Below are 72,089 nucleotides of genomic sequence, written 5' to 3'. Positions count from 1 at the left end.
ATAAGCCTGCCCTCTAAGGATCTTGGGGAATTCAACTGTAAAAACCACCAGATTAGGCAACTGATCTAAGATGAGGAGCAGTTGCAGTTTCCCTCTAGGGACCATCGTCCATGGACCCTGGAGTTTCACTGAAAATCACCGACATGAGGCAGATTGATTAGTAGGAGAAAAGGCATACAAATTTATCAAACATATATATGTGGGCGCCTTCAGAATAAAGACCCAACTCAACAATAAGGTCTGGAAGCATATATACCATCTTGAGATTTCAGAAAAAATGGGAGCTTGGATCCCGGTGAAACAGGTTGTGAGGGTGGGGAGAAGAGAAATTCTATCGAGGGGCAGTAAATGATTACCAGGCAGAATGATTGGATCTTGGGGAACAGCAATGAACTTGTAAATGATTCTTTTTGGAATTTAAATGGTCCTTGGAGATAGTCATTATCTTGAAACAGGGTCTATTCATGTACGGTTATATTTTTGGTCTTTTATCCTGTAATAGTGAGAAACAGAAAGGGGAGAAACCTATTGTTCTCCTTGATGGGTCTTGATCCTAAGCAGATAAAGGAACTTCAGCTTATATGAGAGAGACACTGAGTATGGGGTAGGTCCAGAGAACTTGAGGCTTCTTCAGTTCAGCATGTTGAAATGGAGTATTTTGGGGTATGGGCTTCTGAGCCCCAATATCCCAATAATTGCTTTTTAATTCCTCAGCTTTGAATCTGGGTCTCTGGCATGAAGCTCTGTGTCCTTGGTCCCGTACACTTTCTTCTCAAATGCTGTTTATCTGTTCAGGAGCTTCTGTTTACAAAGAGGTTAGTGAGGATGCATGGGTGACTGTATAAATTATGGGCTGATTTTCAAACACGAAGATGATAAATGAACAGATTTTCCCCCAGATTGCTGAGCAAACATCAGCAGAGCAAACTAATGTAAAGATATAATCGTGATTAATCTCTTGATTAAAATAATTAATCCTGGTTAATTTTGCATTTAATCATTTCTTTTATCAATGTCTAACATGCAGCTTTATAGAAGTATTCATTTAGACTAATGGATATTTCATTTCTCCAATTAGTCTGTTTATTCTGAGCTTCTAAATGCCTCAAACTCCAGCTCTTTCATTTGTAGAAAACTTCAGTCATCTGATCATAGCTCTAGGCAGAATGTTCTTTTCATACCCAAGAAGTCTGCACAACGTTTGGCTAAGGACAAAAAGAGGAGTGCGCCTCAGAGGATATAAGGGAGACAGGAGAGCTTCAGGGACTGAAGGAGGCTATATGGTGATTCTTATCAAACATTTGCTCAGGGATTCAGAATTTTCCTCTGGCCATTAATTGCCTTTCATGGTAATAATGTCATGCATTTGATAGGAATTTACAATTCATTCTTTCACATCTAACATGTGACAGTTCCCACTAAGACACAGAATTAGCTTCCCATTTTATTGATGAGAAAACAGATGTTTAGAGAGGTTAGGTGACTTGCTCAAATTTATGTGGTGAACAATAAAGGCAATGTTGGATTCTCAGATGCTCAGTGGTCTCTTCTAGTTTGATTACATAATGCAAAACACAAAAGTATTCAGTATAAGATAAAGGGCTGTGAATTCTTGGTGGACAGACTGAAGGAGGCTGGGCAAGCATTTCTCCTATCATTGTGAAGAAGCAGAAGAAGCAGTAGATTATTCAAGCCTTTAATTTTTGGCACATACATTCAACAAATATTTTTTTAATATCTACTCTAAAGCAAACACTGTTCTAGGAGTAAAAAATATATCAGGGAACAACAAGAAAGTCTAACACTGTAACTTCCAATCCAAGTGAGGACACATGGATATCAAGTTTAATGCCTGAATCACTGAATCAAAGTTTACCCAACACAGGACTACAGGAATATATAACAGGAGAGGGGTTCAGAGAGAAGAGGCAGAGAGGAGAGGAAAGGGTTGGGTTGGGTACAGGGCTGGGAGGAGATGAAGTCGTCCCCTCTCAGCCACTTGATATAACATGACTCTCACCTGATTTATTTCCACTATAGCACTTTAATCTCATCAGAGCACTTGTGCCATCTAAACTTATCTGATTTATTAATTGGTCTTCTTGTTTTTCGCCTCTCTCTCTCCACTGGAAAGTAAACCTCTGGGAGACATAAACTGTATCCTGTTCTTTGCTACATGCTCAGAATACGAAGCAGTACTTGGCTCATCAGAGGCACTGGTTAAATCCTTGTTGAATGAATAACAGGAAATGTGTAGGATCTGAATGACATTAACTAACACTTACCACGTATCGTGCACTTAACATGTATGAAGCTCTGTACTAAGCACTTTACATGCATTATTCCATTTTATCCTCACAGTATTCCTAGTTATCATCCCCATTTTACAGATGAGAAAATTAAGACACAGAAGAGGTTACACTCATAGAACTACCAGCGAGTCTGACTCCAGGGCCTGTTCCCTTGACTACTATGCCTTAATACCCCTATGTAGTGGCTATGAGATGCTCTGGTGGGATACATCCACCCTACAGTGTCCTTGGGTGCTTGATAGACCCTCAGAGATCCTCTTGCCCAGAGCTTCTCTACTCTGGTGCATAACCATTGCCTTGGGGTGGATGTTGCACATTCCATGGATTTTGATGTATTTACTCTTCTATAAATTATCACAGATTCAAAGTTATGGTTAGATGATAGATATCCCATTTATTTTTATTTTGATTTCTTTAGTAAGAGCAGAAAGCAATGGAGTGTAGCAAAAAGACAGGCCTTGCCCATGATCACTGTCTTCCACTGTCAATCCGCAGACAGAGCAATTCTAACATGAATAGGCCGATGACCCTGAGAAAGCCTTCGGTGGGAGGAAAACATCACTACAATGTAGATGCACCCGTGGGACTGTGTCACACACATATATTTCTTCTGCTTTGTGGAAGAAGAAAATGGCTTTGATTTAGTCCAACCCCCCTCATTGTGCTAGTTTGGTATCTGAGCCTCAGAGAAGGAGTGTGGCTTATTTAAGGTCACAGAGTAATTTCAGTGGAAGCCTCTTACAGGCCAGTGTCTGTGAGGCCTGCCTCCAACACTGCAATGCAGAATTGTTCAAAATTGTCCCTGTATTCTGGCCAAACCAGTGAAGCTTTTTCCATTGTTCCACTTGAATTCCAGTTCTCATCACAGCCCCTCTAAAACCCTCCTCCACCTTCCCTGAATCTGCCCTTACTCATAGCCCACCCTTGAGCATTAGATATTGTGGCGCTTACCCCTCCCTACCTCTAATTTTAAAACAAGATACAAAGTTTATAATGCAATTATAAAATAGATTTAGAAATACTTTGAAACCACCCACAGTCTTATAACTTTAGTTCATTTTATTGCCACACTCTAACTTCTCTGGTTTTCCCTTTCTTGCAATGCCAGATACAGTCCTCTAGCCCTGCACAGGCCTCAGCCATCGGCCTCCCGGCTTGAAGTGTCTGCCAGCTATGCTACTGACAGGGGAATAGGATGATAAACTCTTGGATGGTGCATGAGAAATCATCTAACTTGACTCCTAACTTCTGCACATAGGGAAACAGAGGCCAAGAAATGCAAAGGGAATTCCTCAAGTCACACAGCTGAAAAGTGGCATAGTTGGGACTTGAACCCACCTTATCTTTCTAGCTCTATTTTTTTAAGCATCCCCATCTATTCAAAAGAAGACCATTTCTGGACACCAAAGCCCTCTGTCTTAGTTAATTTCGTGCTGCTATTAATAGCATGTATAGCGTGATTTTTTTTTTTTTTTTTGAGACGAAGTCTCGCTCTTGTCCCCCAGGCTGGAGTGCGATGGCACGATCTTGGCTCACTGCAATCTCTGCCTCCCGGGTTCAAGTGATTCTCCTGCCTCAGTCCCCTGAGTAGCTCAGATTACAGGCGCCTACCACCACACCTGGCTAATTTTTGTATTTTTTAAGTAGAGGTGGGGTTTTACCATGTTGGTCAGGCTAGTCTAGAACTCGTGACCTCAGGTGATCCGCCCACCTGAGGGTGGAATTACAGTGCTGGAATCACAGGCATAAGCCACCACACCCGGCCCATAGTATGCTATTAATATTAACAAAATACCTGAGACTTGGTAATTTACAATGGACAGGAATTCTTTTCCACAGTTCTGCTGGCTGGGAAGTCCAAGATCAAGTCACTAGCAGGTTTGGTGTCTGGCCAGAGCTGCTCTCTGCTTCCAAGATGGTGCCTTGTTGGTGCAGAGGGAGGGAACACTGCATTTTCACATGGCGGAAGGTGGAGGGCGAGAGAACTGAATGCGGAGTAAAGTCTGTTTTATAAGGCTTTAATCCCATTCACAAGGATGGGTCGTCATTGCCTAATCACATTTTAAAGGCCTTGCTTCTTAATATCACCACACTGACATCATTTGAATTTTAAAGGGGGTACATTCAAGCCATGGCACCCTCCAGGGTCTCCTGGTGACAACCAAAGCTTAATAAATGTCCAACCCACCACCAAAAACCCTCCCCTGCACTCCAAGTCTCAAAAGCCAGCCAGAGACATACTCTCTTGACTGCTGCCATTTATAGAGTATCTACTGTGTGCAGTCACTGCAGAAAACTCAGCAAAATCACCCACAACAGCACCGTGGGATACATGCCATTATTCTCAATCTGCAGCTAATGAAACCGAGGAATAGCACAGCTGAGTGATTCACCCAAGGTCATACATAAAGTGGTTGGACCCCACAATCCATTTGTGTTCTTTTGTCTGTATCATTTTCCCTCTCTTATGAGACAGAGGTTGAGAGGTTGAGGTATGAGATCGAGATGCTTCTTGCTTAGGTAGTATCTGAGAGTAACTTGACTCTTCAGATTAACCCTAAACCAGCATAGGGATTTGATGCAATGGGACAGAAGACAGCTATGTTTACTTGCAGGACTTTTGTTTATCTATCTAACATGGCTTTCAAGAGAACTTACTATGAGCCAGCCCTGTGTGAGGATACAACTCTGGACAAAGTGTGTGACCTAGAGATAAGGTTTAAGCTTTGCATTCCCAAGCTGAGGGCACTCTTAGGATTTTCTTTCTTCTCTCTTTTGACTCTGAAATTTCCCTCCCTTTTGTGGTTAATACGAGAGGGACCTAGTGCTTCCTTCTGCTTGATGGAAGCTATTTTCTCTCTCTAGAAAGGTAGCTCAAACAGTCCTTTCCAGTCCTTTGGAGAAACACTCTTCCCTAACCTCACCATTGGAGTGGTAAATCCTGTGGGCTGAGATAATCTGTGAATATCAGATAAGGGGCCTGAGTCACTGCCTGACTGTGTTTAAAGCTGAAGGCTTCAGCCTTTTTAAACCACCTAGGCTTCCGGACTCTTAGAGCTACTTGTCATGTCTAGTTCACTGAAATTTTGCAGTAGCTTTTGGAACAAAATCCTGACATAAATGCTTTCCAACTCCAAGTGACCTTCAGAATCATGAGAATGAAACAACAATAGAAATGTCTGTCCTACTCCCAGATACTGTGTTTTAATGGGTTTTGGATAGGAGTACATATCTAAGGGCTAACAGTCATTATGTTCAGAGTAATAATATGAAGGATTTTGCTAGGGGAGTTCCTTTCTCATACCCATTTTTTGATTTGATGGCAGAGTGGGCAACTGGCTAGAGATTTGACCATTTGGAGGCCCTGGGACCAAGCCAAACACCATCTCATCATTGCTATAGGAGTTGTGCAAGGTTCTGAGCTGGTCCCTGCCCTTAAGGATTTCATGTGTTAGTAAGCAATATGAGGACTCTAAAAAAAAGAATTGGAAAATGATGATGTGATGGCATTTCCTTCTCTCCTCTGCCTACTCCACAAAGAACCCGGATCTGAAAGGAAATCTCAACTCTTTAGGAAATCTCAACTCTTTCTGTTTCAGAGCCATCCGTGGCCCCAGCTTCTCTTTTAGTGAAGCATAGAAACAACAATCCTTGGCTCAGTTTTTCAAGGTCAGAAGAAGGGCCGTGAGACACTTCTCTCTGGAGAAACAGAAGTGCAAGGTATGCTGCTTGGAGGGAGAGGGACAGGCTGCAAGGCCTCTTGCCTCACTAGCTGCAGATGCACTTGGAACTGTTCCACCTAAGCAGCGACAGAAATTCTGCAAGTCTGCTTGAGATTGTCATCCTTTAGTTAATTTCATAACCCTCTTTATTCGGGAGGTATAATTGCAACTTTGAGAGCCATCAGATAAACTAGATGTGGCGTGTCAGTGGCTTCCAGACACAGCCAGCTCTGTTGCAGAGGGGAGTACATTTCCAGGCCTGGAGCTGCAGGGCAGAAGGGAGATGGGTTAGAGGACATGTGTGCCGCTTACAATACTGAAATTGGATTCTTCCTGGCTGGGGACCCATCGCCCTGCGGAGTCAGATCAATGTTCAGAGCACGATGCAAACTTATCCACACAGGCACCGCCCCTTGGCTTTGACAGTCAGTTGTTCAATCAATAAACAATTACTGGACACCCTGCTGTGTTCTGGGCACTGGGCTGGAGATTTATTTATTGCTGCTAAGTTCAAACTGTGCATAGGCACTGGGCTAGATGTTTGTTCCTTTGCAAATATGCTCTGAACCTTTCTAATGGTACCTATAATTATCAACCAAAGTAATGGTAAATTTTTGCCAGGTGCTGTTCTAAATATTTACGTATATTCAGGAATTTGATCCTTCTGACAACCCTCTGAGGAAGCTACTATCATTATTTCAATTTTGCAGATGGGGAGCCTGAAGACCAAAGAGGTCATAGAGCTGGTAAGTGAGAAATCCAGTGACTGAACCCAAGAAGTGTGATGCAAGAGTCAGCACTCTAATACACACTCAATGTGTGTCTTCACAGTGTTAGGTCCATGTCACGAAGAGGGGAGTAAGGATATTGTTGCTTAAATTCTACATCATGGAGTTCACACTGCCTCAGTCTGAAGCTTGTATCCATTGCTTACTATCTGCATAGCTTCTTGCAAGTAATTTAAATTCTTTGTGCCTCATTTCTCTTATATGTGAAATGGGAGAAATAATAATCCTAATATTTAGGATTATTGTAAGGATTGCATGACATAATATAGGTTAAGTACATGGTAGTTTATCAAGCATAGGATGTGGCACGTGGTTATAGGTCAGTAAATATTGGTGATGATGATGATGATGATGATGTTAATAATAATAATAATGGGTTAGCTCTCAGAAAATTCATAGGCTAGTCACAAAGAAAGAATTTCCATCTCTAAATGTTTTACATTCTAGCTAATCTGTGTGCAAGAACTGTGGGGGACGTGGGCAAACATGCAACAGATACATGATTTTCAATAGGTCCTTGAGGGCAGTGAATTTGTCTTGTTTTCCTCTGTATCTTCAGTTCCTAAGCATGTGTTTTACAAGTAGATGCTCACTAAATATCATATATTTAATCAATCAATCAACACATTAATCAATGGATGAAAATACCAGATTAGATGAATGTCTGGCATATAATATCCCGGAAATTTTATGGAATCTGGTCTATGTTCGGGCTCATACTTCTATCACATCAGTGCTAGTGTTCAGAGAAAGGAGAGAAAATATTTGAAGCATCTTGAGATCTGGACCTTGAAGAACTAAGGAATGTGGTGGGTGTTGTGGCATCAGTGAATAACAAGACATCAAAAAGTCCAAGATGCATGTGGAAGACAGGGACAGGTCAGCCTGGCTGAGACAGAGAATGCTATTTAGGTGAAAAAAAGGAATGATACTGAAAAGGGAACTTGAAACATGATTGCGAAAGACTGTGGAGTGTGGACTTTGACCAGTTGGCGTTAAAGCATTTCCACTGGCTGTGACATACCTGAATAGACCCAGAAACTGGCATGATTGAAGCCTGGAATTTTAAGACACACTTGGAATAACCCAAGCAAGAGGTGATGAGGTCCAAGAAAATCAGTTAAAGAGGCAGACATGCCTCATATTAGTGACTGACATGGTTTGACTGTGTCCCCACCCAAATCTCATCTTGACTGTAGCTCCTGTAATCTCATGTGTTGTGGGAGGGAATCAGTGGGAGATAATTGAATCATGGGGGAAGTTTTCCCCATATGGTTCTCGTGATAGTTAAGTCTCACGAGATCCAATAATTTCATAAAAGGAAACCCCTTTTGCTTGTGTCTCATTCTGTCTTGCCTGCCGCCATGTAAGACATGCCCCTTACCTTCTGCCATGACTGTGAGGCCTCCCCGGTCATGTGGAACTGGGAGTCCATTAAACCTCTTTTTCTTTGTAAATCACAAGTATGTCTCAGGTATGTCTTTATCAGCAGCGTGAAAACAGACTAATACAGTGGTTGATGAGACATTGAGATGAGACCAAGGAGGAGTGGAAGATTATAGTGGGTGCTGATCTAACTATGGGCATCTCCTATTAAGTCTCCTCATGTCTCCTCTCATCTCTCAGAACAGTTTTCTGTTGCTTTGGAATCTAGGGTCATTCCTGACAATGAGTTATCTGTCTCTCTCTCACGCTCATTAACGAATGACTTAGAGAAGATCCCACTGTATCTTTGCCTCTGTTCCTCAGGGACATCTGCAGATAGAAGGGGAAGCTGGGTAGAGATACAGGCTCAGTCATTTTACCACCACTCAAGTATTCTCATAGCCAAGTCACTCTATATCTTCAAGTCAATGTATATCAACTGATGATGTTATATCGGTGTCTTTCAAGCTTTGTGGGGTGGTACACTGAGGGACTGGAAAGCTCCAGATCTCCTGCTTGGTTCTAAATGAAACAGTATTTTGTGGTCCAGTTCCTCTATACAGTTCAATACATGTAGAAATTCATAAAAAATAAATGAAATAATTATTGAATACAGAGTTTATATAATTAAAGATAATGAACTTTATTTGTGAGAAGTACCCCAGTGTAGGTACATGTTATGAGGTGAATTTTCTAGTGCCCTCAAATTTATCTGTTGAAGTCCTAACCCCCAGTACCTCAGTATATGATCTTACTTGGAACTAGGGTCTTTACAGAGGTAATCATATTAAAATGAAGTCATTAAAATGGGACCTAATCCAATATAATTAGTGTCCTTATAAAAAGGAGAAATTTTGACACAGACACCCACAGATGGAAAATGATATAAAGAGACATAATGAAAAGATGGCCATCTATAAGCCAAGGAAAGATACCTGAAACAGATTATTCTCTTCTGACCCTCAGAAGGAATCAACTTTAGTGACACCTTAATTTGGGACTCCTACTCACCAGAACTGTGAGACAATAAATTTTTACTGTTTAAGCCATTCAGTTTGTCAGACTTTGTTATAGCAGCCCTGGGAAACTAATACAGTAAAGACACCTAATAATAGTTCAGCATTTTAAAATATAGAAACAACATGTACATATCCTCTTTTGATTGCCATAACTTTTGAGGGGAAAAAGCATATTACTATCTTAATATGATTGTTGAGAAAATCAGTGTTTAGAAATGATAATTGTTATAATAACAATGGTTCTAATCATCATAATAGTCATCATTTTCTGGGTTAGTATATACCAGGCACTCACCTAACAATTTCAAATCGTGAGATAATTTAATATTATTTATTCTATTTTACAGATAAAAAAATAAGGCAGTGAGAGATAATGTAACTTGCTAATGGCCACACAGCCAGTAAGTGGCAAAGCAAAGACTTCAATCAGATATTCTTTATTCAGAATACTTTCTGCTACATTCTTTCTATGCGAAGCATATGGAATTGGGTTGAACATTCACTCACAGGTACAACAAGTAGTTATTGGTTAGCTATTATGTACCAGGGTTTCCTGGACAAAAAAGAATTTGACTTCTAGTGGAAGAGATAAACAATAAATAACTGTATACATTTATAACATTATTTTTGTAAAGATAACTTCAATGAAGAATAAAGGTAGAGTAAGGGGTATAGTGTAGTAGAGATTATTGAAATAAAATGATCAAGTGATGGCTTCCTAAGGTGACATAGAATCAGAACTTAAATGAAGCAAGGGATGGATCATGAAAATACAGGGAGTAGCTTTCTCAAAAATGGGTTGATTGTAAATGTGTGAATTTATTTCTGGATCTTCTATTCTGTTCCATTGGTCTGGCTATTTTTATGCCAGTACCATGCTGTTTTGGTTACTATCATTTTGTAGCATACTTTGAAGTCAATGTGATACCTCTAGCTTTGTTCTTTTTACTCGGGATTGCTTTGACTATTCTGAGTCTTTTGTGGTTCTATGGAAATTACAGTATTGTTTTTCTATTTCTGTGAAGAAAGTCATTGATATTTTAATAGAAATTGCGTTGAATCTGTATATTGCTTTGAGTAATATGGACATTTTAGCAATATCAGCTTTTTCAATCCGTGAACATAGGATATCTTTCCATTTTTTGATGTTCTCTTCAATTTCTTTCATCAATCTTTTGTATTTTTTATTATAGAGATCTTTCACTTCCTTGGCTAAGCTTATTCCTAGGTATTTTTTTCCTAGATATTATAAATGGGATTGCTTTCTTATTTTCTTTTTCAAATTGTTCACAGTTGGCATATAGAAACCCTACTGATTTTGTATTTTGATTTTTTATCCTGCAATGTTACTGTATTTGTTCATTAGTTCTAATAGTTTTTAGTGGAGTCTTTAGGTTTTGCTATATATAAGATTATATTGCCTATAAACAAGGACAATTTAACTTCTTTCTTTCCAAATTAGATGCCCTTTCTTTCTCTTGTCTAATTGCTCTGGGTAGGACTTATATTTCTTGAGTAAGAAGTTAAAGGTACAGGCAACCAAAGCAAAAATTGGCAAATGGGATTCCATCAACTTAAAAAGCTTTAGCATAGCAAAGGAAACAATTAACAAAGTGAAGAAACAACCTACACAGTAAGAAAAAATATTTTCAAACTATTCAGCTGACAAGGTATTAATAACCAGAATATATAAAGAACTCAAAAAACTCAGCAGCAAAAATAATAATAATAAGCTGAATAAAAAATGGGCAAATATCTGAAGAGACATTTCTCAAAAGAAGACGTATAAATGGCCAACAGGTATGTGAAAAAATGTTCAATGTTACTAATCATCAGGAAAATGCAAATCAAAACCACAATGAGATATCATCTCACTCCAGTTAAAACGGCTATTATAAAAAAAACAGAGAATAACAAATGCTGGCAAAGATACGGAAAAAAAGAGAACACTCATACACTGTTTCTAGGAATACAAATTAGTATAGCCACTATGGAAAATAGCACGAAGTTTCTCAAAAAACTAAAAATTGAACTACTATATGATCCAGTGTTCACACTGCTAGGAATTTATCCAAATGAAAATGTGTCAGTATACTGAGGAGATATCTGCACCCTTCGTGTTTGTTGCAGCACTATTCACAGTAGCCAAGATATGGCATCAAAATGTTCATCAACAGATAAATGGGTACAGAATATGGGAGAGATATATATATACATACACACACACACACACACACACACACACACACACACACACACAATGGAATATTATTCAGGCATGAAAAGTAACGAAATTCTGTCATTTGCTACAACATGGATGGAACTAGAGGATATTATGTCAAATGAAATAAGCCAGGCACACAAAGACAAATATTACAGGTTCTCACTCAAATGTGGGAACTGAAAAAATTCATCTCATGGATTAATGCATAGAATGGTGGTTACCAGAGTCTGGGAAGGCTAGTGGGGAGAAGGAATAAAGTGAGGTTGTTTAATGGGTACAAAAAACAGTTAGATAAAAGATCTAGTGCTCAGTAGCACAATAGGTTGATTATAGCTAACATTCTTGTATATTTCAAAATAGATAGAAGAATAGATTTGAAATGTTCCCAACACAAAGAAATAACAAATATTTGAGGTTGCAGATATCCCAGCTGCCCAAATTTTATCATTACACATTGTACGCTTTCATCAAAAGACCACATGTACCCTATAAATATGTTCAAATATTATATATCTATAAGAAAATTTAAAATTAAAAAAAGAATGATTCTCAAAATTGTTATGCTGAAGGAAAGAAGACTAAAAAAAAAAAGACCATATGTACTCCATTTATAGAAATTCCTAGAAAATAAAAACTCATTTATAGTGACAGAAAGCAAATCAGGAGTTAGCTGAGAATGGAGGAGAGAGTGGAAAAGAACAGAGGGAGGGACTGCAAAGGAACATGGGGAATCTTCGGGGAGTTATGGATTGTGTCCATCATACTTTGATAAAGCTGTTTAAAGAAAAAAATATATAAGGAGGAGAATATAGTGGCAAGTACTGTGACTGGTGCTGGATTTAGCAAGAACAGTGGTCGAAACAAAGCAGCTGAATTGATAAGTAACAGCCACGGTTAAGAATCTGGATCATATCCCTATGGTAATGCATCAGTTAGAAAACTTGACTAATCTAAATTTTCTTCATGTAACAAGTCTGGAAATCAGCATTATAAAGCTGGTAAAAATGTTCTTGGAAGGTATAAAGTACTGGGACTCCTCCTATCTTTCTGCTCCATGATTCTCAGCCTCTGGCCCTCATCCTTAGAATTGCAAGACAGTTTTTGATCTCCAGGAATCAGGGGGAAAAGGAGAAAAGATGAAGGAATAACATTTTCTTTAGTGGGGGAATCATTCATTTTTATTGGGGAAAGAAGTCCTCAACAGGGATTTTTACCTACACCTTATTGGCAAGAACTCTCAGTTGGGCATTCAAGGTGCTAAGGAGTCTGACAAATTGAACAGAAAATAACTGGTCCATTGCTGGGGTTCTGTTGATGAGAAACAATAGGAGAAGACACATTGAATAAACAAATATCAGAGCCTGACCCTGCTCAGTCACCATCTCTGGAAGGTATGCCTTGCAAAAAACACTGGCACCAGGTGATTCTGGAATAGAAATCAACTCACCTCCTACTGGCTACATGAGCATGGTAGTTTCAGTGTTCTCTATGAAGGTCTGTGTTCTCATCTTTAAGGAGTGGATTGGGATGGATATGTATCCATTATATTTGTAAGTGTGTGTATGCATGTATATGTATGTAGGGGTGTGTGTGCCTGTGTAGATCACGTTGCCTGGACTAGGTAAAGAATTCTATATATGTTGAGTACACCTCAGTCTTCTGTGTCACTTGTTGCTATACAACTGAAGAACAAAGTCCACGGCATGTTTTGCCTTCAGAGACCGGGTACTGACTCTGAGGAGAAGTGCATTTAGAAAAAGGTAACTTTGGGGGCTGGGCACAGTGGCTCACACCTGTAATCCCAGCACTTTGGGAGGTCGAGGTGGGTGGATCACCTGAGGTCAGGAGTTCGAGATCAGTCTGACCAAAGTGGAGAAACTCCGTCTCTACTAAAAAAGAAAAAATACAAAAAGTAGCCGGGCATGGTGGCCCATGCCTGTAATCCCAGCTACTCGGGAGGCAGAGGCAGGAGAATGGCTTGAACCCCAGAGGCAGAGGTTGTGGTGAGCCGAGATTGCGCCACTGCACTCCAGCCTGGGCAACAAGAGCGAAACTCCATCTCAAAAAAAAAAAAAAAAAAAAAAAAAAAAAAAAAAAAACAGAAAAGAAAAAGGGAAAAAGGTAACTTGAACAAATCTCCTGAATACCCCTGAGCTTTAGTTTATTTATTAATAATGCAAGATGATATCCACATCATAGGGTGACTGAAAATGTAAATTGAAATACTTAGTGCATAAAAGACTTAGTATTGTGTCTGGCATATGGTAGTTATTTATGCAAGATAAGCACAAATTTAAATGTTCTCTGGCTTGTTGACTCTTTGGACATGAAAACATTGGTAAATGGTCAAAAGAAGACATAATTGGCAAACAGGTATATGAAAAAAATGCTTAATGTCACTAATGGGAACATACAGCAGTTTTTGAGAAACGTCTAGAACAATCAGTAGCTTGGGATACACTTCAATGCCCAATTCCAGGCCATCTTATATGCCTGTGATCTAAAAACCTACTGACATTAGAATTTTTCTGCAACAAAACCTGAAATATTTGACAAAATATAAAAACAAAAACTGAGTGTATATCACCTGATTTCCCACTGGAGTAGAGATTTGCTCTGGATTTTTCACAAAATTGCGGCATGACAGGTAGCCGCCTATTTTGGTGAAAAAATAGAGTTCCTTTTTTATTGCAGATGTCTGTTTCAAAGGAGCAGTCCACTGCCCACCCCACCACCACCAACTGCTCTCTTTTCCCCAGAGTCAATCACAGGTCATTTTGGTACCTTCATTGCTTTATCTTGCAATCACTGCCCCAAATATAGATGCAAATATTGTTTTCTTTGTCAGAAGCACCTCCCATGCTCACATGGTGACTTAGCAGCTCCTAACTTCTTTTTTTTAAATTTTTATTTATTATTATTATTATACTTTGGGTATATCTCCCAATGCTATCCTTCCCCCCTCCCCCCACCCCACAGCAGTCCCCAGAGTGTGATGTTCCCCTTCCTGTGTCCATGTGTTCTCATTGTTCACTTCCCACCTATGAGTGAGAATATGCGGTGTTTGGTTTTTTGTTCTTGCGATAGTTTACTGAGAATGATGATTTCCAGTTTCATCCATGTCCCTACAAAGGACATGAACTCATCATTTTTATGGCTGCATAGTATTCCATGGTGTATATGTGCCACATTTTCTTAATCCAGTCTATCATTGTTGGACATTTGGGTTGGTTCCAAGTCTTTGCTATTGTGAATAATGCCACAATAAACGGCTAAGAGGATTTCAGTGCTTGTGCAAACCTCTAATTTTCTTTCAAAGGAGGGTCTTTTCTTGACCTAGTTCTCTAGATAGGACAGGCAGGGCAAGAATATCTCTACCTCTGGTGCTGAAAAGAGATCCCTCTTCTTCCTCCAGTCCCCATGCCAGTACCACTCCTAGGAAATGACACAATGTGTGGAGGAGGAGGAATAGCACTGAGCCACCTGGATATTCCTCTATACTCCCTAACAAGCCCTTTCTCTCCAGGACATTCAGTCTGATGTGCTGAGGAGGCCACTCATCTGTCCTGCAGGTCCAGGCCACAGACAGTCCTGACCTGAGCTTCAGCTAAAGGTTGGGATGAAATGGTGCAGCCAATCACAACAGGATGCTAGAGGAAACCCTTGATAGCCACATAGACATGGACACAAAGCTTTTCTTAGGAAACTCTCATGCAGGCAACAACTGCAGAAATATAACTTCTGTTCCAAGTTTTCCCATGTCTCTCCTTTAAATGCTGCCTCCCTCCTTCTCTTCTCCTCCCTCTTCTTTCTTCCTTCCATTCATTCATTCATTCAACAAACACTGCTTTAGGTCACTATTGGTATATGGAGGATAAAGATATTAGTCATAATTTCTTCCTTTGGAGGCTCACACTGTAACACTGTAGTGTGGGAGACAAATACATATGTTGATAACTATTTTATAACCACACAGCAGAAAAAATATATATATATACACACACATACATACACACGTATATATGTGTTTTCTGTGTGTGCACAAAATTGTATATAAAATGAATAAAGTTATGCTCAAGAAAAAGTTGAATATAAGCTGAAGAGGCTGGTGACTTTGTTAGAGATAGTAATCAAAAAAGTCTTCCCAGAGCTTAACACTGGAGTCGGGCTTTTAAGGATGAGTAGAAGTTCAACATGGAGGTCGGGTTGGCAAAGAAAACCTTCTGTGAAAGAAACAGATATAGGGGCATAAAGGTGAACAGATTGTCAGCCCAGGTGGCTAGATTGAGAAGAAGAACCCATCAAGTTGATGAGGATGGAAAGGAGGTTCTGGTGTGTGGATAAACATTGTAAAGGTGGAGACTGGAGAGAGACAACGAGATCGGTATCATGGAGGCCTATTTACACTGGGCTTAGGTACTGGAAATCCGTGGGAAAGACTTTGGTCCATGGTCATGTACACAGATAATGTAGATACAAGGTAATAACTAATGCAAGAGTTTGTTCCAGTAGTTATGAAGAACCTAGAGGTCAAAGAAGGGTATATGGAAGAGATATTTGAGCAAATTTTGGTAGATGAACAAAAAGGTTCTGGTTAGAGACAGAGGAGATTTTTTATCAATTGGTAAATATGAGAATTAAGGCTGATTTTTCATTGCACACTAGTTGAGCAGCCACACCAGTTTTTATCATTCTTTTATGCCCATGCCATATTGGTTATTAAATATTTTGAGTTTCACCTTCATATGCACAGGTTAGTAAAGACTACATGGTGTCTAGATACTACAAGTATCTAGGCTATGAAGTTACATCTAATTAGATTCTTTTGTTGAGATTAGGAAATGAGGATTACAAGTGACTAGGAATTAAGGACATGGGACAAACAGAGAAGAAGCATTGATGGGAAAGCTCAGATCAACAAAAAGTAGGAAGGAAGGCATGAAATTTCACTACTTAAGATCAGTTGACAAATATCAGTTGATGAGGCTCTACCCACTATTCCTGGTCTTTACTTCTTCTTCCCTACATTGAAAACTCATTCTGAAGTCCGAGCTATCAGCCTTTTGTTGAGTTTTAGCCACTACATTAAAAACTTCAATTATTTTGAATTCAGTTCAATTCAATGGCCAATAAATATGCTTGATGGTTATGGATTCTACCTACAAAATAAATTTAAAACTTATTTTCTTTCCTTCTTACACAAATGATCTTGGTCCACGCCCCGTTATCTTTTGCCTAAGCCGGTGTAGTATTCTGCCGATGATTCACCCTGTTTTTAATCTGGCCCGCTCACAACCATTTTCCAGGAAAAAGCTCTTAAATTCTGGCTAGGCATGGCGGCTCGTGCCTGTAATCCCAGCACTTTGGGAGGCCGAGGCAGGTGGAGCACCTGAGGTCAGGAGTTTGAGACCAGCCTGGCCAACATGGCAAAACCCTGTCTCTATTAAAAATACAAAAATTAGCTGGGTGTGGTGGCGGGTGCCTGTAATCCCAGCTACCCAGAAAGCTGAGGCAGGGGAACCTCTGGAACCCTGGTGGCAGAAGTAGCGGTGAGCCAAGATTGTGCCACCGCACTCCAGCCTGGGCAACAGAGCAAGACTCTGTCTCAAATAAACAAACAAACAAACAAAACAAAACAAACTTTAAATTCTACATTATTCATTATTCACTTATAATAAATCATGTGATGGCTCATGGGTGAACATTTAATAAAGTCCAAACTTTTAGGATGATGGCCCTGGAAGCTCTTGGAGGGATCTGACCTTTTATTTGCTATTTTATGTATTTACTTATTTATTTTATTTTTCCATAGGTTATTGGGTACAGGAGGTATTTTGTTACATGAGTAAGTTCTTTAGGGGTGATTTGTGAAATTTTGGTGCACCCATTACCCGAGCAATATACACTGCACCCTATTTGTAGTCTTTTATCTCTCGCCACTCCTCACCCTTCCCCCCAAGTCCCCAAAGTTCATTTTATCACTCTTATGCTTTTGTGTCCTCATAGCTTAGCTCTTACAGATTGGTGAGAACATATGATGTTTGGGTTTCCATTCCTGAGTTACTTCACTTAGAATAATATTATCCAGTCCCATTCAGGTCACTGCAAATACTGTTAATTCATTCCTTTTTGTGGCTGAGTAGTATTCCATTATACAGATATACCACAGTTTCTCTGACCTTTGACCGATGCTAAAACCTCCCAGCATGCTGCCGTCACCCTTGATCCCACACCCACAGACTCTGGCCTTGCTTCTGCTTTCAAGTAAACTTTCTTTCAGATATCACCACTGCTTGGAATATTCTTCCCAGACAGCTTCTTATCATTCAGGGTTCCATTGAAATGTCACTTTCTTCCAAGAAGCTTTTTGTAACTACCATCTTTAAAATATGTTGATGTTTTGTATTAACCACCTATTGCCACATCGCAGATTACCCAAACCTTAGAAGGTGAACAAAAAATCCTTTTAAGAAATCTATACTCATTCTGATTTGTTTCTTATCTATTTGATTATTGAATTTTACATTCAGAGGGTATATGTGCAGGTTAGTTACATAGGTACACATTTCATGATGTTGAAGTTTAGGCTTCTATTGAACCCATCACCCAAATAGTAAGCATAATACCCAATGAATAGTTTTTCAACACTTGCCTCCTCCCTCCCTCCCTTCCTCCCCCATTTTGGAGTTCCAGAGTCTATTTTTCCTATCCTTACATCCATGTGTACCCAATGTTTAGTTCCCGCTTATAAGTGAGAACATGTGGTATTTGGTTTTCTGTTTTTGCATTAATTTGATTAGGATAATGGCCTCCAGTTTCATCCAAGTTGCTGCAAAGAACATGATCCTTCTCTTATTGATGGCTGTGTAGTATTCCATGGTATACATGTACCACATTATCAACTCCACTGTTGATGAGCATCTAGGTTGATTCTGTGTCTTTGCTGCTGTGAATATTGCTGTGATGAACATACGTGTGTATGTGTCTTTTTAGTTGAACAATTTATATTCCTTTGGGTATACACCCAGTAACTGGATTTCTAGGTCAAATAGCAGTTCTGTTTTTGGTTCTTTGAGAAATTACTAAACTGCTTTCCATCGAGGGTAAACTAATTGACATTTCCACCAATAGTTTGTGAGTGTTCCCTTTTCTTTACTCAAGATAGAAAGTGCAAACTTAAAAATTTTTTTTTCAAATAAAATGCACACAGATAATGTACAATTTTTTTCTTTTTGAGATGGAGTCTTGCTCTGTTGCCCAGGTTGGGGTGCAGTGCATGATCTGGGCTCACTGCAACCTCTGCCTCCCAGGCTCAAGCGATTTTCCTGCCTCAGCCTCCTGAGTAGCTGGGATTACAGGCGCCTGCCACCACGCCCGGCTAATTTTTGCATTTTTAGTAGAGACGGGGTTTCACCGTGTTGGCCAGGCTGGTCTCGAACTCCTGACCTTGTGATCCACCCGCCTTGGCCTCCCAAAGTGCTGGGATTACAGGCGTGAGCCGCCGCATCCGGCCGATAATTTACCATTTTTAAGTATATGGTTCAGTGGTAATAAAAACATTTCTATTTATTTTTCTCTCTTTATTCCTCCCTCCTCTTACCTCCATCCCTGGTAACTGTCAATCTACCCTATCTTCATGAGATTCACATTTTTTAGCTCCCACATGTGAGTGAGAACATGCAATATTTTTCTTTCTGTGCTTGGTTTATTTCATTTAATGGAATGGCCCCCAGTTCCATCTATGTTGCTACAAAGGACAGAATTTCATTCTTTGCTATGGCTGAATAATATCCCATTGTGTATATATACCACATTTCTTTATCCATTCGTCTGTTGATGGTCACTTAGGTTGATTCGATATTTTGGCTATTGTGAATAGTGCTGCAATAAACATGGCTGTGCAGGTATCTCTTTGATATATTGATTTTCTTTCTTTTGGATATAAATTCAGTAGTAGAATTGCCAAAGCATGCAAAGTTCTATTTTTAGGCCTTTTTGAGGAAACTCCATACTGTTGTTCATAGTGGCTGTAGCAATTCATATTCCCATCAGCCGTGTACAGCATTCCCCTTTCTTTCCATCCTCATCAGTATCTGTTACTGCCTGTCTTTTTTGTAAAAGCCATTTTAACTGGGGTGAGAGGATATAGCATCGTGGTTTTGATTTGCGCTTCTCTAAGGAGTTCATATACCTGTTGGCTATTTACATATAGATGATGTGATCTTTTTGTAACCTAATCTCAAAAGAGATGTCCCATCTCTTCTGCCAAATTTTATTCGTTAAAAGTGTTTTGCCACAAATTCATGCATGTCAGAGGGTGAGAATCATCGAAGCCCATCTTACTGGCTGCCTACTAAACTCCCTTACATTAGTTTTTCTTTTTTTGCCTTCATAACATTTATTATGACTTGTACATATAATACGAATGGTGTCTTATTTCGCCATTTGATTCACACTAGATTTCAAATATGTATTTGTTGAATGAATAAATAAACTTGACAATGCAATGGAACACAAATAAACACAGAAAATATTTACTGAGCATTTCAAAAACAACAGAAAAGAGCAACACACAGTCCCTGTATCTAGAAAATTGATGATTGCATCAAAAAGAAAGAGATAGATATGCAGAATGTATTACAGTGAAAGAAAGAATTTGTAAGAAGAAAGAAATAAATGTTATAAGACTACAAATGGGAAGATACTCATATCAGGGCAGTTTTTGGAGAAGGTAGCATCTGAGCTGGGATGTGAAGGATGTCAAGCAATTTGGGACTGCAGAGAAGTAAAGATGGGCATTATGCATAAGAAGGTATACACAAAGATACAGAGATAGAAAGCAGATGCAATATAAGGTGACCAAAACTGGGATGTGTGAAGTACTAAAAATACTGATTTTTTTTTTTTTTTTTAATGAGACATGATCTGACTCTGTCATCCAGGCTGGAGTGCATGGCTGAGATCATAGCTCATAGCAGCCAGAAACTCTCAGCTCAGGTGATCCTCCCAACTCAGCCTCAAGAATAGTTGGGACTACAGGTGGGTGGCACCATGCCCAGCTAGTTCTTATAGTATTGTTGTAAATATGGGGTCTCATTATGTTGCCCAGGCTGGTCTCAAACTCCTGACCTCAAGTAATCCTTCTGCCTCAGCCTCCCAAAGTGCTGGGACTACAGGCATTAAGCACTATGCCTGGCTGAAAATACTGATTTAAAAGATAGATTTATTCAGATCATGGAGGGTCTTAATTGACTACATCAGTAGCTGGATTTTATAAAGAACAATGTTACCACTTAAAAAAGTTATAATATTCCTAGTATTGTGTGCCTTCATTATATTAATATATGTACTTGTGTGGGTGTATGTGTGTATATGTGTATATATATATACACATTCCCATATATACACATACACATATATATATATGATTTGAACACAGATGCACATATATATGATTAAACTACATAACATTGTTAATATTTTTAAATGACATTCAAACATGAAAGTTTCTTTTAGACCGATCAACATTATTTCAAAATAATTTTCATGATATTATTCTGAATAAACAAATAATAAAGTGGAGGTTTGGAGAAGTCAAATAACTTTCCAAAAGAGAGTACAGGAAAGTGGAGAGATTGGGCTTTGAAGTCAGGTACTTCTTATACCAAAGCTTACACTCATAACTGTTATGACATACTGTTTTCCAAGTTTAATCTGTGGGCAAAGAGCAGTCATTGACTATTTGAATCAGAAGCATGTCATAATCTAAAATGTTTTAAAAACCACCATATTGAGTGAAAAGATTAATGAGAAATCTAGAAAATAACAACAAAAATACAGCAGATAACAGAAAAAAAGTTCTAAATATATCAAGCACTCCTATATATGGATAAGAAAAAAGCCCTACATTCTCATAGGAAAAAATAGGCAAAACATACATAGAGAGCCCACAGTAGAGAAATTTCAAAAGGTTATAAAAAATGGAAAGAGATGCTAAATCTCATTCATTAGGAAAATGTTATTTATTTTAAAAATCAACTTTATTGAAGAATAATTTATATACAATAAAATGCATGCATTTTAAATGCACAGATGGATGACTCTGGGCAAACATCATCTCTGAAACAATAACAGCTACAATAAAATTTGAACATTTTTGTCCCCATAAAAAGTTTGCTTGTGCCATTTTTCCATTAATTTTACATAAACTCTCGCTAACCACTAAGTTGCTTTCGGTCGCTAGGAATTATAATTGTTTCCTCCAGCCTCATATGTATGGAATCAAATAGTATGTATTATTTTGTATCTGGTTCTGGCTCTTTTTTTTAGTGTGTGTTTTGAGATTCATCCACGTGCACGTATAAGATATTTGTTCCTTTTTATTTCCAAGAAGTATCCGTTGTATGCCACAAATTTTTAATGCCGGCACTTGGTAATGAAATTTTGTTTTTAGTTTTGGGCTATTATGAATAAAAGCTTTGTGAACATTTGTTCATAAGTCTTTGTGTGGACATGTGTTTTACTTTTTTTTTGATAAATATCTAGGAGTACAATTGCAAGACAACATAGTAAATGGATGCTTAGCTTCACAAAACAACTACCAGTTTCCTCAAAGTGGTTGTAATATTTTATATCCCCACCGGTAGTGTCATTGTCGCAGCTGTTCCACATCCATGCTAAAACTTGATATTGTCAGCTTTGTAAATTTTTAGCCATTTAAGTGTGTGTGTAGTTGCCATTTATGGTGTTAATTTCACTTTTTGAAATCTATGACTTTCAAAGTATTTGCCCATTTCATCTAGATTTTCAAGATATTAACACAAAGTAGCTCATCTATTTCCTTATTTTTCTGTAAAGTCTGTATGAACTATAGTTATATCCCTTTTCCATTCCTAATACTGTTAAATTGCTTCTTCTCTTTTTTTTTAAAATTAAGCTGGCTAGTGATTTATCAACTTTGTCAACCTGTTCAAAGAACCAGCTTCTGTATCATCATTTTTTTCTACTGCTTTTCTGTTTGTTTTTTCTTTTTCATTAATGAAAAATTTCTTTACTAACTTCGGGTTTAATTTAATTTTCTTTGGGTGCAACTTAGATGTCTGGTTTTACATCTTTATTCTTTTTCTAATATAAGAATTTAATGCTATACATTTCCTTTTATGCACTGCTTTGGTTTCATCTAATATATTTTGGTATTATATTTTATTTTATTTTATCTTTATTATACTTTAAGTTCTAAGGTACATGGGCACAACGTGCAGGTTTGTTACACAGGTATACATGTGCTATGCTGGTTTGCTGTACCCATCAACTCATCATTTACATTAGGTATTTCTTCTAATGCTATCTCTCCCCAAACCCCCCACCCCCTGACAGGCCCTGGTGTGTGATGTTCCCCGCCCTGTGTCCAAGTGTTTTCATTGTTCAGTTCCCACCTGTGAGTGAGAACATGCAGTGTTTGGTTTTGTCCTTGTGATAGTATGCTGACAGTGATGGTTTCCAGCTTCATCCATGTCCATACAAAGGACATGAACTCATCCTTTTTTATGGCTGCATACTATTCCATGGTGTATATGTGCCACATTTTCTTAATCCAGTCTATCATTGATGGACATTTGGGTTGGTTTCAACTGTTTTCTATTGTGAACAGTGCTGCAAAAAACATATGTGTACATGTACCTTTATAGTAGCATGTTTTATAATCCTTTCGGTATATTCCCAGTAATGGGATTGCTGGCTCAAATGGTATTTCTAGTTCTAGATCCTTGAGGAATTGCCACACTGTTGTCCACAATGGTTGAACTAATTTACACTCCCACCAACCATGTAAAAGTGTTTCTATTTCTCCACATCCTCTCCAGCATCTGTTCTTTTCCTGATTTTTTAATGATCGCCATTCTAACTGGCATGAGATGGAATCTCATTGTGGTTTTGATTAGCATTTTTCTGATGATCAGTGATGATGAGCATTTTTCATGTGTCTGTTGGCTGCATAAATGTCTTCTTTTGGGAAGTGTCCATTCATATCCTTTGCCCAATTTTAACAGGATTATTTATTTTTTCTTGTAAATTTGTTTAAGTTCTTTGTAGATTCTGGATATTAGTCCTTTGTCAGATGGGTAGATTGCAAATATTTTCTCTCATTCTGTAGGTTGCCTGTTCACTGTGAGGGTAGTTTATTTTGCTATGCAGAAGCTCTTTAGTTTAATTAGATCCCATTTGTCTATTTTGGCTTTTGTTGCCATTGCTTTTTGTGTTATAGTCATGAAGTCCTTGCCCATGCCTATGTCCTGAATGGTATGCCTAGGTTTTCTTCTAGGGTTTTTATGGTTTTAGGTCTAACATTTAAGTCTTTAATCCATCTTGAATTAATTTTTGTATAAGGTGTAAGAAAGGAATCCAGTTTCAGCTTTCTACATATGGCTAGCCAGTTTTCCCAGCACCATTTATTAAATAGGGAATCCTTTCCCCATTTCTTGTTTTTGTCAGGTTTGTCGAAGATCAGATGGTTGTCAATGTGTGGTATTATTTCTGAGGCCTCTGTTTTGTTCCATTGTTCTATATATCTGTTTTGGTACCAGTACCATGCTGTTTTGGTTACTGTAGCCTTGCAGTATAGTTTGAAGTCAGGTAGCGTGATGCCTCCAGGTTTGTTCTTTTGGCTTAGGATTGTCTTCACAATGTGGGCTCTTTTTTGGTTCCATATGAACTTTAAAGTAGTTTTTTCCACTTCTGTGAAGAAAGTCATTGGTAGCTTTATGGGGATGGCATTGAATCTATAAATTACCTTGGGCAGTATGGCCATTTTGATGACATTGGTTCTTCTTATCCATGAGCATGGAATGTTCTTCCATTTGTTTGTGCCCTCCTTTATTTCGTTGAGCAGTGGTTTGTAGTTCTCCTTGAAGAGGTCCTTCACATCCCTTGTAAGTTGGATTCCTAGGTATTTTATTCTCCTTGTAGCAATTGTGAATGGGAGCTCACCCATGATTTGGCTCTCCATTTGTCTGTTATTGTTGAATAGGAATGCTTGCAATTTTTGCACATTGATTTTGTATCTTGAGAATTTGCTAAGTTGCTTATAAGCTTAAGGAGGTTTTTGGCTGAGATGATAGGGTTTTCTAAATATACAATCATGTCATCTGCAAACAGGGACAATTTGACTTCCTCTTTTCCTAATTGAATACCTTTTATTTCTTGCTCCTGCCTGATTACCCTGGCCAGAACTTCCGACACTATGTTGAATAGGAGTGGTGAGAGAGGACATCCTTGTCTTGTGCCAATTTTCCAAGGGAAAGCTTCCTGGTTTTGCCCATTCAGTATGATAGTGGCTGTGGATTTGTCATAAATAGCTCTTATTATTTTCAGATACCTTTTATCAATACCTAGTTTATTGAGTGTTTGTAGCATGAAGTGCTGTTGAATTTTGTCAAAGGCCTTTTCTGCATCTATTGAGATAATCATGTGGCTTTTATTATTGGATTTGTTTACGTGATGGATTATATTTATTGATTTGCATATGTTGAACCAGCTTTGCATCCCAGGGATGGACCCAACCTGATCATGGTGGATAAGCTTTTTGATGTGCTGCTGGATTCGATTTGCCAGTATTTTATTGAGGATTTTTGCATCACTGTTCATCAGGGATATTGGTCTAAAATTCTTTTTTTTCTTGTGTCTCTGCCAGGCTTTGGTATCAGGATGATTCTGGCCTCATAAAATGAGTTAGGGAGGATTCTCTCTTTTTCTATTGACTGGAATATTTTCAGAAGGAATGGTACCAGCTCCTCTTTGTACCTCTGGTAGAATTTGGCTATGAATCCGTCTGGTCCTGGACTTCTTTTGTTGGTAGGATGTTAATTATTGCCTCAATTTCAGAGCCTGTTATTGGTCTATTCAGAGATTCAACTTCTTCCTGGTTTAGTCTTGGGAGGGCGTATGTGTCCAGGAATTTATCCATTTCTTCCAGATTTTCTAATTTATTTGCATGGAGGTGTTTATATTATTCTCTGATGGTAGTTTGTATTTCTGTGGGATCAGTGGTGATATCCCCTCCATCATTTTTTATTGCATCTATTTGATTCTTCTCTCTTTTATTCCTTATTAGTCTTGCTAGTGGTCTATCAATTTTGTTGAACTTTTTAAAAAACCATCTCTTGGATTCATTGATTCTTTGAAGGGTTTTTTGTGTGTCTATCTCCTTCAGTTCTGCTCTGATCTTAGTTATTTCTTGCCTTCTGCTAGCTTTTGAATTTGTTTCCTCTTGCTTCTCTAGTTCTTTTAATTGTGATGCTAGGGTGTCTATTTTAGATCTTTCCCGCTTTCCCTTGTGGGCATTTAGTGCTATAAATTTCCCTCTATACACTGCTTTAAATGTGTCCCAGAGATTCTGGTATGTTGTTTCTTTGTTTACATTGGTTTCAAAAACATCTTTATTTCTGCCTTCATTTCGTTATTTACCAAGTAGTCATTCAGGAGCAAGTTGTTCAATTTCCATGTAGTTGTGCGGTTTTGAGTGAGTTTCTTAATCCTGAGTTCTAATTTGATTGCACTGTGGTCTGAGAGACAGTTTGTTGTGATTTCTGTTCTTTTACATTTGCTGAGGAGTGCTTTACTTCCAATTATGTGGCCAATTTTGACTGTATATTCTGCTGATTTGTTAGTCTGATGGGCTTCCCTTTGTGGGTAACCTGACCGTTCTGTCTGCCTACACTTAACACTTTTTCCTTCTTTTCAACCTTGGTGCATCTGACAATTATGTGTGTTGGGGTTGCTCTTCTTGAGGAGTATCTTTGTGGTGCTCTCTGTATTTCCTGAATTTGAATGTTGGCCTGCCTTGCTAGGTTGGGGAAGTTCTCCCGGATAATATCCTGAAGAGTGTTTTCCAAGTTGGTTCCATTCTCCCAGTCACTTTCAGGTACACCAATCAAATGTAGATTTGGTCTTTTCACGTAGTCCCATATTTCTTGGAGGCTTTGTTCTTTTCTTTTTACTCTTTTTTCTCTAAACTTGTCTTCTCTCTTTATTTCATTAATTTGATTTTCAAGCACTGATATCCTTTCTTCCACTTGAGGGAATCGGCTATTGAAGCTTGTGCATGTGTCACGAAGTTCTCGTTCTGTGGTTTTCTGCTCCATCAGGTCATTTAAGGTCTTCTCTACACTGTGTATTCTATTTAGCCATTCATCTAACTTTTTTTCAAAGTTTTTAGCTTCTTGTGATGGATTAGAACATAATCCTTTATCTTGGAGAAGTTTGTTATTACCGGCCTTCTGAAGCCTACTTCTGTCAACTTGTCAAAGTCATTCTCCATTCAGCTTTGTTCCGTTCCTGGCGAGGAACTGCAAAACTTTGGAGGAGAAGAGGTGCTCTGGTTTTTAGAATTTTCAGCTTTTCTTCTCTGGTTTCTCCCCATCTTTGTGGTTTTATCTACCTTTGGTCTTTGATGTTGGTGACCTACAGATGGGGTTTTGGTGTGGTTGTTCTTTTTGTTGATGTTGATGCTATTCCTTTCTGTTTGTTAGTTTTCCTTCTAACAGTCAGGTTCCTCAGCTGCAGGTCTGATGGAGTTTGCTGGAGGTCCGCTCCAGACCCTGTTTGCCTGGGTATCACCAGCGGAGGCTGCAGAACAGCGAATATCACAGGACAGCAAATATTGCTGCCTGATACTTCCTCTGGAAGCTTCTTCCCAGAGGGGCACCCAACTGTATGAGGTGTCTTTCGGCCCCTGCTGGGAGGTGTGTCCCAGTTAGGCTACATGGGGGTCAGGGACCCACTTGAGGAGGTAGTCTGTCCGTTCCTAGAGCTCTGATGCCATGCTGGGAGAACCACTGCTCTCTTCAGAGCTGTCAGACAGGGACGTTTAAGTCTGCAGACGTTTCTGCTGCCTTTTGTTCACCTATGCCCTGCCCACAGAGGTGGAGCTATAGAGGCAGTAGGCCTTGCTGAGCTGCAGTTGGCTCCGCCCAGTTAAAGCTTCCTGGCCACTTTGTTTACCTACTCAAGCCTCAGCAATAGCAGACGACCCTTCCCCCTGCCGGGCTGCAGCTTTGCAGGTCGATCTCAGACGCTAGCAGTGAGCAAGGCTCCATGGGCATGGGACCCGCAGAGCTAGGCACAGGAGAGAATCTCCTGGTCTGCTGGTTGCTAAGACTATGGGAAAAGCACAGTATTTGGGCAGAAGTGTCCCGTTTTTTCTGGTACAGTCTGTCCTGGCTTGCCTTGGCTATGAAAGGGAAATCCCCTGACCCTTTGCACTTCCCAGGTGAGGCGACATCCCACCCTGCTTCAGCTCGCCCTCCGTGGGCTGCACCCACTGTCCAACCAGTCCCAGTGAGATGAGCCAGGTACCTCAGTTGGAAATGCAGAAATCACCTGTCTTCTGCATTGATCACACTGGGAGCTGCAGACCGGAGCTGTTCCTATTCAGCCATCTTCTGGTATTTTTATTTTAAATTCATTTATATTTTCTAATTTCCCTTTTGCTTTCTTTTTATGTCTAAGGAATATTATTAGAAGTGTATTGTTTAATTTCTGAAATTTAAAGATTTCCATGATCTATTTCTGTAATTGATTTATAATTTAATTTGTAGTGTTTGGAAAATATACCATGAATGATTTGAATTTTTAAAATTTTATTAAGTCTAGCTTTGTGGTCCAGAAAATTGTCTAACTTTGTGAATGTTCCATATGTATTTTTAAATGGTCTAACTTTGTGAATATTCCATATATATTTTATTTGATGTTATTCTTTTATCATTGGGTAGAGGGTTCTATAATTGTTAAGGTTAATTGGTTAATATTGTTTTTCTCATCTTTTTTGGGGGGGATGGAGTCTTGCTCTGTCACCAGGCTGGAATGCAGTGACGTGATCTCGGCTCACTGCAACCTCCACCTCCCAGCTTCAAGCGATTTTCCTGCCTCAGCCTCCCAAGTAGCTGGGACTACAGTCATGCACCACCACGCCCAGCTAATTTTTTGTATTTTTAGTAGAGACAGGGTTTCATCATGTTGGCCAAGATGGTCTCGATCTCTTGAACTCGTGATCCACCTGCCTCGGCCTCCCAAAGTGCTTGGATTACAGGTGTGAGCCACCATGCCTGGCCTGTTTTTCTCATATTTTACACTTACTGATTATCTGTATATTTGTTCTCTCAAATATTGAGAAAAGAGTATTAATACCTCCAGCTATCAGTGTTGATTTGTCTATTTCCCCTTTTAATTTCATAAGTTTTTGCTTCATGTATTTTTTGGCCCTCCTATTATGTGAATATATATTTGTAATTATTACTCATACTGGCTTGCCCCTTTTATCATTATGACATATCCCTCTATGGCTTTAGTAAACTCCTTCTCCTAAAGTTTATTTTATCTGATATTATTATATTATAGTAAGTCCAGCTCTTGTATGCATACCGTTTACACAGTATATCACTTTTCATCATTTTATCACAACTAATTACACCTTTGAATTTAAAATGCATCTCTTGTTGGAATCTGTCGTTTGTATCTTACTTTTCAAAGTTGACTCTTGCAACTTTTGCCATTTGATTGTAATGTTTAATCTGTTTACATTTAACATAACTATTGATATATTTTGACTTGTCTGTCATTTTACTCTTTGTTTTCTGTTTGCCTTATTTTTTTGTACTTCTTTTGCCAATTTTCTTCCTTCTTTGTGTAAAACAAGTATTTTTAACAAAGTATTTTCTTCACTTATTTCACATTTTATCTTTATTCCTTCACATTATTTTTAGTCATTGCTCTATAGATTTTGACATGCATTTTTAATTATCACAGTCTACTTAAAGGTCATGCTGAATTACTTATGGTGAAATAGAAGAGCCTTGCATTGGTATAATTCAATTTCTTCCTGCTTTGTGTTATTGTTTTTAATCTATATGATGTATATATATATGTAAACCCATCGATATAGAATTAACCTTAAAGTTAATCTAGTTATTAACTTTGTGCTAACAATCTGAAAATGCCTTTCTTTTCTTTCTTGAGACATAGTTTTGTTATGTATAGAATTCTTGGTTTACAATTTTCATTTCTTTGGTTTTCTTTTTAAAGCACTTTGAATATTTTATTTCAATTACTTTTAATTCTTTGCTGTTTTATTTGAGAAGTCAGTCATCAATCATGTTATTCTTCACCTGAAGGCAATTTGTCATTTTTCTCTTGCTTTTTCAGGATTTCCTCTTTATTTTTGGCTTTCAGCAGTTTGTTCCAGGTCTAATGTGGTATCCTCTGTGTTTGTGTGTTTTAGGGTTTATTGTGCATCTCAGATCTGTGAATTAACGTTTGATTATTTTTTTGCCATTTTCTCTCTCTCTTTTTTTCTTTTGGAAGTTCAATGACACTTGTGCTAGCATACTTGATCTTGTTGGATAGATACCAATGGCTCTGATAACTTTCCTTCAATCTCTCTTTGTCTCCTTGTCCCCCCTTATAAATGGACTCTAATTTCTATCACAGGTACTGAGATTCACTAATTCTTTCCTCTGACACCCCAAAATTCTACTATGCCCCTCTAGAGAATTTTTTATTTTAGTTACTACAATCTTCACCTTTAAAATTCCTAACAATTGACCGGGCGCGCTGGCTCACGCCTGTAATCCCAGCACTTTGGAAGGCCAAGGCGAGCAGATCACAAGGTCAGGAGACTGAGACCATCCTGGCTAACACGGTGAAACCCCGTCTGTACTAAAAATACAAAAAATTAGCTGGGCATGGTGGCAGGCGCCTGTAGTCCCAGCTACTCAGGAGGCTGAGGCAGGAGAATGGTGTGAACCCAGGAGCTTGCAATGAGCTGAGATTGGGCCACTGCACTCCAACCTGGGTGACAGAGCAAGACTCCATCTAAAAAATAAAATAAAATAAAATAAAAATTCCTAACGACTCATTTTTATGGTTTGTATTTATCTGTTAAATATCCTTTTCTGGTCATTGACTGTTAACATGCTGTTCTTTAATTTTGAACATATTTTCTTTAATTCCTTGCCTATATTTGTAATAGCTGCTTTAAAGTCTTTGTCTGCTAAATACAAAATTATGGCCCACCCAGAATCGGTTTTAACTGATTGATATTTTTCCTGAGTATGGGTCACATTTTCCTATTTCTTTGCATATCTAGTAATTTTCTTGACTGAAGAAATATTGGAATAACTCTGGATTCTGTTTTATTCTTTGCACAATTGTTATTGGTGTTTTTATTATGATTATCATTACTATTTTATTGCTATTGGCAATTAACTTGCTTGGATTCAAACTATGAGATCTGTCTTCCCCATATAAGCAGGTACTGATTTCTTGAATCAATTTTAGTTTTCTAAAAAACATTTTTATTACAGCTGTTACTTTTTAGCTTGGCCCTCTAGGACTCTCACTTTACATGCATAGTTTAATAGTCAGCCAATTATTTTCACAGAAAGTATGCTCAGCCCAAACTATGTGAAAGTTGGAGAACAACTTTTAGTCAAAAAGACCAGCAATGAGCAAGTCTCGTGAGTATTTCTACCTTCAAAGACACATCTCCTTTCTCATGCATTGTCTGTCATTTTAATATTTGTTTTCTGTTTGTCTTATGCCTAGTTGAGCAGTCAGCTAGTGATTTGGGTAGAGTTTATTATTAGATTCTGGCTCTAGGTCCTACTAGGTATAACTTACTTCCCCAAATTCCTCCGTGTATTTCCTACTGTTTTGCCATTCCAAGCCCCAAATTCTGCTTTCTGTCATTTCCAACCCACACAGCTGTATTTTCCAACACTTCCAGGCAAGCAACCCATTAATCCATTAATCCATTGTTACTACCTAAAGCAGTAGCATTCTTTCATGAGTCATCTCTTTTTAAAAGCTTTGTTTGAATTTATACTTAAAGTAGATCAATTGTACTCAGCCTATAATTGTGTTTTACGACTTTCTGCTTTTTGTTGAAGTGTTTATTCTATTTGCATATATATAGACTGATATTTCTTTTAGTCAAGGATCACATTTTCCTGATTTTTGTCATGTTTGGTAATAGTAATTTTTTGTTGGATGCAGGACTGTGTGGGTATTACATTATTGAAAATCTAAATTTTCAATTTCAAATTTGCTTGTTTGTTTGCTTTGCTTTACTTTAAGTAGAGCTGATCACCATTCTAGTGGGCAGTTGAGTTGCCTGTGTAGCCAAGCATAATTTTAAACACATAGTATTTGTTTAAAAACTTGTTGAAACGATGAATGTAATATTGAGATAATGAGGTTGCTTTGAAGTTGTTTTGATAACCCCTATCATGGCACAAATGTGAGGAATATTTTAGAAAAAAATCTGGGTGCCCCAGAAGGATTCTTCTATTAAATAGAAGTCAAGGACAAGAAGGTTAATTGAAGATGATAATTTTGTTTGAAATTTTATGTACCTTATGGTGCTCATGGGAAATTTGGCCAAAATGGGTAGAAAATAAGAAGTCTGGATAGATATGGAGCTCAGGAAAGAAGCTGGGGATAAAAATTCCCAATTATACAGCTAACTGAATACAATGGTATTTGAAACAAAAAACGTTGAAGAATCCCCCAGAAAGAGTGCCTGGCATGAGTCTACTGGAATATTAAATACAACTCTGGTACTAATAATGTCTGAATAGAAGGACGCAAAACACGCACATAATAGTTTCAAGAACAAATCATAAATTTTGGAAAAGAACCAAGTAAATGTGGGTGTGTCATAGAAATTATCAGTATTTGTCATATCTGTTTTTTATCTTCTTCCAGTTTGGACAAAATGACTAGTTCTGACCAATTGACCATGAACAGAAATAAATGTGTTAATACTGACCTGAAGCATTCATTTAGCAGGGAGAAACTCACTGCTTTTGCCCTACTGCAATGATCATAAAGGAGGCTACATGTTTTTCAGAATTAAAGTAGCCTGGAGACTGATACACTAATTGGAGAACAGTTACTCCCGAGAGTCACCTGGACCCTCCAAAGAATCTTGTGACTGATACATAAAGTCACAAGGACTTCATTGTATAAATAAAGTCCTTGAGATTTTGGTTTCTTTTTTCTTTTCTTTTCTTTTTTGAAACGGAATCTCACTCTGTTGCCCAGGCTGGAGTGGAGTGGTCCCATCTCGGCCCACTGCAACCTCCACCACCCAGGTTCAAGCGATTCTCCTGCCTCAGCCTCCCGAGTAGCAGGAACTACAGCCACCTGCCACCAAGGCCGGCTAATTTTTGTATTTTTAGTAGAGACGGGATTTCACTATTATGGCCAGGCTGGTCTCAGACTCCTGACCTCAGGTGATCCTCTCGCCTCGGCCTCCCAAAGTCCTGGGATTACAAGTGTGAGGCACTGCGTGCGGCCAGGTTTATTTCTTACTGTGATGCAATCTTACCCACTCAGACTGACACAAATATCAACCTTCCCCTTCTCCAGCCATCCTCTCCTTCTTGCAACAATTGCAAGCTTTGCAAGCCAGTGAATCTACTTCAGCTCATTCAAGTAGTAAAGTAATTTTTTCCAAGGATATCCGTAATATCACAGAATCTTCTGCAATGCCTGCAAGTTAGGCATGTGAGCTATGCACCTGCAAAAGCATTCAAACCACAACCCGGTGGCTGCTCTGGCGAAGAAAGCACTGCCACCTTTGCTGCTTAGCATAGAGATTGACTGTCACATTAATGATGTTTCCATGTGAGCTATCTGCTCATGTCTTTATTTCTTGGCTGTATTGCTGGCATTTTTCTTATTGATTCATGGTAATTTTCTGTTTTAAAAATAGTTGCTCTATAAAGAGCTATATACTGTAAATGTTTCCCAAGGTTTTTGTGTGTCTTTATACACTGCTATAGTTTGCTTTCATTTTTGCTTTTTGTTTTGAGCATAAGATTTTTATCATTAATTTACAAATTTCCTATGCTTTTCATAGACTTAAAAAAGCTCCACTGCTATTAGTGAGATGTTTTAAAACTTATTCTATCTCTGTTTTTCCTTTTAATGATTTTTAAAATTTATTAGACTTTTTTTAAGAACAGTTTTTGATTTAAAGAAAAATTGGAAGGATAGTACAGAAAGTTCCCATATACATTCTACAAATATTACTATATGTTACAATCAATGAACCCATACTGATATGTTAATATTAACTAATATCCGTAGTTTATTCAGATGCCCTTAGATTTTACCTAGCATCCTCTTTTTTTGTTTGTTTCAGGGTCCAACTTAGGATATCACATTGCATTTAGTTGTCATGACTCCCTGGCCTCCTTTGGTTTGTGATAGTTTCTCAGTCTTTGCTTATTTTTCAAGATCTTAATAGTTTTGAAGAGTATTGATCAGATATTTGGTTAGCCCTTTTTTTGAGTGTGTTTGATGCTATTCTCATGATTAGACTGGGTTTATAGGTTTAGGGGAGAAAGATTACAGAGGTAAAGTGCCATTTTTATCTCATCATATCAATGGTTTACCATGCTTTATGGCTGAGGTTGACCTTAATCATCTGACTGAAGTAATGTTAGTCAGGTATCTCCATTGTAAATTATTCTTTTGGCCCCAGCTTTATACTGTACTTAGGCTTTGAAAGGAAGTTACTGTGAAGGGTCTGCACATAAGGAGTTATGCTGCCTCTCCTTTGGGGTGGACTATCTACATAATTCATTTGGAATTCTTTGGCATGGGAGATTTGTCTCTTTTCTCCCATTTATTAATTCATTCAACCATTTATTTATTTTGGCATAGGCTTATAGATGTTTATTTTATACTTTGGGTTAAAATCCAATACTACTTAATTTATTTTGCTGCTTAAATTATTCCATTTTGGCCATTAGGAGCTCTTTCAGTGCCTTTTTGATATATCCCCATTGATTCTTTTTTTTTTTTTTAGCACTTTCTTCTTTCCTGGCAATACAAGATGTCCCAGGCTCATCTTCTATTTTTTGTACCCCTGTCCTAGAATAATTCATTTCTCTGAGGAGCCCTGATTTCTTCTAATAGTGAATGGCATTTGAAACTAAGAGCTGAACACTAGGTGTGCTTGGTGCTATTTGGATGCTATTTCTTTTAGAAACTTTCAGCAGAAGAGCAAAATATATGTGTGTACAATAGCCTGTGTATGTATACATATCTATACATATTTTTATTTGTAACCATTTGTATCTATATTAAGTTAAAATTGAGTTTGTGATTATGTTTTTTTATTATTTTATTTTATTATTGTACTTTAAGTTTTAGGGTACGTGTGCACAATGTGCGGGTTTTTTACATATGTATACATGTGCCATGTTGGTGTGCTGTACCCATTAACTCGTCATTTAGCATTAGGTATATCTCCTAATGCTATCTCTCCCCCCTCCCCCCACCCCACAACAGTCCCCGGTGTGTGATGTTCCCCTTCCTGTGTCATGTGTTCTCATTCTTCAATTCCCACCTATGAGTGAGAACATACATTTTTAACTCTAATCTATTGCCACATGAATTATTCTAGCTTCCTCCCCTTTGTTGATCTGTAAATTCCCATTTCAACAGTGAAAAATCTGGTTTCCACTATCCATCGTCCATCTATATAATTGTTCAATTTCAGTATACCTGCATACTACTAACAGGCTTGTGAATCCTTATGTGCATGTGAAACAACTATATCAACTAGTGTATATAATACCAAGTGCAGTTCCTTTTATGTTACAGACTCCATTAATTTCCAAAGTTACTTAGGTCAACATATTTTTTTTAAAGAATTTTTGTTTATGTTTATATATCTGTAAGTTTGAAATTCTTTCTTTTTTATTGTATATATTTGGGGTATAAAGCATGATGTTTTGATATGGGTATAGGTATACAGAGACATTATTATTACTGTGGTCAAGCAAATTAACATATACATCATCTCACAGAGTTATTTGTGAGTGTGGTAAGATCACCTAAAATCTACTCTTGTAGCAAATTTTCAGTACACAATAAAATATTATTAGCTGTAGTCCTCATCCTAAATATTACAACCCTAGACATATTCATCCTACATTACAGAGACTTTGTATCCTTTGACCTACATCTCCCCATCCCCACCCCTAAACCCACCACAGCCCCTGGTAACTACCATTTTCCTCTGTTTCTAGGTATAGGTTTTTTGGGATTTCACATGTGAGTGAGATCATGCAGTATCTTTCTTTCTGTGTCCAGTTTATTAGTCTGCACATTTTTTTCCCACTGTGTTCGGTGAGGTTGTTTCATACATTTCTAATATAATTAGATTTTTCTGTCATAGTCTCCATTCTTTCTGGGATCCCCTAACCTCTTAAAACAAACTACCATCAGAGAATACTATAAATACCTCTACGCAAATAAACTAGAAAATCTAGAAGAAATGGATAAATTCCTGGACACATACACCCTCCCAAGACTAAACCAGGAAGAAGTTGAATCTCTGAATAGACCAATAACAGGCTCTGAAATTGAGGCAATAGTTTTAATAGCCTACCAACCAAAAAAAGTCCAGGACCAGACAGATTCATAGCCAAATTCTACCAGAGGTACAAGGAGGAGCTGGTACCATTCCTTCTGAAAATATTCCAATCAATAGAAAAAGAGTGAATTCTCCCTAACTCATTTTATGAGGCCAGAATCATCCTGATACCAAAGCCTGGCAGAGACACAACAAAAAAAGAGAATTTTAGACCAATATCCCTGATGAACATCGATGTGAAAATCCTCAACAAAATACTGGCAAACCGAATCCAGCAGCACATCAAAAACTTATCCACCACGATCAAGTTGGCTTCATCCCTAGGATGCAAGGCTGGTTCAACATACACAAATCAATAAACATAATCCATTATATAAACAGAACCAAAGACAAAAACCACATGATTATCTCAATAGATGCAGAAAAGGCCTTCGACAAAATTCAACAGCCCTTCATGCTAAAAGCTCTCAGTAAACTAGGTATTGATGGAACATATCTCAAAATAATAAGAGGTATTTATGACAAACCCACAGTCAATATTGTATTGAATGGGCAAAACTGGAAGCATTCCCTTTGAAAACTGGCACAAGACAGGGATGCGCTCTCTCACCACTCCTATTCAACATAGTGTTGGAAGTTCTGGCCAGGGCAATAAAAAAAGGAATAAAGGGTATTCAATTAGGAAAAGAGGAAGTCAAATTCTCCCTGTTTGCAGATGACATGATTGTATATTTAGAAAACCCCATCATCTTAGCTCAAAATCTTCTTAAGCTGATAAGCAACTTCAGCAAAATCTCAGGATACAAAATCAATGTGCAAAAATCACAAGCATTCCTATACACCAATAACAGACAAAGAGCCAAATCGTGAGTGAAATTCCATTCACAATTACTTCATTACTTCAAAGCGAATAAAATACCTAGGAATCCAACTTACAAGGGATGTGAAGGACCTCTTCAAGGAGAACTACAAACCACTGCTCAACGAAACAAAAGAGGACACAAACAAATGGAAAAACATTCCATGCTCATGGATAGGAAGAATCAATATCATGAAAATGGCCATACTGCCCAAGGTAATTTATAGATTCAATGCCATCCCCATCAAGCTACCAATGACTTTCTTCACAGAAGTGGAAAAAGCTACTTTAAAGTTCATATGGAACCAAAAAAGAGCCCTCATTGCCAAGACAATCCTAAGCCAAAAGAACAAAGCTGGAGGCATAACGCTACCTGACTTCAAACTATACTACAAGGCTACAGTAACCAAAACAGCATGATACTGGTACCAAAACAGAGATATAGACCAATGGAACCGAACAGAGCCCTCAGAAATAATCTACATAGCTACAACCATCTGATCTTTGACAAACCTGAGAAAAACAAGAAATGGGGAAAAGATTCCCTATTTAATAAATGGTGCTGGGAAAAATGGCTAGCCATATGTAGAAAGCAGAAACTGGATTCCTTTCCTTACACCTTATACAAAAATTAATTCAAGATGGATTGAATACTTAAGTGTTAGACCTAAAACCATAAAAACCCTAGAAGAAAACGTAGGCAATACCATTCAGGACATAGGCATGGGCAAGGACTTCATGACTAAAACACCAAAAGCAATGGCAACAAAAGCCAAAATTGACAAATGGGATCTAATGAAACTAAAGAGCTTCTGCACAGCAAAACAAACTACCATCAGAGTGAACAGGCAACCTACACAATGGGAGAAAATATTTACAATCTACCCATCGGACAAAGGGCTAATATTCAGAATCTACAAAGAACTTAAATTTACAAGAAAAAAAATCAAACAACCCCAGCAAAAAGTGGGCAAAGGATATGAACAGACACTTCTCAAAAGAAGACATTTATGCCCCCAACAGACACATGAAAAAATGCTCATCATCACTGACCATAAGAGAAATGCAAATCAAAACCACAATGAGATACCATCTCACACCAGTTAAAATGGCGATCATTAAAAAGTCAGGAAACAACAGATGCTGGAGAGGGTGTGGAGAAATAGGAACACTTTTACACTGTTGGTAGGACTGTAAACTAGTTCAACCATTGTGGAAGACAGTGTGGTGATTCCTCAAGGATCTAGAACTAGAAATATCATTTGACCCAGCCATCCCATTACTGGGTATATACCCAAAGGATTATAAATCATGCTGCTATAAAGACACATGCACACATATGTTTATTGTGGCACTATACACGATAGCAAAGACTTGGAACCAACCCAAATGTCCATCAATGATAGACTGGATTAAGAAAATGTGGCACATATACACCATGGAATACTATGCACCCATAAAAAAGGATGAGTTCATGTCCTTTGTAGGGACTTGGATGGAGCTGGAAACCATCATTCTCAGCAAACTGTCACAAGGACAGAAAACCAAACACCACATGTTCTCACTCATAGGTGGGAATTGAACAATGAGAACACTTGGACACAGGGTGGGGAACATCACACACGGGGGCTTGTCATGGGGTGGGGGCCTGGGAGAAGGATAGCATTAAGAGATATACCTAATGTAAATGACAAGTTAATCGGTGCAGCACACCATCATGGCACATGTATACATATGTAGCAAACCTGCACATTGTGCACATGTACCCTAGAACTTAAAGTATAATTTAAAAAAAACAAAAACGAAACAAAACAAAAAAAGATTATGTTTTATTTGCATACATTGAGGTTCACTCTTTGTGTTGTAAAGTACTATAGGGTTTCACAAATTCACAATGCATGTATCTATCATTATAATATCATATAAAATAGTGAGACCACCCTAAAATGTTTCCATTGTTATACCTATTAATTCCCTCAAATTTCTGGCAACTACTGATCTTTAAAAACTATAAAAACTATAAAAGTGTTTTTACAGTTTTGCCTTTTCTGGAATGTCATATACTTGGAATCACACAGTATGTGGCCTTTTTAGATTGGCTTCTTCCACTTAGCAATTTGCTTTGTTTTCTCCATGATATTTTGTGGCTTCGTAGCTCATTTTATTTATAAAAAAAATCAGTTGAGGTAAAATTCACATAACATAAAATTGAGACTCCTTAAGTGTATAACTCAGAGGAATGTAGTGCATTCATGCTGTTGTGCACCTATCTCCTCCATCAAGTTCCAAAACATTTTCTTTGCCCCAGAAGAAAATCTCATACTCCTAAGCATTCACTCCAAAACCCCCCTACCCCCAGCCCCTGAAAACCACTGATCTATTTTCTGTACTTACAAATTTACCTATTCTTGATACTTCATTGGAATCATACACCATGTAATCTTTTTGTGTTTTGCTTCTTTCATTTAGCACGTTTTCAGGGTTCATTTATGTTGTAGCATATATCAGTATTTCATTCCTTTTTATACCTAAATAATATTCCACTTCATGTATATATCACATTTTATTTATTAATTCATTGGTTGATGGATGTTTGGGTTAATACTACCTTTGGTTATTGTGAATCTGATGCTGTACCATTTGTGCACAAGTATTTGTTTTAGTATCTGCTTTTCATTATTTGAGTATATACCTAGTAGTGGAATTGCTGGGTCCCATGATAATTTTATATTTCTCTTTTTGAGAAACCATCAAGCTGTTTTCCATAGTGACTGCTCCATTTACATTTCCATCAGCAATGTATAAATGTTCCAATTTCTCTACTTCCTTGCCAATCTTTGATATTTCCCCATTTTTACTTATTATAGCTATCCTAGTGGGTGTGAAGTGATAACATATTGTAGTTTTTATTTGCATTCCATTAATGACTAATTATGTTGAGAATCTTCTCATGTACTTGTTGTCCATTTGTATATCGTTTTTGGAGAAATGTCTCTTCAAGTCTTTTGCCATTTTTTGGATTGGATTATTTGTCTTTGGTTAATTGTTGTAAGAGTTTTTTAAAATATATTCTAGACACTGAACCCCTTTCAAATATGTGATTTGTAAATATCATCTCCTTTTCTACAGGTGTTTTTTTCACTTTATTGATGATGTCCTTTGATGCACAAGTTTTTAATTTTGATGAAGCTCAGTTATCTATCTTTTCTTTTGTTGCCCATGCTTTTGGTGTCATATCTAACAATTGCCAAATCCAAGAACATGAGGTCTTACCCATCTGTTTTCTTACAACATTTTATAGTTTTAGCCCCTATATTTAGGTTATTAGTCCATTTTGAATTAATTTTTTGTATATTATGAGATAGAGGTATAACTTAAAAAATTTTTTTATTATACTTTAACTTCTGGGGTACATGTGCAGAAAGTGCAGGTTTGTTACATAAGTATACACGTACAACTTTATAGTGTTTTTGTTTAAATGTGGATATCAAGTTGCCTCAGCACCATTTGTTGAAGAGGATATTCTTTCCCAGCTGAATGGATTTGACACCCTTGTGCTTGTACCATAACGTTTTGATTACTTCATGTTTTTAAGTAAGTTTGAAGTTGCTGAGAACTCTGAGTCCTCCTACTTGGTTATTTTTCAATATCATTTTAGATATTCACGGTCCCTTGCAATTCTCTATGAATTTGAAAATTAGCTTTTTTATTTCTACCAAAAAGATTGTTGGACTGTTAGAGTTCTGATAGGGATTGCATTGATTTTGTAGGTCACTTTGGTTAGTATTGCAATCTTAAAACTATTAAGTCTTCCAAATCCAAGAAATGAGATGTCTTTTCATTTATTTATATCTTCTTTAATTTGTTTCAGCAATGCTTTATAGTTTTCCATATATGAGTTTTTCACCTGCTTGGTTAAATTTATTCTTAGAATTTTATTCTTCTGGAATCTATTGTAATTGAGATTGTTTTATTATTTTCTTTTCTGAATTGTTCATTGCTGGTATATAGAAACATAATTAACTTCTTTTTATGTGTTCACAAAGTACCCTGAAACTACTGAATTCATTTATTAGCTGTATTACTTTTGTGTATTTGTGGATGTTGAGGTATTCTCTATATATAGGATCTTGTCATTTGTAAATTGGGATAGTTTTACTTCTTCCTTTACAGTTTACTTCTTTTTCTTCCCTAATCTCTTTAGCTAGAACTTCTAGTACAGTTTTTAATAGCAATGGTGAAAGCAGATGTCTTTTTCATGTTCCTGATCTTCGGTAAAAAGCTTATTGTCTTTTACCGTTGAGTATGATGTAGTTTATTTTCTTTTGTCATTGAATAATATTCCATTGTCTGATTGAGTTATTTTGAATTAAAATATTTGCTTTATCTGTAATGTGCTTATTATAAAGAGTCAAGTAGGGACCCAGGTTATTTCCATATGACTTTCAAATTTTTAACAAAATGTATTAATTTACCTTTCTTCCCACTAATATGCACTTTCTTTATAATGTGTTAAATTTACCTGCTTTTGCTTCAAATTTTACATTATCTGTTTTCTTCTACTGATCTCTCTTTATTCATTTGCTATAACCACACTATTTTAGTTATTTTAGCCTTATAATATTTCTTTATATCTGATAGCATTAATCTTCAAAACTCTTATTTTTTTAAATCTTGGATGTTTTCATTTTTTAATGTGAACTTTGATATTATCTTATTTGGTTCAAAAACAAGCCTGTTGGCACATTTTAATAAAGTCATATTGAATATATAAATTAATTGAGGAAGAGTTCATAATTTATAATATTTGTCTTATAATCCAAGACAAGAATATGGTTTTCCATTTGTTCATGCCACATTTTTGTCCTTTACTATCTTTAAACATTTCCTTCATGTATAGCATGCAGATAATTTTTTAAAAATTTGTTTCTAGGCAAATGGAATCATTTCCCATAGAAAAGCTTTAATCTTTCTTGAGTTTCATATTTAGAAGATCCTCATAAGTGCCCTGGAAGTCAGGTGTTATTATTCCTTTTTTGGGGGGAGGGGGGACAGGGTTTCGCTCTGTCACCCAGGCTGGAGTGCAGTGGGCCGATCTTGGCTCACTGTAACCTCTGCTTTCCCGGTTCAACTGATTCTCTTGCCTCAGCCTCCTGAGTGGCTGGGATTACAGGCACCCACCACCATGCCCAACTAATTACTGTATTTTTGGTATAGACAGGGTTTCACCATCCTGGCCAGGCTGGTCTCAAACTCCTGACTTCATGTGATCCGCCTGCCTCAGCCTCCCAAATTGTTGAGATTACAGGTGTGAGCCACCACGAGCAGTCTAGGTGTTATTATTCTTGAACTACATCATTGGAAAAGATCAGAGTCTGTATTCATACCCATGTCTGTCTGAAACAAACATCTGCATTCTGAATCACAATGCTGTATCATGTGGTTAAGAGAGATGGATTAAATTGGACTTAACAGGTCAATTTTTCCCACAGAAGGTTGGAACATGCACCCACTGTCTATGCCTGGATATTTCCAGGTCTATACCTAGACCTTTGAGTCTTAAGTAATGAAAGTCAAAGTACAAGCAGTCACTCCTCCTCCATTTGTTTAGGTACTGGCTTCAAAACCAGCCAGTGAAGTCATTTCCCTTTCTAAATTCCTCCCTGTGCCACATACATACAATGACTCCTATCTATTTCAGCACAGAAAGCCTGGGAGAAGAAACACATCCTACTTGTGTTGATGAAGGCATAGTGGATGGAGGAGATGATCTTTGAGTTGAGGCTCCAGGCAAGCAGAAGATAAGAACTGATTGGGACATACTACATTATAAGATGTTTGGTAAAGTTAGATTTTGTCCCTTTTTTATAGTATTTGTACCACTAGGGGTATGAGTCAGTCTGAAGGAGGTGGGAAGTTTTAAAATAAAAATGGTAAAAATTTCCTGGATAGTCAATTTTACTGGAAATATGTGAAAGGATTTTATTTTCAAGTTCATATCCACATATTTATGAGGCCTGAGCTCTGAAATCTTTGCAAAAACAACACATAAAAGAAAATATGACTACATATGGAATATGATATGTGGAGTTACTGCTCTTGCAGGCAGCTCAGTTATTCCAGCATTAATAGATTAATTCTTATGATATGTCACTACCTAAGAACAGATAGAAAGCTAGCTTTCTTTGGCTTCTACTTTTTGTCTGATCAATAATTTTAAAAATAATTTTATATTTAAAAGTGGCAGACCGTTGAGCAGGAAATAAAATTCACATAAATTTTCAAGTTAAAATATGGAAGTTCAAAGACATTTCTTCACTTGGTGGGGCACTTCAGGCTATGCTTTCTTACTGTTTGAGGACATGGGTTCAGCCTTTCAGCATTTAGGGAATCTTCAGTGTATAAAGCTCTTAGAGAGCAGTAGCTACTGTTAATATTTCAGTACATTTTTCCTCCTGCCTATTATCAATGTCTCTGTGTGTTTTTGTATGGATATTATTCTGCAGCTCATTTTAATTTTGAGATAATAATGCACTTCCTATCACCAAAAAATGTTTCAAACTATTCCTTCCATAGGTGTGTAGCACACTACCTTAATATATCATATTTTTTTACTCACTTTTCTTATGTGGGATAGTTTTGTTATTAAAAATGAGGCTGTAGATTCAATGCCATCCCCATCAAGATACCAATGACTTTCTACACAGAATTGGAAAAAACTACTTTAAAGTTCATATGGAACCAAAAAAGAGCCTGCATTGCCAAGACAATCCTAAGCCAAAAGAATAAAGCTGGAGGCATCACACTACCTGACTTCAAACTATACTACAAGGCTACAGTAACCAAAACAGCATGGTACTGGTACCAAAACAGATATATAGACCAATGGAACAGAACAGAACCCTCAGAAATAATACCACACATCTACAACAATCTGATCTTTGACAAACCTGACAAAACAAGAAATCGGGAAAGGATTTCCTATTTAATAAATGGTGCTGGGAAAACTGGCTAGCCATATGTAGAAACCTGAAATGGGATTCCTTCCTTACACCTTATACAAAAATTAATTCAAGATGGATTAAAGACTTAAATGTTAGACCTAAAACCATAAAAACCCTAGAAGAAAACCTAGGCAATACCATTCAAGACATAGGCATGGGCAAGGACTTCATGACTAAAACACCAAAAGCAATGGCAACAAAAGCCAAAATTGACAAATGGGATCTAGTGAAACTAAAGAGCTTCTGCACAGCAAAACAAACTACCATCAGAGTGAACAGGCAACCTACAGAATGAGAGAAAATATTTACAATCTACCCATCTGACAAAGGGCTAGTATTCAGAATCTACAAAGAACTTAAATTTACAAGAAAAAAAATCAAGCAACCCCATCAAAAAGTGGGCAAAGGATATGAACAGACACTTCTCAAAAGAAGACATTTATGACCCCAACAGACACATGAAAAAATGCTCATCATCACTGACCATCAGAGGAATGCAAATCAAAACCACAATGAGATACCATCTCACACCAGTTAGAATAGCGATCATTAAAAAGTCAGGAAACAACAGATGCTGGAGAGGGTGTGGAGAAATAGGAACATTTTTACACTGTTGGTGGGACTGTAAACTAGTTCAACCATTGTGGAAGACAATGTGATGATTCCTCAAGGATCTAGAACTAGAAATACCATTTGACCCAGCCATCCCATTACTGGGTATATACCCAAAGATTATAAATCATGCTGCTATAAAGACACATGCACACATATGTTTATTGTGGCACTATACACGATAACAAAGACTTGGAACCAACCCAAATGTCCATCAATGATAGACTGGATTAAGAAAATGTGGCACATATACACCATGGAATACTATGCAGCCATAAAAAAGGATGAGTTCATGTCCTTTGTAGGGACATAGATGCAGCTGGAAACCATCATTCTCAGCAAACTATCACAAGGACAGAAAACCAAACACCACATGTTCTCACTCATAGGTGGGAATTGAACAATGAGAACACTTGGACACAGGGTGGGGAACATCACACACTGGGGCCTGTCGTGGGGTGGGGGGCTGGGGAAGGGATAGCATTGGAGATGTACCTAATATAAATGATTAATGGGTGCAGCACACCAATATGGCACATGTATACATAGGTAACAAACCTGCACGTTGTGCACATGTACCCTAGAACTTAAAGTGTAGTAAAAAATAATAATAATAAATAAATAAATAAAAATGAGGCTGTGACCAAATATATTTATATGCGGTCAACTCTGCAGCCAAAATCTAGCCAATATGAATTTATTGTTCTTACCTCAAAATCTAAGCTGTGGACAAGCACATGAATCAAGGGTCCATGAGACAACCACCCCCACCAACCCCCCAGGTGGCAGCAACTTTGCTCTGTACTCTGCGATGAACTGCTTGACAAGTACCTCTCTGGTGGTAACTGACTTCCAACATGATAAACTACAGAAGCAGAGAAAATAGAATCATCATCATCATAACACAATAGCAATAATAATAACTATGGGCACTTATAAAGCACATACCATATGCCAGGCATTATCCTAAACACTTTGCATATTGACTGATTTAATAATGACAATCTTGTGAGACACATTCTGTTGTTGTCACTACTTGATGGGAAAACAGAAATACAAAGAGGTTGAGTGATTTTCTCAAGATTGTGTAGTAAGTAAAATGGCAGAACCAGGCTTCAAACCCACATGGTCTGGCTCCAGAGTTTGTGCTCTAACACTGACACCAAACTTTTTGATGCAACCCTAACACCAGATAAAAATGGCTGCTAAACAGGACAGAAAAAAAAATAAGGGAATGAAGGTGCAATGACAGGAGGAATGGAGGAGGCTACAAAGATGTACTGGTGCTCTGCCAGTCACTTTACATATCTTATTTAAGTTTCCAAAGAATACTGAATGGTAGAAATATTTGTCCCAACTTATAGACGAGAAAATTGAGCCTCAAAATATGGATTTATTTGCTTAAAGAGACAGAGTTCATGTTGGATGGAGCCTGCATTTTCTCCAGGAGAGCCTCCCAGGAGAGTTCCCGAAAGAGTAATTTAAGAAGCTTTTATGGCCAAGATTTGACTTTCATTTGGGCATACCTTTAAGTCACTTGGAGCCTTTTGCATGCACAGCCACAGAGCATCTCTCAGGCTTGCACTGCCGACAAGGAGACAGTTGTCAGTAAAAAATGGCTCCCTGGCCACCCAGCCCACCTGCTGAAGGCCAAACATACTGAAGAATGGCTTACCACCTGATTTTATTGACTCTAACCCCAAATCATCTTTCTTTAAATAGGCTGTTTTCAAAAGGTGAGTGGAAAGAAGTGACATACCATTGCACAACAGCCAAGACAAATCGTCAAAGAGGTTGGCAGCCTGGAAGAAAACGCTTCCTGAAGTTATAGATGTGGAATTAACCTTTACATCCATCCTGCAAAGTGGGAAGACACAGGCAAGTGAGATGTAACTGGGGAAATGAAAAAAAGATTCTTACCCTATGTTCAGACAGAAAGCAGAAAATGCCAGAGGAATCTATTACGGTCCTGGGCGGGCATCTCGAAATGTAAGAATAGCCATAGGCTTGCTTTCTCTAGCGCCTTTCATCTCTGAGCTTTTTACAACACATAAATACACCAAGCTCCTTTCACTTAGTGCTGCAAAGTTGCCACCTCTGAAACAGAGTGTAACAGTCATTTAGCACCCGCGCCACTACCTCCAGCATCTAAAATTTCCCCTTTTAAAATCCTCTCTTCTTCAAGAAGTCACTCGCCTGCCTGACAATCGGTCAAACCCTTTGCCATGGTAGATTGGTCTTACCAGATCTGTCTGTCTTCCACTGCTCTGACATCATCTGTTACCAGCCGCCCGATTTTTTATCTCTGCATTTCAACCATCTTGGCTTGTGTTTACATCTTCTGCTTCTCCAAAGCCTTTTCCACCTCAGGACTTTGAAAATGCTGCTGCTTCTTCCTGGATCATTTCTCCCTTCCACTTTCCCGAGATGGACCCTCTCTCATCTGTCAGATGTCACCAATCCCCCTAAAGACCTTCCCTGTCAACTCCAGGCTCCATCACACCACTTGCTTGCTGTCTTCATAGAACGTATAGTCATTGACGTGTGCTCTTTTTATGTGTTTACCTTTTATTAACTGTCTTCCCTGTTAGACCAGAATTCCTATAAGAAGAAGGGCCTCGTTTCTCTTTCTCCCTTTTCCACTTATGTCCTAACACGCAACAGTGTGTTCAGTTTGTAGTAGACACTCAATTTAACAACATATTTTTGAATGAATGGATGCTTGAATGCATTATTAAGTCACTTCATCAGTTATTCAGACTGTCTTCTTCATGCTGTGACTTAAACCCATTTTCTCAGTTTCTCATAGAAGTGGAAAATATTCACTGGAAGAGCGTAGGCAAGAGGAAAGGCTTGCTAGAACTGGAATTAAAAGAACTCGTTCTGTCTTATCTTTGCTACCTAATTACTGGAAATTTTAGGGAAACACAGGCTCTCAGAACATCAGTTTTCTTTTTGATAAGGGAGTTAATGGTGTTTCTGGGTAAAGGTAACATGCTTAAGTTGAATCACAGATCTACATTTCCCCACTACTCATGAAATTAATAAGGAATTGTAAACACCATTGCTAGCAACAACCATATAATGAAAGATATTCAACTTAGTGGTCTAAACTTTAAGATGAGAGTAAAGAAAAGGAACAGAATACTCTATCAAAGTGCAGCAGAGCTTTGAACCCTGTCTGCATTCACTGGCACAGTGTTGGGCATGGGGGCAGGGTAAGGAGGAAAGACAGTAAAATACTTATCAGTACTTCCCACTTTGAGATGTGGCCCAAGGTGTTGCCCGTTGGAAGTCATAGAACAGCCTTCAATCTTGGCTACTTATGAAAAAAATTATTTTTATTGAGACAGGTGGAGCCACCAAGTTCTACCTGCCTTTTTGAAGCCCCTAGACCTAATTAGGCATAACATTCAACATGTAAATTCACTTTATCAAGTTATTAAAATACCCCTTCAAATAAAGGGAGAAAGTCTAGATCTTGGGAATTTAACGAGAGGGGTGGGGATGGGAAGAGAGAAAGACAAAACCTAGATAAACCAACAACTTCCACAACTAGGTTTTCTCCCCATCCTATCTCATATCTCCCATTCTGTATATGGAAAAGATATGTAAGCAACCTAGACTCAAGCTCTCACTCATCAGAAAGACAAACAGTTTCCAAATAAAGACCAAATAAGAACCAAACAAATACACCCACGCGTATATATTTTTGACTTCAAATAAAAGGTGTGAAAAGAGTTAGTATTAATAAGAAGCTTATAAAGCCTTGCAACCTGAAAATCTACTAATGCAACAAAAAGGCAAGATATAGAGAACCATGTCACATAGCTCACAAAAGATAACGAGGAAACTTGTTGGAAAGAAAACATAGCTTACAGAAATGCATGAAGAGTACCTCAAGCTATAGAAAAAAATACTAATTAGAATGAAATTTCAGTAATATTAGACACAAAGTTGAGTCAATAGAACAATGGAATGGGATGAAAGGGGTGTTGTAGATTTTAGAGAATAAACTAAGAACCAAAACAACATTATTATAAAATTAATGAATTTAATAGATATCATAAGATAAAATATGCTCACCAACAAGTAAAATAACTGCATAGAAAAACATCTCTGTAAAACCTTATAAATGAAGATGAAAATACATCAGATTATAAAAACTTAAAAAGAAAGATCGTAAGTATGGTTTGTCTTATTTTGCCATCATATGGTGAGAGCTTGTTTTCATACAAGCCCAAAAGAGAATGATGGAAGGCCAAGAGATAGAGACAGATTCCGTACAATATCACTTAATCACTTGCTTTAACTGTGCCTGAAGCTAGAAGTTCCCCCTTTGGACTTTCCAGTTAGCTAAGCAAGAAATTCTCCACTTCTTTGCATAAGACAATTTTAGTTAGATTTTTTCACTTGCAGCTAAAATCAACCTTCTTAATACAATAACTAGAACTTAAAGCAGTCAAGAATCGGGACCTGGCATGGTGGCTCACACCTGTAATCCCAGCACTTTGGGAGGCTGAGGCAGGTGGATCACCAGAGGTCGGGAGTTTGAGACCAGCCTGACCAACATGGAGAAACCCCATCTCTACTAAAAATACAAAATTAGCCGGGTGTGGTGGTGCATGCCTGTAATCCCAGCTACTCAGGAGGCTGAGGCAGGAAAATCGCTTGAAGCTGGGAGGTGGAGGTTGCAGTGAGCCGAGATCATACCACTGCACTCCAGCCTGGGTGACAGAGTCAGACTCCGTCTCAAAAAAAAAAAAAAAAAAAAAACAAAACAAAAACCCAAAACAAAACAAAACAAAAGTCAAGAATCTAAAATAACATTTTAAGCTTTCAGTGTCTTATTTCCTCACCTGAAGCATGAGGATAATAATTATACCCATCTCATGAGGAGGTTATGTGGGATATATCTCTATCTATATTTGTATCTGTATCTGTATTACTCTCTCTCTCTCTCTCTCTCTCTCTCTCTCTCTCTCTCTCTCTCTCTCTATATATATATATATATATATATATATCTTACATATCTAGTACAATGCAGTACAATGTCTGGCACATACTGAGGGTGTTCATGGAAGCTATTATTATCGAGTTCAGAATGAATTCCACTATGCTATCTTATCTAAAGTGAAGATATAAGTTGGTTCCATATGATTTGTTCTCGAAGGGTTTCACTGATTAACTCTTACATAGCACTTTATATATGACAGGTATTTTTCTAAGTATTTGAAATACATTAGTTCATTTAACCCTTACAAAACCCTTACAAAGAGCATACATTAATTTATTTAACCCTTATAAAACCTATGGAGTAGGCATGTTATTATTCTCATTTCTTCTCATTTTTCAGAGACATACAGAGGTTAAGAAATTTTTCCAAGGTTACACAGCCAGTTAGTCATGGGGAGAGGATGAACCCAGAAGCCATGCTCTTTGCCAGAACTTAAGCTTTTACAAGAACAGAGCTGTAAGAGCTAGATGCATTGGAAAATAATCATGAAAGGTTTCTAAGCCAGGAAATGACATTATAGGAGTGAGGTATAAATTTGAAGTAACATAATTCAGAAACTTCAAAGCAAGATGCTATTGTAACACTGTCTATCAAGCATGTCTGGAAGAATCTCTCGTGTCCACCCTAAGGAAGGGAATTAAGTGAAGACACCTGATGGCGTCAAGTTTCAGCACCTTGGACAGAACTTTAAGTGTAAGCCAAATTCTATCTGGTGGCTTCCAAGCAGTCCTCTTCTGGCATCTAAAATAATCCTCTGACAAAGATAATTAAAATGTACATAGAGCAAATATATCTTTATTGAGGAAATTCCTGAAGTTCATGAAATGTGACTCTTTTGTGATGTATAGTGAATCATCTTAACAAGTTACCATTGTGCCTATCAAATGAAGGAAGTATACAGAGCTGAGGAGAGAGTGTTATTGGTGTGAATGAAGGGCGCTGCCTCCCTGAGCTGTGGGGGTGAAGAAGGTGCTGATGCCAACCTGACAGCAAAAGACGGGGGTGGAAAGCAGAACGAGATGCCAAGGATCTAAGTAAGGAAACAGGAGAGAGAAAAGAAGAAGACAGACTCAGAGAAACAGGACAGGCAAGAAGAACATCTTCCATTTATTAGCAGCCTACAGTATCTGAACGTTAGGAGTCTTAAGTGTATTCCTTTAAGCCTTCAAACATTCAAGATAATATAGTTACAGTTTTTCTCATTTTACAGATGTAGGAATGGCAAGAAAGAAAGGGTGAGCTGTGGAAAGAAGGAAAGTGGAAAGCAAAGTGGGAGGGGGAAGGAGGGAAGAGAAAGGAGAAGCAAAGGACCACGATAAAAATTAAGAGGTCAAAAAAAGAGAAGGGAGAGGAAATAGTGTGTTCTTATAGACATACAAATAAAAAACAAAGAGAGGAAGGGGAAAATCAACACAATCTAAACCCCAGTGACCCTAAACACAGGACAAGTTGAGATCTTTTTTTTTTCCAAGAAAGATTCCATGGGCAGAGAACAATTGTTCCAATTCTTGCCCATACAGAGGACACAGGAGGAAGAACACATACTGTGTTCTGGTTGGGAAGGGAGCCAGAGATTTGAAATCTGCTCCAGGAAAAGTATAACAATGGACCTGCAGCATTGGCCTGGATGCTGGATGCGGATGCTGGATGCTGGATGCAGATGCTGGATGTTGGATGCAGATGCTGATTGTTGGATGCTGGATGCGGATGCTGGATGCGTATGCTGGCTGCTGGCTGCTGGCTGCTGGCTGCTGGCTGCTGGATGCTGGATGTGGATGCTGGATGCTGGATGCAGATGCTGCATGAGGATGCTGGATGCGGATGCTGGACGTGGATGCTGGATGCTGGATATCGGATGCAGATGTTGGATGCTGGATGCTGGATGCTGGATGTGGATGCTGGATGCGGATGCTGGATGCTGGATGCGAATGATAGAGCGGATGGTGGATGTGGATGCTGGTTATGGATGCTGGATGCGGATGCTGGATGCGGATGCTGGATGGCTTCTTTCTGTATTGGCCTTTCCTCCTGAAGGAGACTACCAGGGGAGTCCTTATGGCCAAGTATCTCACCTAAACTTCTTAAGAAACATCCCTGGGAAGTAGAGGCCATTATTATCACCTTTACACAGCTAGTAAGCAACTGAGAGAGGATTCAAATGCGATTTGAAGTTGTAAACACTGCCGTTTTTCTTGTTGAATGAGTGGAAAGAAAATTATCATCCCATTATGATGCATCTATTGGTTAACAGTGTTCAGTAGCAGAGGCTATCTCATTCACTCTTAGAGGCTAAGCCATGAGAAGGACATGGATGCAGACTTGGGGAGATGCTTCAACCTTTGAGGATGGATGGACCAAAATGTTTGGCAGTTGTCTCTGTATGTCCTGCTCAGACAACTATGGATGAAGACTTCATCTGAGGGCTAGTCTAGAAGCATCCCTGCCTCACCCCTCTCACCCCACTTGGTAGTAAGCATCCTGTAGTGTTGTTTTTAAAAACTGAATTAACTGCAAGTGTTTAAAAAAATTGAGAGATTTTGGCATAAAAGCCCAGATAACTTTCTCTTTACAGGGTAGACCCTGGAAACTCCAGGACATTCTAATTAAGAGAATCCTTCTCTTTCATAATAGGAGCAATGAAAGTCAAGAAGTTAATTTCTGTTCAGTCACAACCAACAAATGCTTCTCTGTAGATCTAACACTCTGGCTTGCCAGGCCTCAGTTCACCAGCCCCGTGGATGGGATTGCACTCAATGCCACTAAAACCACAGGATGGAAGAATGGGGAGGAAGTGGCTTCCCAAAATTAGAGCAAGGTGCTGTCACAATAAGAGGGAAAATGGTCACTATAAAATCAGACTTTCACTACAATTCTCAGTAAACTACCTCAGGATTCTGCCATTAATTTTTTGTAATTAATATATTAACGTGGACACTAAAACAAGAGCCATGACAAGCTTGATCTTGGAGATCTTTAGATGTGACTATTAATGACCTGCTGAGACCTCGTTCATGGTAATTGCTATCCAGGCACCTCAGCACCACTCAGCGTTTTCCAAGTCCCAGACACAAAGGCTTTCTGCATCCCTGAGAGCACAGAACCCATTAGGAAGTACATATTGGTTAGTACTTTTCAGTAGCTGAGGGTATCTTATTTATTCTCAGTGAGTAAAGCATGAGAAGAAAATGGTTGCAGACTTGGGAAAATGCTTCTCTTCTAGCCATTCCAGCCTGACTCACATTGGAGTGAGGACACGGGATACTGATTTAAGGAAAGTCAAAGGTACTTTATTTTACCAAGATCCTATTTTCAGCACTGTGAAGTTCAATTTATATGTACTATTTTATTCATTCCTTACAACATCCCTGTAAGTAAGAGTTCATTAGTTAAAGATGGAAGAATTAAGACAAGAAGTGGCTATGCACCTTGGACAAGCCCATATATCTAGGTACTGATAGTGAACATAGATGTTGATTCCCCATTTCTGCTCCCTTCTCTTATTTTCCCACTAAAGCATTTACATTTGCCTATTTACCCACACCTAAGATCACATTGGACAGACTGCAAGCTCCCTGAAATACAAATTTTATCTGTCCAGGTCACTACTCTATCACCAGGGCCCAGCTAGGTATTTGTCTCAATAAATAGCATGAGTCAATACATGGATGAATGATTTACTTCATACTTAGAAAAGTCATGATATTTATTTTATCCTACAATCATTACATTTGTTTGTTTGCAGCACCTTTGTCACCTCCACCCCTAGAACCCATTGTTCACAACCCATACTCTGCCAATCACATATAAATCCATAAACAAATAATGTATTTTGTGATAAATCATTCAGAGAAATACTTCACTTAATTCTTACCACAACCACAGGTGATTTACATATGTTAAGAGCCAGGATTTGAGTCCAATCCAAATCTGTCTAACCCCAGAATTCTTAGCATTTTCTGTTTTTTCATTTTATTTATCTATTTTTAAGTTTTAGTTTATTTTCTGGGTACATGTGCAGGTTTGTTTTATAGGTAAATTGTGTGTTGTGGGGGTTTGGTTGTTATACAAATTATTTTGTCACCCAGGTAATAGGCCTAGTACCTGACAGCAATTTTTCAATCCTCACCCTCCTTCCACGCTGGTGTCTATTGTTCCCTTCTTTGTGTCCATGTGTATTCAAAGTTTACCTCCCACTTAAGGATATAAAGGAAAGGGACACTCTCTTAAGTGTCAACATGTGTTATTTGGTTTTCAGTTCCTGCATTAATTTGCTTAGGATAATGGACTCCAGCTCCATTCATGTTGCTGCAAAGGATATAATCTCTTTCTTTTTTATGGCTGTGTAGTATTCCATGGCATATGTGTACCACATTTCCTTTATCTGGTCTGTCATTGACTGGCATTTAGCTTGATTCCATGTCTTTGCTATGGTGAATAGTGCTGCAATGAACATATATTGTTCATACATGAACAATGTGCATATGGCTTTATGGCAGAGTGATTTATATTTCTTTGGTTATATACCCAATAGCAGGATTGCTGGAGCTAATGTAGTTCTGTTTTAAGTTCTTTGAGTAATCACTGCGAATGCTTTCCAAAATGGCTGAACTAATTTACATTTCCACCAGCAGTGTAGAAGCATTCCCTTTTCTCCACAGCCTTGCCAGCATCTATTATTGTTTGACATTTTAATAACCATCATGACTGGTATGAGATGATATCTCATTGTGGTTTTGATTTGCATTTCTCTAATGATTAAAAAGTTGACCATTTTTTATATGCTTGTTGGCAGCATGTATGTCTTCGTTTGAAAATTGTCTGTTCATATCCTTTGCCCACTTTTAACGGGGTTGTTTTTCTCTTGTAAATTTCTTTAAGTTCCTTATAGATGCTGGATATTAGACCCTTGTCAGGTGAATACATTGCAAAAATTTCCTGCCATTCTGTAAGTTGTCTGTTTACTCTGTTGATAGTTATTTTTTGCTGTGTAGAGTTTGCTATGCAAAATTTGCTGTGCAAAATTATGCCATACCCAAACTAGTTCTTGTACCTTGCTTTTCTCACTTAACAATACCTTGTAAGTGTATCTCTAGGATAACATGTGTAAATCTAATTCAGTCTTTTGTTACAACTGCATAGTATTTCGGGGAGTGAACGTACTGTGATTTGTTTGACTCCTTCTTTATTTATGAGCATTCAGGATGTTTCTGGCTTTTGTTTTTTGTCATTTTAAACATGCTGCAATGATGTCTCTACCTACATATTTTTATTTACTTGTGCATTTGTTTTTATGTACAGATACCTGAAGTAGGATTTCTGAGTTTGAAGATATATGTGATTTAAAAAAATGTAATCAATATTATCAGACAGCTTTCCTAAAAGGCTATAGCATTTCTTATTTCTACTAGAAATACATAAAGTATCCCTTTCCTTTATCTCCTTGCTAAATTTGTGTTACCACTTTTAATTTTTTTCCAGTTTGTTGAATAAGAGGTGATGTTTTAATTTTCTTTTCCTGAATACTAACTTTGAGCCTCCTACTGTATGTTTATTGGTCACTGATATCTGCTCCTGTGAATTGCCAAATTATAGCAGAGTCTTCCAGTGGGTCATCAAATCCCATTTCCTCTTCTTCTTGAGCATGTTAATGGAACTACACTTCCCAGCCTCCTTTTCAGGACAGTATGATCGTGTGACTGATTTCTGTCCAATGGAATGCAAACAAAAGTCATGGGCTTGTTTACTCTCAGGCCTATCCCCTCAAATCCTCCCATCTGTGATTTTTATTTCTGTCTCCCAAGTGCCAAGTTAATTCAGAGGACTCTGAACTCCTGGAGAAGGGCAGAGCTAAAATAGGAAAGAGCATGGGAATGTATATTAATGATCACCTACTGCGTAAGAAGATCCATTTTAGTCTTCCTAGAAGGGATACAGAAACTTAATGTATTCAGCTATGGATATTCAGATGTTATAGAGCCGTTATCAGCATCTTTACAAATACTCTGTTGATATTCTTTGTTCGTGATTTCTAAAAGAGGTGCTTAACTTTTTCCTTAACATTTCTGAATCATCTGATATAAACATTAACTTTTATTTGCAACGCCTCAAATTTCTATTTTTCCAATCTCTTATTTGTCTTTTGATTTTATACTAATATCCTTTACGTTCATTTATTTTTTAATAGTCACGTTAGTGGTTTCTGAAATGCTCTTTGTTATTTAAGAAGTGCTTCTTCAATCTGAGATCTGATAAATATTGTCAGTAAGTGTGTATTCATACTTTATTATGTATCATTTTAATTTTAAAATCTTCTGCACTTTGAGTTTATTCTTTGTGTTGTTTATAGGAAGAATTTAGCTTTGTCTCTTGCCAGATGGGTGGCCTATTATGCTAGAAACTTTTATTAAATGAACCATTCATTTCTAATTTAAACTGAAATGTTACATTTGTCATATGTTTATTTATATACAAGGATGTATTTCTGCATACTGTATTGCTTTTTACTGTAATATCTGTTATCTGTCTATTTTAATGACAATACTGTTTTGACTAGAGCATCTTCAGAGTATGTTTTTATATGGGTGGTAGGACAATTCCTTCCCCATCATTCTTCTTTTCCAAAAATTGTATGGAAATCATTCTAAATTTGTTCTTTAATGATTTTATTTTGTTCCATTTCCCTAAAAATTATTCAAGAGAAAAAGAAAACACTAAAAGTATAAAATGTAAGAATTCTGATAGAAATGTTGGTAAATAGTTTTATTAGTCTGGAAAGAGTAGATAATTTATGATACAAAGTCATCCCATTCGGTAGCAGGCTATGTCTCTCCGTTAATTCAGATCATGTTTTATGCTCTTTAATAAAATTTTATAGTTTTATTCAGATAAGTACCATGCTTGCTAAATTTATTCATAGATATTTTATAGGTTTTATGACTGTTGTGAATGGGCCTCCCCTCCTCCCACTTATTTCTAACTGGATATTTTTAATATTGAATGGTCTTTGATTTGTCACTTCTATGACTTATATTACACCAGGAAGCCCTCCCCACAATCATTGCCATAGAGAATGTGGAAGAATTCCAATGTTTTTTTTTATTCTGACAAAATCCAGGGCATCACAAACTATGCTTCATACCTGGGATAATCTGGGAACCAGGTTAAAAAAAAAAAAACTGTCGGACTGCAAATGTCTAGGGAATAGATGAATGATCAGGTATGGGCAGAAGTTGAGCTAAACCAATGTATCTGCTGCAGATGAGCTTGTCCCTCTTGAAAGAGCAAAGTAAATTTCTACCTGCCTTGGGTGGGAGTCAGCACTAGGTGTTTATAAATCAGTGGTCAGAGCAAGTTCCAAGTGACAAGTTCAGGATGAGCTGGGCCTTTATGATGAGGCCATGAAAAATGGGAATAAGAATGCCATGCAAAGGGCCAGTAAAAGGACTGAGACCATGGCAAGTAGAGACAGAGATGAGAATGCTCAACAGAACTATTGAGCAAAACCAGAAAATGAAGACTTACAAAGGACCCACACCAATAGATGGATTCAAAGGAGTGTTATAAAGGTACAGATATAAGATTAATGTTATTTTTATATGTTATAAGTTACTGAAAATTTAAAGACAGAAATACATAGGGATAATTTTGATAAAAATATACAATGCTGGTACACTGAAGATTATATAGATCGACAGTATAAATTAAAGAGACCTACAAAATTAGAAAGATATACTGTGTTTGTAGAGCAGAAAATTCAGTATTATTAAGAAGTTGCCTATTCATCTCAAACTCAAATAAAAATTCCAGCAGGCTATTTTTTGAAGCTGATTCTAAAATTTATATGGAAATGCAAAGCGCTTACAATAGCCAAAACAAGTTTGAGAAACAGAGTTGGATAACTTATAATATCTGATTTCAAGACTTAGTTTTAAGCTAGAGGAATCTGGCCAGGCGCGGTGGCTTATGCCTGTAATCCCAATACTTTGGGAGGCCGAGGCAGGAGGAAGATCACGAGGTCAGCAGATCAAGACCATCCCGGCTAACATGGTGAAATCCCATCTCTACTAAAAATATAAAAAATTAGCCAGGCGTGGTGGCACGCACCTGTAGTCCCAGCTACTCTGGTGGCTGAGGCAGGAGAATTGCTTGAACCCTGGAGGTGGAGGTTGCAGTGAGCCGAGATCATGCAACCACACTCCAGGCTGGGTGACAGAGCGAGACTCCATGTTAAAAAAAAAAAAAAAAAAAAAAAAAAAAAAAAAAAAAAAAAAGCTGGAGGAACTAAAGGAAACAAAATACTGGCATTGGTGTAAAGACAGATACATTGATCAACAGAATGGACTGGAGAGTCCAGAAATAAATAGATCCACTCATATAAGGTCAGCAGATTTTCACAAAAGTGCCAGTGCAATTCAGTGGGGGGAAAGAATCGTATTTTCAATAATAATTGATTAGGAAAGAAGGAAAGAAGGAAGAAAGGGGGAGAAAAAGTAAGAAAGAAAGAACCTCAACACTTACGTCATACAATATATAAAACATAACTCAAAATGGGTTATGAATTTAAATGTAAGAGATAAAATCTGAAACTTCTAGAATAAATCACAGAAGAAAATCTCAGTGACCTTAAGTTTGGCAAAGACTTCCTAAATAAAACACAAACACCAAAAAGTATAAAAGAAGCAATACCAATAAATTGGATTTTATTAAAATTAAAATTTTTTGTTCTTCAAAAGACAAAAATCAAAAGGCAAATGACAAGTTGGCAGGAAATATTTGCAAAGCATATGTTTGACAAAAAACTTGTATCTAGCTCTGATAAAGAAGTCTCAGAATTCAGTACCAAAAAAAACAAACAACCCGGCAAAGTAATGGGCAAAAGATTTGGCAGATAGTTCACTGAAGAAGATGTGTGGATGCCAAATAAACACATGAAAATATCCTCATCATTAGTCGTTATGGAAACTAAAATCAAAACTGTAATGAGATACAACCGATACAACCGCTGGAATAGCTAAAATTAAAATAAAAAGACTAGCCATATCAAGTGATGTGGAGCAAGCAGAATTCATACACGAAGGGTAAGGATATAAAGTCATATGACGTGCAATGATTATGAAAACAATTTGCCAGTTCCATTAAAAGATAAACGTACAGTTATCATATGACCCAATTATTGCATCCCCAGGTATTTCCCCGAGATAAATAAAGGCAAATGCCACAAAAAGACTTGAACATGATCAAGGCATGAACCTGTGAAACACACAACAACATGGAGAACATTTAAAATACTTATCCTGCGCTAAAGATGCCATGTCAAAAAAAAAAAAAGAGTGCATGCTATATGAGTCTATTTACATAAAATTACAGAAAGTGCGGATTATACTATAGTGACAAAACAGGCTGCTTGAGAATGTTAGGGATTACAAAATGACTCAAGAAAACCTTCAAAGATGATGTTTATGTTCATTAACTTGATTACGGTGATGGTTTTACTGGTATATGCATATATTCAAAGTCACATCATTATACACTCTATATTTATTTATTTTTTGAAATGGAGTCTCACTCTGTCACCCAGGCTAGAGTGCAGTGGCACAATCTCAGCTCACTGCAACTCAACCTCCCGGGTCATGCGATTCTCCTGCCTCAGCCTTCTGAGTAGCTGAAATTACAGGTGTGCATGAGCCACCACTCCTGGCCAACAATACATTTTAAATAGCACAGCTATAGTATGTCTATTCTAATTTAATAAATCTGTAAAAAGAATACAGGGCCGGGAGCAGTGGCTCACGCCTATAATTCCAGTACTTTGGGAGCCAAGGTGGGTGAATCACTTGAGGTCAGGAGTTTGAGACCTGCCTGGCCAACATGGTAAAACCCTGTCTCTAATAAAAATACAAAAATTAGCCAGGCATGGTGGTGTGTGCCTATAATCCCAGCTACGAGGGAGGCTGAGGCAGGAAAATCACTTGAACCTGGGAGGTGGAGATTGCAGTGAGCTGAGATAGTGCCACTGCACTCCAGCCTGGGTGACAGAGGAGACTCCATCGCAAAAACAACAACAAAAGAATACAGAGATACACATAAACTAGAAAATCTAGAAGAAATGGATAAATTCCTCGACACATACATCCTCCCAGGACTAAACCAGGAAGAAGTTGAATTTCTGAATAGACCAATAACAGGCTCTGAAATTGTGGCAATAATCAATAGCTTACCAACCAAAAAGAGTCCAGGACCAGATGGATTCACAGCGGAATTCTACCAGAGGTACAAGGAGGAACTGGTACCATTCCTTCTGAAACTATTCCAATCAATAGAAAAAGAGGGAATCCTCCCTAACTCATTTTATGAGGCCAGCATCATCCTGATACCAAAGCCGGGCAGAGACACAACCAAAAAAGAGAATTTTAGACCAATATCCTTAATGAACATTGATGCAAAAATCCTCAATAAAATACTGGCAAACCGAATCCAGCAGCACATCAAAAAGCTTATCCACCATGATCAAGTGGGCTTCATCCCTGGGATGCGAGGCTGGTTCAAAATACGCAAATCAATAAATGTAATCCAGCATATAAACAGAACCAAAGACAAAAACCACATGATTATCTCAATAGATGCAGAAAAGGCCTTTGACAAAATTCAACAACCCTACATGCTAAAAACTCTCAATAAATTAGGTATTGATGGGATGTATTTCAAAATAATAAGAGCTATCTATGACAGCCCACAGCCAATATCATACTGAATGGGCAAAAACTGGAAGCATTCCCTTTGAAAACTGGCACAAGACAGGGATGCCCTCTCTCACCACTCCTATTCAACATAGTGTTGGAAGTTCTGGCCAGGGCAATTAGGCAGGAGAAGGAAATAAAGAGTATTCGATTAGGAAAAGAGGAAGTCAAATTGTCCCTGTTTGCAGACGACATGATTGTATATCTAGAAAACCCCATTGTCTCAGCCCAAAATCTCCTTAAGCTGATAAGCAACTTCAGCAAAGTCTCAGGATAGAAAATCAATGTACAAAAATCACAAGCATTCTCATACACAAATAACAGAAAAACAGAGAGCCAAATCATGAGTGAACTCCCATTCACAATTGCTTCAAAGAGAATAAAATACCTAGGAATCCAACTTACAAGGGACGTGAAGGACCTCTTCAAGGAGAACTACAAGCCACTGCTCAATGAAATAAAAGAGGATACAAAGAAATGGAAGAACATTCCATGCTCATGGATAGGAGGAATCAATATCGTGAAAACGGCCATACTGCCCAAGGTAATTTATAGATTCAATGCCATCCCCATCAAGCTACCAATGACTTTCTTCACAGAATTGGAAAAAACTACTTTAAAGTTCATATGGAACCAAAAAAGAGCTCGCATTGCCAAGACAATCCTAAGCCAAAAGAACAAAGCTGGAGGCATCACGCTACCTGACTTCAAACTATACTACAAGGCTACAGTAACCAAAACAGCATGGTACTGGTACCAAAACAGAGATATAGATCAATGGAACAGAATAGAGCCCTCAGAAATAATGCCGCATATCTACAACCGTCTGATCTTTGACAAACCTGAGAAAAACAAGAAATGGGGAAAGGATTCTCTATTCAATAAATGGTGCTGGGAAAACTGGCTAGCCATATGTAGAAAGCTGAAACTGGATCCCTTCCCTACACCTTATACAAAAATCAATTCAAGATGGATTAAAGACTTAAACGTTAGACCTAAAACCATAAAAACCCTAGAAGAAAACCTAGGCATTACCATTCAGGACATAGGCATGGGCAAGGACTTCATGTCTAAAACACAAAAAGCAATGGCAACAAAAGCCAAAATTGACAAATGGGATCTAATGAAACTAAAGAACTTCTGCACAGCAAAACAAATTACCATCAGAGTGAACAGGCAACCTACAAAATGGGAGAAAATTTTCACAACCTACTCATCTGACAAAGGGCTAATATCCAGAATCTACAATGAACTCCAACAAATTTACAAGAAAAAAACAAACAACCCCATCAAAAAGTGGGCGAAGGACATGAACAGACACTCTCAAAAGAAGACATTTATGCAACCAAAAAACACATGAAAAAATGCTCACCATCACTGACCATCAGAGAAATGCAAATCAAAACCACAATGAGATACCATCTCACACCAGGTAGAATGGCAATCATTAAAAAGTCAGGAAACAACAGGTGCTGGAGAGGATGTGGAGAAATAGGAACACTTTTACACTGTTGGTGGGACTGTAAACTAGTTCAACCATTGTGGAAGTCAGTGTGGCGATTCCTCAAGGATCTAGAACTAGAAATACCATTTGACCCAGCCATCCCATTACTGGGTATATACCCAAAGGACTATAAATCGTGCTGCTATAAAGACACATGCACACGTGTGTTTATTGCGGCACTATTCACAATAGCAAAGACTTGGAACCAACCCAAATGTCCAACAATGATAGACTGGATTAAGAAAATGTGGCACATATACACCATGGAATACTATGCAGCCATAAAAAATGATGAGTTCATGTCCTTTGTAGGGACATGGATGAAATTGGAAATCATCATTCTCAGTAAACTATCGCAAGGACAAAAAACCAAACACCGCACGTTCTCACTCATAGGTGGGAATTGAACAATGAGAACACATGGACACAGGAAGGGGAACATCACACGCTGGGGACTGTTGTAGGGTGGGGGAGTGGGGAGGGATAGCATTAGGAGATATACCTAATGCTAAATGACGAGTTGATGGGTGCAGCACACCAGCATGGCACATGTATACATATGCAACTAACCTGCACATTGTGCACATGTACCCTAAAACTTAAAGTATAATAATAATAAAATAAAATAAAAAAGAATACAGAGATACAAACAATGCCACTCTTTCATCTCTTGCCTGTGCTTTCCCCTGAAACAGGCTTTTCTTATGAGCCAGTAGGATGGGCCCAGCAGTTTCAAGTTCCCATTCTCTCTGTTTAACAATCCCAGTGGATAATTTTTCTTTCTTAATAGCTCCAACAAAACATGTTTCAGAGATGGACATATGATAATTTCCAGTACGTTTAATATGGCCATGAGCCAAAGCATGTGCCACATCTGACTTTATGATAAAGTTCAACAGAGCAGGTAGGAATCAATGCACATGGAGCTGATGAAATGATAAAAAGAGGGAGGGATAGATGCCCAATGTCATGTGGGGCTTTGATCATTTGAGGTCAGGAGTTCGAGACCATCCTGGCCAACATGGCGAAACCCCATCTCTACTAAAGATACACAAATTAGCTGAGAATGGTGGCACATGCCTGTAACCCCAGCTACTCAGGAGGCTGAAACAGGAGAATCGCTTGAGCCTGGGAGATGGAGATTGTACTGCAATCCAGCCTGGGCAACAGACTGAGACCCTGTCTCAAAAAAAAAAAAAAAATCAGTCTGCCAGAAAGGCTGGATTTTTCAATACCTCTGAGAGAATGGGATCTGTCTTTTTATCTTTTGTCCTTTGGTATCTCTTGAAAGCTTTTCATCTTTCAAGAGTTGTGCTTCTCTAGAGTGAATTGGAGGGAGACAACGCCTAGAACGCCAGCCCCTTAAACGCAGGGATCTTTGATCTTATTCACTGATATCTCTCTAGGGTGTAACCCTTAGTAACCATTTCATGACCATCCATCCCTCCCTCCTTTTAACATTTCATCAACCCCATGTGTTTCGATTCCTACCTGCCTTGTTGAACTTTATCATAAAGTCAGATGTGGCATGTGCTTTGGCTAATGGCCATGTTAAACCCACTGGAAAGTATCTCTAAGATCTCAAATATCTAGTGGAATGGCTGTCCTTTCTCCTGGAGAAGAGTGTCTCACTGGGGCCCCTGGCACAGCCAGTTGGAATAGGACCCCCTGACCTCTCCCCTATTGGCCTTGCACCTGCTTCTGTAAGCTCATTAAGCCAGCATTTGACAGAAGTAAGATTTGATTTGACACCCTGCTGCACCACTGTTCAGGAACTCAATTGTGCTAAGCAATGGAGTAGCACTTATTGATTTCAGAGGGGATGGAAAACAATTTAAGCAACCTTTGTTATCTTCAGTCCAGATACATGCCATTGCTCTGTTGACTCAAGAGCAGCTGCTGACACCAAGCAGAGACAGAAGCTCTGTATGAAATCCTTCCTTCATTTGTCTCTAGCACATCAAGGAAAAACTGCATGCACACATCAGGCAAAATCCTTTCTTTGGAACACCCTTCTAATTCAAGTCCTGGCTGCTTTTCTCAGGGAAAGCAGAGTGAGGCTGGCAGATAGCAGAAGTCCGAATCTTAGGGAGATGAAAGGCAGGAAGAATGTAAAAGGGTTTTGTTTTCTTTCTTTAAGGATATAGCTTAGGCTGCAGGGAAAGTTGAAAAACACTGGAGAAAAAGGAGTGAAGTGAAGAGGTGAGCCAGGAATTTTAACTGAGACAGAGTGGGTGGATGGCTTTATTGCAGGCAAAAAGAAGCACTAGTCCACATTTACTAATTCAAAGGGCAAAAGATATTTTTAAAAAGCAAAAAATAAAAATAAAGTTCAAAAGGCAGTCCAATGCAGCCCAGAATACAAATTCAGGGAGTCTGAACTATCAAGATTTCTGAGAAACACAGATTTTCACAATCAAGTAGAAATGTGGATTCTGGATTGAAGAAACCATGGTGCTGATAGGACACCTAAAACCTTGAAGCATCTCAGGTTGGGGTGTGGTGTTGGAAGGAAATGGAGAGATGTTAGGGCAACAATCACAAGTCCATGGGTTTCAGGATTAGGTCTCTAGGGCGAGATCTTTAGGTCTATTGTGAATCTGGCCCAGAGCCTGTTTTCAGAGAGTTCCTAGTTTAGAGGGAGGGATATATGGGTATTTTGACAGACAGTGAGTTGTGGAGTGTGCAGTGATCAAGAAGAGTGAGAGTGGAGCAGTGCAGGTCAGGTAAGCTTCCTTCAGGATGTCAGCAGGAGTTATCGCAACAAAGGTGTGGTGTGTGAGTGCGTGTGTGTGTGTGTGTGTGTCTGTGTGTATGTGTAGCATTTGTAAGCATTCTAGGGAATGGTGATGGCAGGAACAATGGCATGGAAACAATACATACTAAAATCCAGATAAGAAACTACACACTTTGGGAGGCAGAGGCGGGCAGATCACGAGGTCAGGAGATCGAGACCATCCTGGCTAACACAGTGAAACCCCGTCTCTACTAAAAATACAAAAAATTAGCCGGGTGTGGTGGCGGGCGCCTGTAGTCCCAGCTACTCAGGAGGCTGAGGCAGGAGAATGGCCTGAACCCGGGAGGCGGGGCTTGCAGTGAGCCGAGATTGTGCCACTGCACTCCAGCCTGGGCGACAGAGCAAGACTCTGTCTCAAAAAAAAAAAAAAGAAACTGCAGCATTCAGCAGAGGTAGAGTTTAGAGCATTGGTTTTCAAACTTGGCAGCAAATTGGAATCATTAGCAATGCTTTTTAAAGTATTAATTCTTAGGTGCCACCTCCAGAACTAATTTACTTTGGTTTTGGGTAGGACTTTAGAATCCGAATATATGTAAATTTCCTCAGGCGATTCTAGTGAGTAATCTGAATTGAGAACTACTGGTTGAGAATACCTGTTGCTCATTAGTGACTTTTTTTTTTTGCTACTCAGTATATATCTTTATTATTATTATTATTATTATTATTATTATTTTAGTGACATCCCTGGCTCCCATTAGGGGAGTTACCTCTTTCTCATCTGTGAGCAGTCCTAGCTAAGTGGCCACATGTGGTTGTGCAGGTTGAGCACTGCACAAACATGACTGACCAAGGCTGATTTGAGGGCTGAAATCCTGCCCTGGTTCTGTTCACCAGCCATGCATCCTGGTGGAGAGCTGTGCCTATTTCAGGGAAAGGGCATTTTTCTCCAACTTGAACCAAGGTATCAGTTGCCCTGGTTGTCAAAAAAGATGCCTCACTCTACCTTAGCCAAGAATGAGATACATGATCAAGAGTACGCCAACAGGAATTTCTCTCTCCTTGGACTTCGCTTATTAAAGATGGAAACCTTAAAAGAGCTAATTCATTCCAGTGAGCAACCTGGAGTAACTCCATTGGTACCTACTACAAGGGTCTCCCAAAGCTCTTTGGTTCCTGCCCTTTTCAAACTACTCCCCTCCCCACCTTTCCATTGACTTAGTGCTTTGGAGAAAATGGGTGTGGTTTAGGGGGATAACCTCTTATAGGAGGAGAGGTGCTAGTCAAGACAGAAAGTCCAGGGAGGAGCCATATAGAGTTGCCTGGAAGGATTTCTAGGTAGAGAAATAGCAGGAACAAAGATGCTGAGGTTGAAATGAACACAACACATTTGAAGAACAGTAATGAGATTAGTTAGTCTGGAGCAGAGTGAAAGGGCATGATGTTAGAAAACGACAGGCAGCATGTGAGTGCAGTTTAGTGGATGAAATCTTGGGCTCTGGAGTCAGCCTATCTTTTCAAATTCACTACCTTACAGCTATGAGCCCTGGTCAAACTAACAGACCTCTCGATGCCTCAGTGTTTTCATCCATTAAATGAGGCTACTTACAAAACCTACCCCACAAAGTGGTTTGACATATTAAGATATGTCAAGCTCAAGTGCTTAGAAAAGTGTCTGGTATGTAAGTACTCAATAAATGTTAGTTATTGTAAATCGTGGTAAAGATTTTATTTTTATTCTTGGTGAAATAGGAAGTCCTTGGAAGGTTTTAAGCAGGAGAGAAACATAGATTGGTTCAAGGTTAAAATGATCTCTCTGTCTATTATATTGAAAACAGACTGAATTGGGCAATTGGAGAAGCTAAGATCCAGGCAACTGACGATGGTGATGGTTAGAGCTGGAAGACAGTGGTTTCCTACTCTGCTTCGGTTACTCAGAGACATTTTCTGTTGCTTTCAAATAAACATTTCTCATTGTTATAGACTGCAAGGCTAGAGGTGGTAGGAGATAAAGTGGAAGAGACAGCCTACGGCCAGATCATGTAGGACTTTAACCACCATTCTAAGGAGGCTGATCTTTTTCAGGAAGGCAATGGGGAGTCTTTGAAGGGTTTTGAACAGAAGAATGATACAATCAGATTTGAATTTTCTGAAGTTCCCACTGGTGTTATGTGGAAGAGGAATAGAAGAGAGATTTAGAGATCAGAGACCTATAAATGAGTGTCATTGAGTAGGCGGCTGGAGGGAGAATATTCTCATGGTGACATTAAAGTCTTGGGAATAACAACTAAGACTATTTTTTCTTCCTTTCAGTGGTGGGTAGAGAGTTTTAAAGGGGACTCCAGGTTCTATGGTTGTAATGGGCTGAGTAGGCTACAACCTGGAGAAATACCATCAAAGATGGATTGATATTAAGCCAGTGCTGGAAGAATTCTATGCGGCAAAAATAGCAGGACTTCATCAAAGCCAGTGGAAATAATTTCAGACTCCAGCCTCTAGGCCAGAGGTTCTGACCTACAGCAGTGTGGGGGCCAAAACTGACGTGGGCATGCTTTGTTGGACTCTCTCACTATTTGAAAATGACAATTTGCTGCTATGGAGATTTTATATTAACATTTGAATTTTCTATACAAAGAAATCTGGCAAACCAGGCCAGGCCCCTGTTCCCCCTGGCAGTTATGAATAGGAGGCCGGAAGTGGTGATGCCTTATCCCCAGGTTCCAGAGTGTCCATCTGGCCCATCTACAAATTTCCTTATTTCCCAATCACTGTAGGCCTCTGGAAAGGTGAGCTCTGCTCATATCCTGTGCTGAACAGAATTAAAGCTATGGTGAAGCCTAGGGCTTAGCTGTAAATAAAAGGCCGTGGGGTGAGACACCTGCTTGTTCACTTCCCAGATGTGCCCAGGCCTCACTGATGCCCCATGTTTGGCACCTAACAGCATCCTGGCAATAGTCCCCAGGGCCGGCTTCCCCTGGCATCCGTACTCCCTCCCTTTACGCACCACTTGTGCCCGGCTTCCGGGCCCTCAGAATAATTGGGTCTGAGCAAGCGTTCCCTCTATAAATATTAATTTGGATATGCTTGGAATCCTCTGCTCATTTTAGATGAATTGTTAACTAGCTTTCTAATCCGAAGCTTCTTGACAAGCAAAGCAAGATCTCTCTGCTGGCTTCCTCTTCCTTTATTGGTGTGGGGGAAGGTGGAAGTTGCAAGGGTTGATTTTACAAGGTGAGCTTTGTATGGTCAGGCTCCCTGAAGCTGCAGACACCACATGCTCCTCTGAACAATCTCGATAGAACCACTGTTGGCAGAAAATCAGTATAACCTGACCAGGACTGTGATCTTCAGCAACAGACAGATCATAATTAGGATCTCAGCTCTGCCACTGAGCAACAGTGTGAACCTGGGCAAGTTACTTCACCTCTCTGGGCCTCAATTTTCTCATCTATGAAATAGGGATGATAATAGGTGTTTCCTATGGGTTTAATGAAATTAAATTACATGGTGCATAGTTATTTTTCAAAAAAAGAAAAACTATTAATAATGAAGGAGAGAGAATTTTAGGGTGAGTACAGAGAAGTCAATGCATTTAGACCGCTGTGGTACCTGTACAAACTTCAGGGCAGCAGCTGATGGATTTTTACTGGATCTTAGTAGGTAGAGGCAGACTCACCCCATTATTATGTCATCTAAGTCATGATTGTATCTTGAGGCAGAAAATCCACCCACTCATCCATCCATCAATACATTGAATGAACACACGGAGCAACTACTATGTGTCTTACTTATATGGTGACAGCTACTGAGGACACAGGAGGAAGCAGGTGCAGTGCATGGAGCCAACAATGGGAAGGTATTTGTTGCAGGGAGCCAGTGGGGTCTAATGGTTCGCAATGTAAACTTTGGACTAGAGAGACTGCTCGTCCATCACTACAGAACTGTGTGACCTTGGACCAGTGACCTCAGCACATCAAAATCCACTCTCTTTATCTATAGCATGGGAATGACAATATCTGCCCACTGGAGTTGGGGATAATAGTTTCTGCTTTGCTTGACTGCCAGGACTTATTTTTTGAGGTTCAAATTCAATGAGCTAATGAATGTGAACCTGCTTTGCATGCCGCAAAATAAAAATGAACGTGCAGCCTTCATTTTTGAAAAAGAAGTTCACCAGGTCTAGCTTTCTCAGGATTTACACCATGCTCACATCATTGTCAAGGGCAGCCCCTCCTAGGTGCTGACCTGCTAGCCAGTGCTCAGTTGCTCAGCCCACTCTCTGCCCTAACTGCCAATCAGCATCATTTCCTGGGGGAATGGAGGGAACAGGAAGGTGGTCTGGATGACCAAACTCACTTTGTCTGTGATCCATGTCCTTGTGTCTCCCAGAAAGGCAGAGAACTGGAGCCCAGGCATCCTTTAGAAGCCCCAAAGAATCACTGCTTCTATGTAAGGCAGACTTTCCTTTCTCAGTGGAATTCTAGGCCCTGCCATGGCACTGCCTTCCTGCACAAAATGTCAAAGCCATTGATGGCCTTAGCTTAGTCCTCCTGCAGAACGTTCTAGACAGGCATGCTCCTAGCAGTGTAGTGTAGTGTTTGTGTGGATAGGCTCTGAGGCCAGGCTGCTGCATTCAATGTCTGCTCTGCCATGTCCTTGTCTGTGTGACCTTCGCTGTGCTACTCAACCTTTCTAAAACTCAGTCCTTTGACACAATGGGGCTACTAATGCTGCCTAAGTGATAGGTTTGTTGAAAGATCTAGCAAGCTAAAGCAGTTAGTGTGGTGCCTGACATGTAGCAAGCACTCAATTAATTCATCATACTGTTTCCTGCACATTCTCATTCCTGATGCTCCATGGTGTCAACTGCAAGAAGAGGCAGTGCCAAGCCTGAGAGTCAAGGAAGTAATACAAAGTGACTAGAGGTAGAAGGGCCTCAATAAACAGAGTTTATTACTATCATTAATACTATTTATCATTGCTATAATTATTCATCACAGAGTGAAGACAATGCTGGTGCCAAATTTGGAGGGGAGGGAAGCCCCTGATTCTCACCAATAGAGTTCTGAGCACTGGTAAGCCTGTATCCCAGACAGCTCAGGGAGGGACTGCTAGAGAGAAAGCTGGCCTGGCACAGAGAATCCCCATAATTTCCGTTTGTCCCTTGTCCCCAGAGTAGTTTCCATAATGAGCTGACAATTGTTTCCATCGAAGACCCCTGCACCTTCCTTGACCTGGGCTTAGATGGACTTTGCAAAGGCATCCCACACAAGCACAGCAAGCTCACACACACCATAGAATGTTACCTATCCCCAGGAGTGTGATAAGTGACTACCCGTAAGGCAATTGGGGAAACCTCAAGCAGGAACAACACCTCAGGCTATCCCACTGCCCCAAGCTTGGGCTGCTCCAACAGTCTCCACCTGCCTTCTGAAGTTAAATCTGCTTCTTTCTCCAGTTGCTCAGGGCTGGAGCAACTTGGGCTGGCCATGCCAAGAGACTCTCCAATGTGGGTTTTCAGGGTAAAGGATGCAGTAAGGTGCTTATTTCTCTCTACGAAGAGTTAACCCATGAATAAAGCATCAGCTATCCCACCTTTAATTTCAGGTGCAGTCTTTGAACCCCAAGAAGACAGAGCCCATGTCTGTTCAGTTGTTCCATGCATCCAACATGCTCAGTGCATAGTGAGTGATGGGAAGTACTGGCTGGATGGATAGATGGAGGAGTTTCTCTACATCTCCTAGTTGTAGCGCCCCCACAGCTGTGTTCTTGGGGTCCACAGTCACAGGCCAGTTCTTAGACTCTTCTCCCAAAGACAGAGGTTTAACAGCTCCGACTTTCCTCAGCACTTCCATCATATGGGCTCAGTCTCATACGTCCCACCCTACCAGCACCCTCCTCAGAGCTAACTGGATCTCAGAGAATCCCAGCTCCCACATTGTAACGGCCCCATCTTCCTTAGATTAGTCCTTAGATTCTGAACACACACATGCTAGGGTAATTAACTCTAGTTGCTGTAACAACCCTTGTATCTCAAAGACTTGGTGCAATGGCCTATTTGTTACTCATGTCACAACCCGATCAGGCATTGAGCCAGCAGCATTATGTGCAATGATTTAGCAATCTACTCTTCTTCCATCTCGAGGCTCAACTTTTCGCATAGGGTTGTGTGGTCTTAAGCTGGATCCTTATGCTCTGAATATAGAGAGTGAACCGAGGATCTCAGAGAGAAGCAGGGCTGGGCCTGGAAATAGTGTACATTTGCTCACCCGCATTCCACTTGCCAGAATCAGCATGTGGCCTCAGCTCAAGAGCCAGGGAGGCAGGAACTGCAGTCTCCTCATGCTCTTAGGCCAGGGAAGTGGGATCGGTGCACATCTACTCATTCTCTGCCACAGCATGCTTCACTTATATCCTGTCTCATGCTCTGGTCTACAGGATAAAACATCTGCTCTGTTTCCTGCTCTGATGACCAGTTCTGCCTACAGGCCTTTTGTAAGATGGAGGCTGATATTGTTTGGATATTTTTCCCCTCCAAATCTCAAGTTAAAATGTGACCCCAAGTGTTGGAGGTGCGCCTAGTGGGAGGTGTTTGGGACATGGGGGTAGATCCCTCATGAATGGCTTGGTGCCCGCCCCTTGGTGATGAGTGAGTTCTCACTCTGTTAGTTCATGGAATATCTGGTTATTTAAAAAAGCCTGGCACCTCCTTCTCTCTCTACTGCTCCCTGTTTCACCATGTGACCCACTAACTCCCCTTTCTCCTCCAGCCATGATTGGATGCTTCCTGAGGCCTCACCAGAAGCAGATGTTGCTATGCTTCCTGTACAGCCCGCAGAACCATGAGCCAATTAAACCTTTTTTGTTGTAAATTACCCAGCCTTAGGTATTTCTTTATAGCAACACAAAACAGACTAATACAGAGGCCATGCCATATTCCTACACGTTCACCTTACCACAGGTGGCAGCTCTCTCCCTGAATGCCAAACTACTTGCTAAAGTTCTGCTTCCCTAAGGGCTGTGGGCTTGGCTTCCTTACTATTATGCCCACCTGACAGCTGAGGGACCTGGATTTCTTTTTTCTCACCCTAGACATCAGTGTTCACCCTTACTTGTAAAATGGCAAGAGGCAGTTCAGATCCTTGAGTAGCATGCCTTTTCCACATGGAACAGGCCACGAACTCAAAAGCAATACTTGACTCATCTCTTTTCTTCTCATATCCTATACCAAATCTGTCAGCAAGTCCTGTTGGATCTTTGAATGTACCTCAAAACATGTTCCTGCTAAACCATGCCTATTAATTTTACCATTTAGGTAGAATCTACACACAAAATTGTACACAAATCTTAAGTATTAAGCTTCATTCATTTGTACATATGAATGCATCTATGCTTCAATCCACAACAAGATACACATTTCCAGCATCGTAGAAGACTCCTTTGTGTCTCATTCTGGTAATCACTATGGTAATCACTAAAGGTAACCACTATGATGACCTCGATCATCTGTTCTTGATTGCACATTAATGGACTCAGATGGTATGTACTCTTTTGTGACTGACTTCCTTTGTTGAACACCGTCTATGTGAGTTTCATGCATGTTGTTGGTGATTCAGTAGTCTGTTCACTTCTTTATTTTCCTGTTGATGGACATTTGGTTTTCCAGTTTGGGGCTACCATGCATAAAG

The sequence above is a fragment of the Pongo abelii genome, chromosome 18, assembly GCF_028885655.2.
Source record: "Pongo abelii isolate AG06213 chromosome 18, NHGRI_mPonAbe1-v2.0_pri, whole genome shotgun sequence".
Taxonomy (NCBI): Eukaryota; Metazoa; Chordata; class Mammalia; order Primates; family Hominidae; genus Pongo; species Pongo abelii.
Note: the sequence above shows the minus strand (reverse complement) of the source record.